This window comes from Vicia villosa, linkage group LG5, assembly GCF_029867415.1.
Source record: "Vicia villosa cultivar HV-30 ecotype Madison, WI linkage group LG5, Vvil1.0, whole genome shotgun sequence".
Lineage (NCBI taxonomy): Eukaryota > Viridiplantae > Streptophyta > Magnoliopsida > Fabales > Fabaceae > Vicia > Vicia villosa.
Genome location: NC_081184.1, coordinates 133,309,387 through 133,381,475, shown reverse-complemented (window position 1 = coordinate 133,381,475; position 72,089 = coordinate 133,309,387). Strand labels below are relative to the sequence as shown.

Genomic DNA, 72,089 nt, shown 5'->3' with positions numbered 1-72,089 from the left:
CCGTAATTCCTATCCCATAACACCATTAGGATAACCAATGAAAACACACTTCATAGACCTAACAATAAGCTTATCTAGCTTGATACCATAAATGTCAAAGCTTTATATTATAGTAGTTTATCAATTTCCCATTTCTAACCTCTATATATGTCTTGAAGCATATTATGATGGATAGACATTTATTGAACAAGCAACCTTAACCTCAATCATGCTAGTCATTAAAAGCATCTGTTAATTCATCATAAGAAGGTTAATCACTTGAGTCAAAACTACTAACCTCATCACCATCAAATTGATGTTAAACCTTTAAAGATATATGTTCTTGTTCAAGATTTTCAAAATTTTGAGCTTGTGCTAACATCATTGTCTTCCTGAGAAATATATACTCCTCCTAATTTTCTACCCTTCTTGTTTTTTAATCCATTCTTATTTTGGAAAAATGAACAATCACTTGTAATATGTCCTTGTTTTCCATATTCCAATCTAGTGAATTTTTGCCTTAAATTTGATGCTTCATCCTTATTTACAAACTTCTTTCCTTGATCAAATTTTATTTTCTTGGCTCTTTTCAAGATTTATCCTGGTTCCTCTTGTTAACTTAAGGGTACATCCAATTCCTCTATCCATTGTGATCAAATTCTCTTTATAAGGGTAAATTCAATTCCTCTATCCACATAAGAACCTCCATGAAACAAGCAACACTTTAGAAAGAAACCATGAACCATTACATATTTTCTTTAGATGCACCTATACATGAAAAATTGAATTTGTTCAGGTCGTAATCCATTACACAACCGTGGTAATTGATTACCTGATTCCTCTGTTTCAAAATATGCAAAATCTACGGCTGGTAATCAATTACTACTTTATGGTAATTGATTACATCTTTGTTTTTTTTAATCTCTCTTTTAAAGGATTTGTTTCAACGGTTTCCATGAGTTAACTTGGAAAATATTTTAGCTTATGTTTAAGTCATATTTTTGAAATTTTAAGTGATATAAGAGATGAATCATGACGTTTTAAAGATCAATATATTTAACCTAAACTTTGAAAATCTTTTTCAATTGCCTTTGATCAACCATTATCTTCATCTTTATCTTCTTTTTTTGACATTGTTGTCTTTATCTTTTTCTTCTTTTGTTCATGAATTTTATTTATCAAAATCCTAGCCAAGGTCAAGTAGAGGCTATTCTTCACAAAAACTATCTTGTAGAACTTGCAAAGAAAAAATCAATAGTGGCCGACTAATTTGATTTAGTGGAATATGGACCATTTATTTTTTAATGCATATCAAACAATATATATATATATATATATATATATATATATATATATATATATATATATATATATATATATATATATATATATATATATATATATATATATATATATATATATATATATATATATATATATATATATATATATATATATATATATATATATATATATATATATTAATTAGGTTAATTTCATAACATTCTACAATTAATTGGTAGATGGAAATAAGGGTCACTTGGAATTTTCTATGGGATGATTAATAATTTTTTTCGGGGATATATACACTATGTTTCTTTTAGATTTTTTTTAAAATGATTTTTATAGTATAATAAATTTTTGTCGATTTAAAAAAACATCAAATGAGAAATTAGTTTAAATAATTATTCTTAAAATTTTATATTATGTATTTTATATTTTTGTTTTCATTTGTTTGGATATCAAAATTTTAAAAAATCACTTAAATTTAATGTCATTTCAAATAGTTTTTCATAAAATTCATTTTTGAAATACATTTTAATGAAAAATTGTGATATTGACTATGTTTTTGAAGTTCCTTGTGGATTGACTGCATTTTATAAAACAACAACATAGAGAAGTGTTCAAGACTATTCTAGCATGCTTAAGTTGTATGGAGGTTCAAAAGAGACACATGCCAGACATGATGTCCCAGCATGTTGGTACGAAAACTGGGCATTGCACAACATGTCAATGCTACTGCGTTTTGGAATATCTCTGGTCAAAGACTCAATCATATTTTATATATATTGGTTTAACAATATGATTAGGTGATATATTTGACAGTTGGAAGAGTATTAATTCGAGTTTAAATGGAGATTTGAATTGAAATAAATCATATTTTGCTAGAGAGATTTATGGAACTAATAATATCCAACATATTCTGCATTATTTATGGACGAAATCAAGTCAAATATACATGAAGAAAAGCATAGAATTATTATGCTATATAAGGAGCTCATAACCTACATTGGAACTCAAGCATTTAGATTGAAGATCTTAGAGTTCTGGATTTACAAGAGTTCTTGTTATTTTATGTACACCACACTATGTTTCAGTAACTTGGCATAGTTTTAGACTTGTCTATTTGAGTAGTAAATTCAACATCACTCATCGTGTTGATTGAAGTTGATCAGTAAGGTTTAGTGAAACCAAACACTAGGGGTTAGTGTTTGAGAGAAAAAGAAAGTGAGAGGGTGTCTCATGTTTAAGGGGGGTCCTAAATAGAAAGTCATTGAGTAGTATTAGGAAGAGACATTAAACAACATAGGGTTTGTTGTTGCTAGTAAGACTAATTGTACTAAATTACTAATAGTGATTTTCCTTTTTTGGGTTGGAAGTCAATCCTCCAAATGTAGGATTCATAGGAATCAAAAGTCATTTCCCACAAACGGCATCATTGTTTCGTCTGGGAACCATAAATAGATGATCTAGCTCCATGAAGGAACCATACAAGAAGATAGTTGGATAACTGATGATCTTGAACGCTGGTTGTGATCTCCTTTTCAACTGTGTGGGGTTGAACTTCATGGTAAGCACTCTCACACCTAAGTCAGTTCAAGATTCAAGATGAGTATATAAAAGTGAAGATCAGAGATTGTATCTTACTCTTAGCATGTGAACTGGTATATACTTTGGGTCTAGTAGAGTGGATTTGAGATGAACTAGGCCTTAGTCAAGTGGACCTTAGACCGGTCCAAAAAATATTATTATAATATTATGATATTTTGATTAAATTTTTTTAAAATATTTTTTAAAGTTATTAACTTATAAGTATTAATAAAGATTGAATCCTATATCAACAACTCACACTCATTTATTTGAATTAACTAATATTTGAATTAACTCACTAATTCTAATTTTTCATTTGAATTTTTTGATATTGATGAATGTTTACGAGAACTTCAAACATTTTGAAAAAACGGGCATTATTTCTTGTAGAGATCGAGACAGGTGAAAGAACGGGTGTGATTGGGGAGACAAATTTGAATAAATATCCTCAGCCCGCTCTAGAGCCATCAAAACGGCCCTGGGCCGGCACATCGAGCTCGAAAAAATGTAGGTCCTGGACCAAAAAGTTTAACCTATGTTATTCCAGGTCTTTTTTAGCCCGGCCTGCAAAAGCTCTAAAAAATCCAGACCGGATCGTATGGGTTATAAGTAGCACGCGACCCAATAAAAATTAATAAATTAGTAATAACTATGATAAAAATTTATAAAGGATAAAGAAGGGAGCTTCTATGGTGAAGTTACAAAAATGACCGTTTTAAAAAAGTTATCTAGGAACATATCCAGTCTTTTATGAGGGTGTGCAATTCTCATTCTTTGAATTAATTTAACGGTGAGTTTATTATTTGTATTTTATTTATATTAAAAAAATTCTTAATCATCTTCTCCAATCTTTAATCAGGTCACTGCAACCTGGTTTCAAACCAGCAATCATCATCTTGACTCTGACTTAGACCATGCCAAGATAGGTGTGTTCATCATCTTCAATTATATTTCATGAACAAAAAATCTGAAAAATCACCAAATCGACTAATTAATTCATAAATTATATACCGTTCGAATCAGAATTTCACCACGATTTCAAATATGTATTCAAAATTGCAAAACAAGTCATGAATTTGACAAATTGAAGCAAAAAGTTGTGTGAAACTCGAACACAAACACGCTCGATCTGGCTTGGTCATGAGGTTTTATGAAAAACTAATTATAGAATCAAGCTCGTGGTGAAATTCCGCTTCTAATGATGTATTCATTTGCTTGAAACAATTAAGAATCATAATTTGTCATTTTTGTGTTCTTGAGTTCATGAGAGTTTTTGAACATATTTTTTAATAATCTTAATTAAACGTGTTTTCATTCACTTAATGGTTGATTTAGAGATTTATAAATGTACAAGATGAACATGAAAATATAGATTTAGATGTAAAAGATGAAGATTAAAATTTTTTATCAATGAGGTACATGTATACTTATAATCCATATTCGTATACTTGTAATGTAATCCATATTCTTTATTTGTGTCCTAACTGTTTTCTTTTTTGGTACAAAAGATTTTGTTTCTACAACTTGATTTTATTTAAACATTCTTTATTGTTTTGCTTAACAATCATGTCATACATAAACATAGAAAAACTATCAACTATTTAGAAAAAATAGCATTAATTTTTATAGTTCAGTTGGATAGTATAGGTCTCGTCAACATGCTTGCAGTTGTGTGTCAAGAATCATTAATTAAAAAAAAGTTGTTGGTCTTTACAACTTGAATTTTATTTAAACACATATTTATAATACTTATCATATGAATTGACTTATATAGTGACACAATACTAAAAATAGAATAATTTAGATAAAGATTTTTTTTTTTGGTTTTTTTGAATCAATTGTCTTCAGAACATATAAAAATAATTCTAATTGGTTGTTAAATCTAAAAAAAAAGTAAATTAAATATAATTTACATTTAGTTTTATCTTTAAAAAGACGGAAGTTAATTTTTCTATTATATTTTGCAAAATATATATATATATATATATATATATATATATATATATATATATATATATATATATATATATATATATATATATATATATATATATATATATATATATATATATTTTCTCTTATATTTTAGGACAGAGGAAGTATAAAATACTTATCGATAAATAATTTCTAATATTTAGAATTATATATATAAAGAAAATAATGTGTGCGGATCCATACTCTACTACCTCTTTATAAAATTGGATGTCCTATCAATCCAATCTCTTCCCACCAAATAATACGTTATTTACTACCCTAGTTTGCATTGTACAACCCATTTCCACACCATCTTTCTCTTTCTCTCTACCAAATTCCTTTAGATATATGCATTTCTCATCATTTTTCCATTACCTACGGCTTCTTTCGTCCTTTTCCCTTTGTGTTTTTTTATTCACGGTTTTATTTCACATTTTTCTTAAATTTGCTTCTATTTCAATTCTCAACTTTTCTGGTTTTCGTTCTTTGTTGATTTCAAAAACATTTAGCTTCGTTTGACAAAAAAAATTATGCACGACATTTTTGGCTTTTTCTTATATAGATCGATTAAAAACCTTCTTTTACGATTTTCGGCAACTTTGAAGTCTTTTTGCCAATATTTTTGTGATTGTTTACATTGAGAATATGTTTCCCGTGGGAACTAATATTCATCTCATCAAACTTTCCTAACTCAAGTAATTTATTCTTCTCACTTCTTCATTTTTTTAGGGTTTATACATTATGTTACCAAAATCTTCTCACTTTTTCAATTATTTTAGGGTTCATACATCTGCAATATTCCCAAAAACAGGTCAAATATGTATCTCTTCTTCAAGTGATATGTAAAAGATCTCTAAGCAACACAAATTATTTATTTTGATTTTCTATTTGTTATATTTTGCACAAATCATTTATCCGAACTCTAACTGTTTTGTGAGTTTCCTGCAAGTTTACGATGGAGATACATTATGTCAAGATTAATGAACCATTTATCTTCATAAATTTAACACGATTTTTAATCCTTAATGTGTTTTAGTTTTTGGCTTCAATATGAATTTTCTTATTAAATCTTTGGTTTTCTTATTCAACATTGATATTTAATTTGTACTACCAACTTTGTTTTTACTATATGGTGAAGTAATTATGAAGATCTTGGATTACTCCGGATTCAACGTGGATGAAGAGGAATCATATATTAAACACTAAAAAATAGGGAGAAGCATTTTAAGTCAAATGAGGTACGACATCAAAACAAATGAGATCATCTTTATACCTGCAAAAGAACTATCAAGTTCAAGACAACAAAAATCCAATAATTATATCCATCCATCCTCTTCAAACATCCTTAAGGACATCAGTGAAGACCAAACGATGAAGCATTCAAATCTTTGCAAACTCATCAAGAAATTGGAGAAATCAGTTCTCATATCTCCCATAGTATCTAGTGAGGATGATGATGAAGAGATGAATTAGTTATACGCTTATTTTTTATTGTTACATATTTCCTATTTTGAAAATCTTATCTTATACTCAAATTTGCTTTAAATTGAATAAAATGTTGTTTTCCCTTTCTAAATGCTTAGGTGACTATGTGTTTGTATATTGAATTCTCCACATTGCATCTTTACTCGACCTTTTGATTCTGACAAAAGGGGATAAGTATACTCTCAGAAAAGAGTAAAGTATACTCTCTGCTCATTTGAGGAGGAGTTTAAACACTCCATTATTATCCACATATTATTTCTTTTTCCACCTCTCAGAGAGATGCATTGTCATCATCAAAAACGAAGAAAAATGTGGAACTATGTGCTTGTAGGTTCTATTAAGAAGTGATAAAAGCTAAGAAAGTCATGCCTATCATGGTTTATATAATAAAAACTAATATTTGATGAAAAAGTATGAAGATACAAATTTACTCAAACGCAGAAATTACTTCAAGCGATCAAAAATACATAAGACATTTTGTTCAAGCTCTTCCTCCGAATAAAGCTAGCCAAAGAGTTAGGATTTTATGATCACCATTGATTTCCTCTGATGATGGAATTCAACTTAAAGATATTTCAATCCTTTTATTAAATAATACTCAATCAAGTGCTAATATGATTGGTGTATAAAGTCTTGAAGCTTCATTATGTGAAAGAGAGGAAGTGTGAAACCTCACCTGATCGTGTCTGAGTGATCAGTATTTTGTAAACATCCAAGGGCATTTTAGTGAAGTATTATGGATAAATAACTCACTCTTAAAAGTCAATTTTAAAGCCTCTATTTCTCAAAGAGAATAACCCAAAAATGATTTAAAGCCTAGCTGGGTGAATTAGAAATTGTCATAATGATTAGGAAACATATTTTGAACTGTCAAATTGATTGGAGCATATTCCCAATCAACTATATAAGAGAAAACTTGGTCCATACTTGATTATGACAGTGTCTTAATGAAGGTTAACATCTCTCTATCCAACCCTTCCAAAGTGGACATTTATAATCAATTATTTAGGGCATCCAATCAATTGGCATAATGACCCAATCAATTGGGCCATTAGTTTTTCCCATGGATACTTTCGTTTAGCCTATAAATAGAAGCTTCTAACTTCACTTTTATACATCTAGAATCGTGATCTATCTCACCTTCGTCACTCTCTCTAATATATTTCTCTACTTTCTCTCACATTAAATTAGCCATAGCGCTTTAAGAAAGTCCTTGTGTTTAAATGAGGAAACTTGTTCTAGAAAGATTAAATTTGTAAATTCCACAAGATCTCTTTTTTATCTTGAGTGAATATCTCTTCCTTAAGAAGTGTTTTTTTGGGTTTAAAGCTAAACCCCTTAAAAAACTTTGTTTGGGGATTTAGTATTATGTCATTGTTTGGTTCGTGAGCTGAGCCACTTAAGGAAAAGATCTCTTTGTTGGTTCTTGAAGATAACTAGCGAAAAATATTCTATTCGTTTCTTGAGCTCAGCCCAGTGTAAAAGCTCTACTTGGTTTGAGATCATCCTGGTTTAAAATCTCTGTTTGATTTGTAGTCAGCCCGTGTAAAACCTAGTTCGGTACATAGGTTAGCCACTTCAAAACTTCGCATTGGTACAAGATACATCTATATGAAATCTTAGTTTAGTTTGGGTACTAACCCATAGAAGCTCTTTTCGTGTTTGAAAGGAATAATAACTTCTTTTGTCCATTGGTCGTTGTTTAGTTAGAAGTTAATTTGAAACTGTGATTACCCTTGTATAATGGGGTTTGTGAGCTTAAAATACGAAAAGCTCATAAGCATTATTGGATACTTTCAAGATAAATTCTTAGGGAGAGTATTAGGTCACTTCATTTAAATTGAACCTCTATAAATCCCAGTTTCATCTCTTTTACCTTATCTCTTTACTTTCCGCATATTTTCTTTATCTTGATTTTATCGTTGCAATTTTCAAACATTTTATAAAAAAAATTTCTTGAACTCTGAAATTTAAAACAATTTTATTTTAAATTGTCCTTTTTCAAAGCCCCCACATTTCACCTCCCTCTTATGTCTGGAGTCTCATGTTCAACAATCTTTCCTTGAGGTAGAGTTAAAGGCGGTGAAGGAGGAACATGACTCTCTCCTAAGGGAGAAAAAATCTATGAAAACCCACTACAGAAGCCATTATGACAAGATCGACGAGGTTTAGTACAACATGGGCTTATTTGAGAATGCAACTGAAGATCACACCTTTCTTCTCCAGTCTCTCAGTAATGATATTAAGGAAGCACGAATGGATGATCTTATCTCTAGGGATCACAAATTTGAGAAAGTAAAGACCTATGTGCTTTGTCTCTATCGTCAACTAGACTTGGGTAAGTTAGATTACTTCAAATTCATGGTTGATGATCGTCTGGTAGAGGAAAATGACCCATGAGGTTCTTTATGATTTAGAGATTAGGTCTGGGAAAGAGTTCTCGCATAAGGAGATGTCGGCCACTGAGGGGTTGTTGAGGAAGAAGGAAGCCCTCTGTGAAAAGAACTTCTTGAAGCCACGCTTGAAGCTCAGAAATTTCATTTCCTTTTTCTGCGTTACATTTTGTTCACTCTTCTATTCGACCTTTTAAGCCTTAAGTGGCATTTCTAAAATGATGATCTTTATTTTGTTAAGTTAGTGATGCTTCGTTGTTTATTCATGTTTGCTTGATTTGGTTACTTGTCTAGTTATTTTTTATTAGTGTCGCTCCTCTTTGTGGAAGATTTTGGAAAATATCTACATTGTTGAAAAAAGTGTGAAAGGGGAACCTAGCAAATTCTTGTTTTTTTTTTTCCGTAGCTTTAAGTGAATGCGAGAGAGTCTTGTAGATTCCTGCTTTGTGCTCATCCAAGACTCATTATTTATGATGCATGAAGATCCCAATGAGTTTATGCTTGGTGCTCTTTTAAGAGCCTTAATTTGTGTAATGAGAGCCTGATGGATTCCTGCTTGGTGCACTTCTAAGAGTCTTAATTTGTGCAAGGAAATCCTGATGGATTCCTGCTTGGTGCTCTTCTAAGAATCTTAATTTGTGCAAGGAGATCTCAATGGGTTTGTGCTTAGTGCTCTTCTAAGAGTCTTATTTCTTATACCGAGCTTTGAAGCTGATAAAAGTCATAGGATATGTTTGAAACATCAATAGTGCCTTATTAAAAACCTCTGTTTTTGCAGGGGAAACAAGTGCTACCATGAAACGTTGTTTATTCATTAATAATATTTCATGCATACATTTTGTTTGGCCCTTGGGGTTTATTTTAAGCTTAAGTACTGCCTTAAGTTCACAATGTTCCAAGGTTTAGGAACCCGTCTTCCTTCCAGACTTTCCAACTTACAAGCCATCGAGATAACTTTTGGCACGCTCGATAAGGGCCCTCCCGATTAGGATGTAGCTTACCTTTATTAGTTGGATCCACCACATGTTTTAATACTAGAGAATCTTCCTTTATCTTTCTTGGTCTCACTTTGGTGTTGTATCTTTTCACCGCTCCTTGATTCGTCGTAAATTCTTTTATTTGAGTCATCACTCAGATCTCTTCCAACAAGTTAGTTGAGCCTTCAAGTTCAACTTGGTTGTCTTATTAGTTGAAGTGCTCTCATTCCCAAGTAGGCATTTTGATTTCAACTTGAAGCATTGCATCTAACCCATAAACCATTCAGAATGGGGTCTCTTTAATTGGCGAGTGAGGGATCGTGTGCTACGATCATATAACCTGTAGGTTTTTTTTCACATTTTTGTGATAGAGCAGGCGTGTTATTAAAATGTCAAAGTTAATCTAATGAAAAATACATTATCTCGTGTAGTTTCTCGGCCCAAAGTTCTTTAGTTTCGTTGAGCTTCTTCCTCAGGCTGGTGAGTATGACTTTGTTGGCAGATTTCGCCTGCCCATTTATCTGGGAATGATATACTAATATGAATTTTGTTTGGGTTCTCAAGTTTCTGTTGAACTCAACCACTAATGAAGTGGTGAACTGTGTCTTATTATTTCGTTAAACCAACTCGGCCTATGCATGGACATTTGATTGCAAATACTCGAGTTCGAACTCGTGACATCCTCTTATTTATTTGTATAAGGTAAAATTTCAGTCACTAGACTGTTATACCTAAAACAATTATTACAAAATTCATTTATCTCATAGATATTTTTAGAATAAATGTAATTAAGGAAATTCTTGTATAATCCACTATCATGTATAGTTCACTTTTGATTTTTAATCATTATATAATTTTCTTTTATAGAAACGAAAAGTTAATCCGCCATACTTCTTCTCTCTGAGACGTCTGAGTCTAAATGGAAGAAGCCCTATTCTTAATTTAAGTATTGAAAGTATCTCTCTCTTTTACACATTGGAAGAAGGCCATATCATTACAATTGAGTTTCTTTCATGAAGTCAAGTTAATGATATAAAACCAAAAATTAATAGGTATCACTTAACAGCTAAGGTGTTTTTCGAATCCAATCTTTAAAATAGTTTCCAAACAAAAAGCGGCAAAGAAAACCAAAATTGAAATATATGACCATGCATTTTTTGTTACCCTGCAAAGACAACTACCACCTCCTAAAATGGACAGTCACTCACATAGTGGTCACCTCTCTCTGTCTCTGCCTTGTAGATTCCTGCTTTGTGCTCATCCAAGACTCAATTTTATGATGCATGAAGAGCCCAATGAGTTTATGCTTGGTGCTCTTTTAAGAACCTTAATTTGTGTAATGAGAGCCTGATGGATTCCTGCTTGGTTCACTTCTAAGAGTCTTAATTTGTGCAAGGAAATCCTGATGGATTCCTGCTTGGTGCTCTTCTAAGAATTTTAATTTGTGAAAGGAGATCTCAATGGGTTTGTGCTTAGTGCTCTTCTAAGAGTCTTAATTCTTATACCGAGATTTGAAGCTGATAAAAGTTATAAGATATGTTTGAAACATCAATAGTGCCTTATTAAAAACCTCTGCTTTTATAGGGGAAACAAGTGCTACCATGAGACGTTGTTTATTCATTAATAATATTTCATGCATACATTTGGTTTGGCCCTTGGAGTTTATTTTCAGCTTAAGTATTGCCTTAAGTTCACAATGTTTCAAGGTTTAGGAACCCGTCTTCCTTCCAGACTTTCCAACTTATGAGCCATCGAGATAACTTTTGGCACGCTCGATAAGGGCCCTCCCGATTAGGATGTAGCTTACCTTTATTAGTTGGATCCACCACATGCTTTAATACTAGAAAATCTCCCTCTATCTTTCTTGGTCTCACTTTGGGTTTGTATCTTCTCACCGCTCCTTGATTCATCGTAAATTCTTTTATTTGAGTCATCACTCAGACCTCTTCCAACAAGTCAGTTGAGCCTTCAAGTTCAAGTTGGTATTCTTATTAGTTGAAGTGCTCCCATTGCCAAGTAGGCATTTTGATTTCAAATTGAAGCATTGCATCTAACCCAAAAACCATTCAGAATGGGGTCTCTTTAATTGACGAGTGAGGGATCGTGTGCTACGATCATATAACCTGTAATACTCAATAGATTTTTTTCCACATTTTTGTTATAGAGCAGGCGTGTTATTAAAATGTAAAAGTTAATCTATTGAAAAAATACATTACCTCGTGTAGTTTCTCGACCCAAAGTTCTTTAGTTTCGTTGAGCTTCTTCCTCAGGCTGGTGAGTATGACTTCGTTGGCAGATTTCCCCTGCCCATTTATCTAGGGATGCTCTACTAATATGAATTTTGTTTGGGTTCTCAAGTTTCTGTTGAACTCAACCACTGATGAAGTGGTGAACTGTGTCTTATTATTTCGTTAAACCAACTCAGCCTATGCATGGACACTCGATTGCAAATACTCGGGTTCGAACTTGTGACATCCTCTTGTTTATTTTTATAAGATAAAATTTCAATCAAGACTATTATACCTAAAACAATTATTACAAAATCCATTTTATCTTAGAGATATTCTTAGATAAATGTAATTAAGGAAATTTTTGTGTAATCCACTTTCATGTATAGTTCACATGTGATTTTTAATCATTATATAATTTTCTTTTATAGAAGGGAAAAATTAATCCGCCATACTTCTTCTCTCTGAGACGTCTCGGTCTAAATTGAAAGTATCTCTCTCTTTTACACATTGGAAGAAGACCATATCATTACAATTGAGTTTCTTTCATGAAGTCAGGTGAATGATATAAAGCCAAAAACTAATAGGTATCACTTAACAGCTAAGGTGTTTTTCGAATCCAATCTTTAAAATAGTTTCCAAACAAAAAGCGGCAAAGAAAACCAAAATTGAAATATATGACCATGCATTTTTTGTTACCCTGCAAAGACAACTACCACCTCCTAAAATGGACAGTCACTCACATAGTGGTCACCTCTCTTTGTCTCTTACCTCATTCTAATGCTCATCATTGTTCATGTCTGAGCTCGTGGGTCTCAGTTATCCATAACCATACTTGGTGTTAGTGGTCACAAATACAATTCTAATGTAAGAATTGAATCTTAAAAACATAGAAAATATCATGTTGTACGACATTGTTTGTTCTTGCTGTATGTCTTTTTTTTAATAAAGTGAAACTATATTATTTGATTTTAGGGTTAATATTATTAAGTTTATCAAAAGATGCCATAAACGCTAAAGAAACCGCAAATTTGAATTACTTACACCATCTCCAATGGTAATTTCTTTCATTGAGTTCTCCACCTGTACCATTAATTTAATAATTAAATATTTAAAAAATTTGTCATGTCATAATAGAGTTGCATTGCAATGCAACAACTAAAAAATTGTAATACCCAATCAAATCAAGTTATGAGGCAAAGTTGTGGGACCCATATCAGATTTTTATTAAAGTTAAAATTAAATAAATTCTTTTAATATGATGTGATTTAGTAGGTCCCATAAAAAACTCAAATATAAGTTACACCCATTGAAGATGCTCTTATATATTTGTCGGTGTCCTGTGAAAGAGATAGCCTAACAACAGTTTCGGATTCCGAAAGCTGTCGACAGCAATATCCACACATGGAGACGTAGTTACGATCTGCCACTCAAATTCACGTGATAATTTATGTTAATAGTTAACTATCAATTTAGTTTAGAAAATATCTTCATCACTTCCATTTAATCTCTAAACTATATAAATATAATTGTTTATAGATAAAATATAATTGTACTCAAATGCACGCACACAAAATTCATTTTCAAAATGTTCGTCTATTTCAAAACTTTTAAAAATTTCTTAAGTTGGACCATGGTTTTTGAACCAAAGCTTAATGATTACTAAGTTTGGTTAGTTGATTATGAATAAAAATGTATCCTCTATTCGATTATGACACTTGTCTAATAGATTATAGGGCTTATTCATTCAACAAAAGATTGAGGAAGCTTTCTAATCTATTATGGTTTGGAGAAATCTTTCCTGTTTTCTATGTGAAAATTGACTATAATCGCGGCCTAATGAATTATGGAGTGGATCATCAGTCCACAACTTTTTCCTTTCTTGGCCAAATACTTAAAAAAGTCTATGTTTGTGACAGAATAATTTTCACACAAACTTCACTAATTTACATTAGTGATGAATTTTGTTATAAAATATTTCGTGAGGAATATATTTTGTTTTAAAATTTATAAAAAAACCATAACTAATCACTTTTATGATGGAATTTGTGACGGAAATATACTAACGACTTTTTAAATCACAAACTTTGTCACTGATGTTTTTTATTTGATTTTAATTCTGAAAGGCAACATTCTGTCTCTAATTCCGTTGCAATTATTGAAGGATTTTGCTCTGTCCCTAAATTTCGTCACTAATTCGCAATTTTTTAATAGTAAATAAAAGATATATGATATTGGAAATCTCAAGGTTACTTTTTGAGAACTAAATGTAGATCTTATAGTTTTGGACTGAATTAGGATAAAACTTGGTGTGTTTTTTTATGATCTTTCGTCTATTTAATTTTTTTTCTTTACTTTCTTTTATCTCTCTTCATCTCTTATCCATCTTCTTAAAATCAATTTTAAAATTGTTTTGTTCTTTAAAGTTGCAAAAATAAAAATCACAAATCATTCATGCTCTTGTGTTTGAAGGAATTTGGTCAACAAATATGCTCACAACCAAGATGGATAATTGATAGGAGAACTAGGGAGTTCTAGATATTATTAGGTGAAGTTGATCGAGAAGATCAAAGAGATACTAAACAATTCACACCAAGATAGGATCTTAAACAATTTTCCATATGCCTTACGATCATATGATGACATTTTTTATGTGTTGCACGCTAAAGGTTACAACTCATCATCTCACGTCTCGAGGTTATTAGGTGATACAATACATGGGCCATTAGTTTACACCTAAAAATAAATAAAATGTCACTTGAGATCAGCAAACATATAATTTTAGAAAAAACTAATATCCCTACAATCTAGGCACAGTTAGGTAAGCATAAACACAAGCGAACAAGGTTTAACTTAATCTTTTTGATATCTAAGTGAGTCTAGTATTGCATTCAAGACTATGGACTCAGTCAAAAGCATCGTTCAATTAGATGATTGGACTTTATGACCACATCCTATATGTAGCACCACTAACTGAAGAAAACGAGAATGGTGGATCCTCGAGGGGAAGTTGGGAATCTATGGAAAAATTCAATTGAACATGTTGTGGAACAAAAGGAAGCAACGAAACATGGGGCGTTGCATATTCCATAAATGGAAGAAAAATCATGTAACACCCGTATATTTTCTAAATAAATATCACGCTTTATAATAATTTTCTAAATAAATATCACGCTTTATAAATTTCAAAACAAATCATCTCAATCAAGCTATTTATACACTTCGTCTTATTTTTATTTTACTTTAATACATTTTTAAACTAATAGTTTAGTTTTCTACATCCACAATTAATGATATTATTGTAATGAAGAGAACCACAATTGAGAAATATAGTTCCTTCCTCAAGATAAATGTTGAAAGAAAAATAAAATAACTATATTTGAGAGTTATCAATCAATCTCAGCTAGGTCTGACAATAAACCGAACCAACTCGAGAATAGTTTGGAACTCGATTCGACAATTAAATCGTTTGTGAGATATTGGATCGAACTCTAGTAGGTCGAAGAGTATATTCGAGTTCGACAAAGGTTAGCATGCAGTCGAAGGTCACTAACATGCTGGTGTCGAAGACTTACATATTGTAGACGAAGTGTGTTCTAGTATGGGGGTGTCGAAATGCTAGGGGTGTTAGTATTTCGAATTGGGCATGTTTGTCATGCCCAATTGTTTAAGTTAGTTTGTATCCTAAGTTATCTTGTAATGGATATTTGTAAAAAATCACATTAGTTTAGTATGTTAGGTTTATTATAAATAGCATATTAGTCTCTCATCATTGCATACTGGAAATCCTAATTTAGGGTGAGAGGGTTATTTGTTATTCTTGTAACACTTGTAATCTTGATTAAAAAAGAGAAAGTAAAGAACAGCAGTTATAACCAATCCTTGTTGTTCTTCTTGTTTTATCATCTCTTCTACCATTGTGTGTTTCTTGATCACATAGAAAAAATTTATACTTTGTTCATCGAAGCATCCTTTTCACAACAAATTGGTGCGGTGAGCATGGAAAAGATTCCTTCAACAAAGTATGAGATTGAAAAGTTCACCGCAGTGAACGATTCCGGTCAATGGCGCTTGAAGATGAAAGCCTTAATAGTTCAGCAGCAACTATAGATGCTGCGCTAATGGAAAAAAATGACCGTGATACAGAAAGCCCACCGAGTGGAGAAGATGCCTTCAACAAAGTATGGGATTCAAAAGTTCACCCTAGTGAACGATTTCGGTCAGTGGCACTTAAATATGAAAGCTCTAATAGTTCAACAACAACAACTATGGACGCTGCGTTAACGGAAAAAGAAAAGACGGCCATGATACAGAAATCCCATAATGTAATTTTGTTGAGCCTTGGTGATAAGGTTCTTCGACAGGTATTAAAGGAAACAACGGAATCAGGGTGATGGATGAAACTTGAAAGTTTGTATATGACTAAATCACTGGTAAATCGATTCTACCTGAATAAGCTTTGTATTCATTTAAGATGATTGAAGACAACGTGTTGTCTGAGCAGTTAGATATGTTCAACAAGATGATTCTTGATCTTTAAAATATTGATGTGAAGATCAATGATGAAGATCGAGCGTTATTGCTGTTGTGCGCTTTGCCTATGTCACATGCTCACTTCAAAGAAACTCTCTTGTATGGAAGGGAGTCCTTGACCTTCGAAGAAGTTCAATAAACCTTTTATTCTAAGGACTTGAACAAACGAAAGGAGCATATACTTTTGAAGGTTGGTGAAGGTTTGAACGTTAAGGGAAAATTCTTGCAAAAGGATGGTAAGTTCAACAAGAAGAAAGGTAAAAGTTAGGAGAAGTCTCACAGTGGCGAAGCATCTGGTATTCAATGCTATCATTGTAAGAAGAAGGGTCACACAAGAAAGGTGTGTCGTGAACACTTGAAAGATCATGAAGGTAAGGATAATGGCAACGCAACCATTATTCAAGATGATTTCGAATCATCTGATTTTCTTGTGGTTTCAAGCAGTGACTTAAGTAAGAAGTGGATTATAGATTCCAGTTGCATTTGACACCTGACTCCAAATAAAGACTTGTTCGAGGAACTATGTGATCAAGATGGTGGGTATGTATTGCTGAGAAACAACAAAGCTCACAACATTGTAGGCGTTGGATTTGTGAGATTCAAGCTCCATGATGAGTCAATAAGGTTGTTGAATGAAGTCAGATATGTTCTTGAGTTGAAGAGAAATTTGATTTCTCTTGGTGAATTTTACAAGAAAGAATATGTTTTCTAAGGAGAGAAAAGTATCCTAAGAGTCAATAAGGAGTTGAAGGAAGTCTTGAGAGGCGTGAAGAAACAAGGCTTGTATACCCTTGAGGCTGAAGTTGTAAGTGGTTCGACAAATGTTGCATCCACGAAAACTTTGTCGAAGACATAAATTTGGCACATTAGATTGGGCCATGTCAGTGAAAGGGGTCTGGTCTAATTAGGAAAACAAAATCTGCTTGGTGGAGACAAAGTCGAAAAGCGGAAGTTTTGTGAACCATGTGTACTTAGAAAATCTTGCAGAATGAAGCTCAACAAAGGAAAAAAAAGAACACATGGATCCCTTGATTACATCCATGCCGATCTTTGGGGCCCTGCAAAGTGTCTATCACATTCAGGAGCGAGGTATTATCTATCCATAGTAGATGATTATTCCATAAAATTATGGGTATTAATCCAGAATACTAAGTATGATAATTTTGAGAATTTCAAAATTTGGAAGACTTTGGTCAAAAATTAAACTAGCAGAAATGTCAAGAGGTTGAGAACCGATAATGGCCTTGAATTTTGCAATGAGGCGTTCGACAGTTTTTATGCTACCTCTGGTACTGTAAGACACATATCTACTGTTGGTACTCCTCAGCAAAATGGTTTGGTTGAAAGGTTTAATCGGACTATTTTGGAGAGAGTTAGATGCATGTTGACTAGTGCTGGGTTAAAGAAGGTGTTTTAAGATAAGGTTGTTTTGACAGCAAGATATATGATAAAAAGATGTCCTTCGACTGCGTTAGATATGAAGACACCTAAAGAAGTTTGGTCGGGACATCCACCAGATCTCGACAAACTAATAGTATTTGGCCGCGTAGCCTATGCTTACATTAGGCAAAACAAGGTCGAACCTAGAGCTCTGAAATGCATGTTCATGGGATACCTTGAAGGGGTCAAAGTTTATAGGCTATGGTGCCTAGAGCCAGGTCATAAGAAGCGTATCACCAATCGAGATGTAGTTTTCAATGAAGCTGAAATGGCTTTTAAGAAAACTAATGATGTTGTTCGAAGTGCAGAAATATCTGACGAAGAGCTGGAACAGGTGGAGATTCCTGTTGAGGTAGAGCATGTTGATATTGAATTGCATATCCTAAATGAAGTTGAAGAATAAGCAGAAGATGCTGAGGAAGTTAAGGAAACTGTCGATGACTACCTATTGTCAAGAGATAGGTCAAGAAGAGTCATCAAGCCACCTTAGAGACTTGGGTATGCAGATCTTATAGCGTATGCCTTAATCTCTGCAGGTGAGGTTTTAGACAAAGAACCTATAGACTATAAGAAAGATATGAGGAGTCAAAATAAGACGTAATGGCTGAAGGCCATGGATGATGAGATGAAATCTCTTCATGATAATCACACTTGGGAATTAATCAAGAAACCTGCTGGAGAAAGGTTAGTCCGTTGTAAATGAATTTTCAAAGTTAAAGAAGGAATCGAAGGAGTGGCATCAAAGAGATACAAGGCAAGATTGGTCCCAAGGGGTTTCACTCAGAAAGAAGGTGTCGACTTCAATGATGTGTTCTCTCCTATCGTGAAGCATAGGTCCATTTGAATGTTGCTTGCCATGGTGGTACAATTTGATCTTGAACTGGAACAGATGGATGTGAAGAATACATTCTTGTATGGTGATCTAGATGAAACGATCCTGATGAGGCAACCTGAAGGGTATGTCGAAAAGGGGAAGGAAAATTATATGTTCAAACTAAACAAATCTTTATATGGACTGAAACAATCTCCTCGATAGTGGAATAGGAGATTCAACAAGTTCATGGCACACATAAGTTTCGTTAAAAGCCAGTTCGACCACTGTGTTTACCTCTGATTTCTACCTGGTAATTCATTTGTTATTTTGTTGCTTTTTGTGGATGATATTCTCATAGCAAGCAACAATGTCGAAGATGTGATGAGGGTGAAGGTTGAACTCAATAAAGAGTTAGATATGAAGGATTTGGGAGCTGCATCCAGGATGCTTGGGATTGACATTCGAAGAGATTGAAAGCATTTAAAATTATGCTTATCTCAAGAGGCATATCTATGAAAGATTCTCGAAAAATTTGGTATGTTGAATTCAAAGCCTATTATGACTCCGACAAACCCTCTATTCAAGCTAAGTATAGATCAATGTCCCATTACTGATGTTAAAAGAGCTTATATGAATAGCATTCCATATGCTAATATAGTAGGTTCTTTGATGTATGTTATGGTCTGTACTAGACCCGACATAGCATATGCAATAAGTCTTATAAGCAGGTACATGGCAAATCCTGGAAAGAGACGGTTATTTGTTATTCTTGTAATCTTGATTGAAAGAGAAAGTAAAGAATTGCAGTTATAACCATTCCTTGTTGTTCCTTTTATTTTATCATCTCTTTTAGCATTATGTGTTTCTTGATCACAAAGAAACAAATTACACTTTGTTCATCGAGACATCCTTTTCACAACATCGTTGAACTATGTTCATTAACCAAATGAGCTGAACATGAGCTAAAAACTAAGTTCGTTAACTCAATGAGCTGAATTTGAACTATACATAGTTCGACTCGTTAGGTTCATGAGTCAACTCGATCATATAAGAAATTGATTATAATGTCTTTAAGACTATGTTTAAAGATTCGCTTTAAATCTTATCCCTATATTTTCTTTAAATTGATAACTGATATTCTCAAGTGAGTAAAATATTTTTAAAAATTATTATACAAAAAAATCAACATTGAATAAATTTCAATCTTATAACTTTTATTTTATTTTTATATTTTTTATTTAAAAATTATTAATTTAAAATGTCAAATATATAAAAAAATACTTTAAAAATGACTTTTAAGTCCGCGAAGCAAGCAAGCTGAATCTAACGAGTTGAACTGAGTTGTTCGTGAACTTTTAACGAGTCGAGTTAGAATTGAAAAAAAAATCATGACAAACTCAAACCGATATTTGAGTTGAACCAATTCTTAACGAGTTGAGGCGAACTGAGACAAGTTCGACCCGACTCATTTTTAGTCATATTCTTAGCTAAATTTTCACACTTCGACAAAACATTGCTAGTCTAAAAACCAAATATAAATTCATTATCAATCAAATCTATATTTTTTAAAATTTTACAAAGCATAAAAGATATTTTTAATATTTGAGATTCATGAAAAAATATCTAATGACGATATTTGGATTTTTATTTGATTAAAAGATATGATATTTATTTTCCTATGTGTAGTTAAAACTTGCTCTAGTGTACAAAATAATGGTAGTATACACGTGAAAGCTAATTGACTCCTAACAAAAGAGCGGCCGTGAAAAATAGAGACAGGAGGAAAAATAAATTCTTTCAAATTGATTGATGCTCAAATAAATGTAAGCGAGGCAATAATTTTGGGGTCTTTTGGTTCCTTCCCTTTATGTCAGCCTGGGTTTTTGTCTTTAGGAGAATGTGTGTTTATACTTATAATCTTACAATTAGAGGTGTAGAGGCATTACTCTACACCACTGCAAAATAACATATTAATGAAAATTTTAGTTGAAAATGCATATTAAAAATTAAGAATTTATTTAAGAAAACCACCAAAGTCAAAAAGAATAAATATTATAAATAATTACTTTATTACAAAATTTATTAGAAAAGTATTGTTAGTTTTTACTAAAAAAAAGTTTAACTTTTAACAAATGAATTTAATGGAACAATCTAATTTCGAATTAAGTTCTATTAAATTCTTGCAGGATAGATTATGTTTTGAATAAATTGTAGGGCTTACGAGATAAGATAAGAGAAATAGAAATGCAATAAAGAATAACAGAAATTGAAAAACCAAACGAGTATATATAGAATTGGCCTCTAGATATACCTATATATTCGAATGAATTTGGCTATGTCTTGATACTACTTCTAGTGTAGACCTTTTTGGACTTTGTTTGTTCGAACCTTGTTCATCAAGAATTTCAACACAGTTGCAATCAGTAAGGGGAGAAATGGATTGAGTTCATAATTCAACAGACTAGAAATAGAAGCATTCAGACAATTTATTAATCACATACTTACCATTACTGGGGAAGAATTTCACGTGGTTAAGTTCCGATGGGCTGACAATGATTAGAATCGATCCAAATTTGGATGGTTTACAATTTAAACAACCACCACTGAAGCAAGACGTTTGATTGAAAGAGTGTGGTTGGGAATATATTCATGGATGGAAATTATAATTTTTGATATATTGTATAATTAGATTTTTTGATGTTTCAGTATTTTGGAGTTTGATAATTGGAAGTGGTGTGGTAATACTAATATCAATACTTTATGTAGCAGGGGGAGGTTTGTATCAGTTGGTCTAGTTGGTGGCAAGTATATGAGGATGGTTAAGACTTTGATTTATTGGAAGGCTCATGCTTTTTTCATAGATCACTAAATAAGATATAGAAATTGGAATGATAAACAACAAGGCTACATTGCACTTAATTTTTCTCTTTTTACTTTCATGATTATGTGGATCATATTTCACCTAGGATACGGTGATGGGGCATTCAACGCTGAAGATAGATTTTGGCATGGATTTGGAGAAGTGATGGCATGGGAACAGCATTTAGACAAGTATGGATTGCAGTTTGCAAGCCTTTGTAATAGTTTCTAAGCTTTGCTGCTAATTATTCCAAACTTTAGGACCCTTTTGGTCATCATAATATTATAAGGTTTCTTGTTGGTCACCTTGTTTTTGAAACAGCTGAAGAACCAAAGAGGGCTAAATAGTAAATAGCTTTCAATCAATTACAATGTTCACTGCCACATGTTAGCTGATCCGTAAGAAATGAATAACAGAAAGGGAAATTCATTTGCAACAAAGTAATGTGTCAACTTTGTTCTAACAGAATGCACAGTAAAAGCAACTAGTACAAAATGCTATGACAAGTTAAAGAAAACATGATCCCTTACTGGGTCTCTCATAACCATCCAACTATTTGGGCGGTTTTCTAATTCTTGGGCCTAAACTTTTCGTGGGCTTCTCAGCAGTGTTAGATGGCCCTGGATGGCTGGATCCATTACTTTCTGCACCTCCTATCCACGGCTGGCTTCTGGACAAACATTATCGTTTATGAGGGGAAAAGCATGAGAGAATGGAGTGTTGTCCTCCCAAGTCGACTCAAGTGCGGGTAAGTCAGTCCAATGGATCAGCACCTGGTCTTAGTGGCGGATCCAGAGATTTTTTCTAATGGAGGCGAAAAATAATAGAGTAAAATTTTCAATTCAAAAAATAAGAGTTTTAATATTATAATTTTAAAATATAAAGTTTAAATTTATCAATACTGATTGTAAAATTACTACAAATGTTACTTTAATTAGTAAACAAATTTTGAAATAAACAACATAAATAAGTATATATCTGTTACTATTTGAAAAAGAGAAGAGAGTAATTACTAAAAAAAAAATGTGAAAATATAAAAATTAAAAAAGTAAAATATAAATTAAATAATATTAAGAACATTCTCTTTGACACATAAATTTTAATAAACTCTCTTTTATTAGTTAAATTTTATATGAAATTCATCATATAATTTGAATCTCGTATAAATTAAGAGGAGCCCCATAACTTATAATAAATAAAAAATATGTTTCGTTAGATAGTAATGAAAAAATAGCAAATATAAGATTTTGTTTTACAAATTATAAAGAAAAATAAATTAATAAAATTTTATAAAATAAAAAAGATTTAGACAGTAGGATAGGATTTAATAGTGGCATAACAAATAGTGTGAGAGAGTGGAAAAAACATAGAAAATTTGTGAGGGCAAACTTCTCCAAACTTTGTATAGAGAAAAAAAATTAGCATTATCAAAATAAGATAAAACTAGTTGGTGGGGGGCTTAAGCCCCTTTTGGTTGTATTTGCATCCGCCCCTGCCTGGTCTCATGGGCCTTTAAAGGTATGCAGTTAGCGTATTCCCAGTACTTTTAGAGGCTAAAGGGGAATTAGGGTGCCCGTAACAGTGCATCAAGGGCTGAAATTATGAAAGGTGGTTGTCCTTTGAAAGACTTCCATTTTGAAACATCAAAATCTGGATGAATACGAGCATTTGGAAGCAAAGCAAGTCCATATGCAACCATTCCAACGCGTTTTGTGATCTGATATGGACACAAAAATTACTTAGACAACTTATTAGATTTATGGGCTCTAACTGTAATTCCATAATAAACTCACGATATATCTTGTTCTCTTTCTTGTGAAAGCATTTGCTTAAGATAATGAAATTTTGGAACATATATCTGGGATGGATTGCAAGTGCAGAAAAAATTCTCATGTTTGAAACAAATAACTTATCAGAAGTTGGATATATACAATCCATTGAACTTAAAAAAAATACGCATAAAAATAACTCTTTCGGATGAATTGCATTTGTCAAAATCTAGATTTGTTGTAAATAATGTATTTTAATATTCTGTGTAAACAATGTAATTTTTAAAATAAAAAATTCCCCCCTCAATTTTTAATAGAAACCGAGAGGTATTTTATTGTATTTTTAGCTCGGTTTTAGTCATAAACGAGGGGAAATATAAGCGTGTTTATTGAGTTTTTTCAACATCCTTAAACAATTTTTTGACGTCCATTTAATGAGTATCAACGCTTAAAAAAATTGTTATTAGTGATTTGCATGAAACCTAAAAGACATCCATTATAAAAGCATTCTGAATATCGAAAATTGATAATGAAAATTTTGAAACTCAAAGAAGCAGAAAAAGTTATTCTCTATGATAGATTGCAAGAGCAGAAAATTATTTATGTTCAAGATTTCTTTTTTTAAATAATCATATTACTGAATATTTATTTTATTTATCAAACTCCTTTTTATTATATATCGGAAACAAATGCAAACAATATTCAACATTTGATCTTCCCCAAGATTCAATGATTCGAAGTTTCAGCATGTGATTTTCACTAACACTGCCAACGATGAATCAAATTCAAAATTCGTTAGATATTTTTCCTTTAATATTATGTGTAAACAATGTAATATTATGTGTAAATAATGTATTTTGTAAACAAATTAATTTATTAATATTCTGTGTAAACAATGTAATTTGTATTTTAAAAAAAATATTTCCCCCTCAGTTTTGATCATAAACCGAGAGGTGTGTGGCGCTAGTTTTGAATTTATAAAAAAGTTATTGATGGGGGTCGAACCAATGACCATTTCAACTATCCCCTCGATTATTCTAAAACCAAGGGGTAAAAGTGACAAGTTTTTATGACGTCATTTGTTACCTCGCCTCTGTAACTGAGGTTAAATCAACTTCGACTTCGAGGTTAAATCCCTTTTTTGTAGTAGAGTGTAGTGATATGTTAAGACATACAGGCTTTGAATCCCAGCACCAACAATTTTCCTTTTTTTTTTGTTACAAAAGTGGCGTTATATTAAAATTAAAATACCTTTCACCATGGTCTATAATAGCAACCGTTGTGAAATATACATACATGTTATCACAGTCGTTTATAACAACCATGGTTAAAAGTATAACATATATTTAAGAGAAAGTTTGCTCATTCAAGATAGAACACAATTGTCTCTCTCAAAACGAAACCCTAACACTCTCTCACGCCTTATCCTAACTCCACGAACGGTTGCATACGACCTCTTCACAAAGTTGTAATATATCTTCATCATCTCTTGTGGATTAAGGAAAGGTGTTACACGAAACTCATTTCTTTCACTTCTTCACATTTTAGGTACGTGTGAGACGTTTCCACATTTTATGTTGTTGTTGATTTTTTTTATATATGTTGTATGTTGTTGTTAATGTATATTATTATTGATAAAAGTTGTATGTTATTGTTGATAAAAATTGTGTGTTGTATATTGTTTAAGGTATGTTGTTGATGATTTTGTTTTTTTTTTTATATATGTTGTATATTGTATAAGGTATGTTGTTGATAATAAAATTTGTATGTTGTATGTTGTTTAAGGAATGTTGTTGTTGATAAAAGTTGTATGTTGTTGATGATTTTTTTGTTAATATATGTTGTATGTTGTTAACAAAAGAAAGAAAGAAAGAAAGAAAGAAAGAAAGAAAGGAAGAAAGAAAGAAAGAAAGAAAGAAGAAGAAGAAGAAGAAGAAGAAGAAGAAGAAGAAGAAGAAAGATGTGTGCCCCTTCCCACATCGATAACAACCACACCATCATCACCCATTACAACCTAGCCGAGCTTCCTACCAAACCACCGTGCCTTCACCATACGCATCACCACTCGAACCACTTTTTTTTCCTCCTTTCCATTTCAAACTGCTCTTCTAATTTCAGTAAGTTTTTTTATTAATTTTTATTTGGGGAAGAAAAAAAGAGGCATGATTTTGTTTGTTTAAGAGAGTAAGAAAAAGTGTGTTTGCTTGACACTGAGAGAGAGAGAGAGAGAGAGATTTTGTCTATTTTTCTTAACAATGTTCATTTTCCTAACTTAGGGTTTAGTGTTTTATTTGGGCTTTAGGCCCAATACCATTCCATGATATTTTGTTTAGGGAAATGTTTATTTCACCCTTATATGAGCATATGACACTCTTAAAAATCTGATTTTCCCTTCAACCATCCTGGAATGCATCTTGGGACGCATCTAAAACCACGCGAATGCCCTCTATTGTGAGTGTCACCCCTTATTTTAATAAAAAAATTAGTCCAAAAATGCATCTCTAGAATATTCTAAAAATGCATCTTTGGAATATTCTATAAATAAATCACCCTTATTTTTACTTATGGGATTAGAGATCACAAATTAGTGTAACATGTGTTTCGTACTACGTACTTGAGTGAATTGATAAAGTAAAATCCAAACACCTACTATATCAACTTGTTGAATTTTATATTTTGTGTTTCGGTAAACATTGTTTCTCTTTGTTGTGAGGGAATAGAAAATTTATTGTAAACATAATTATAATTAAACTAATTGACTAATAATTAGTAAAGTTTATGCATATCTCCCAAAGGTGTGATTTAATAAGTAATGTTTAAACATATTTCAACAATTATTCAAGTTGATTGTGTCGAAACTCTACATAAAGAAGGAAACAAAGTGGCTCAAAATGAAGTGGATCAGAAAACATACATATGACAAGTCCATCTTTAGAATATTCCAAACATGCATTTATGGACTAATGTTTTCAAAAAATAAGGCTAATTCACCAATTAACTCTGATGAATATGTAAAAAAATGTGTGTTTGGAGATACATCTCCGGATGGTATGGGTATTTGTGAGATTTTAAGGTGGTGTGGGAGAAGGCATAAGGGTGGAATGATCATGTCATACAACTTGTTTGTTCTAGCGCTTGTCTTCCTTTAAGATATTACAACTCGATTTGTGTTAAATCCTTTCTTTTATAAACAAAAATTTGATTAAAAAAGGTTTAAGTGGATGTTAATCCCTTTTATCATCACATTATTGGACACAAGTCGTACCACTTGCTTGATCTAACATTTGTCCTCTACCTAGAAACAATAGCAACCAACCAACGAATAATGTTTTATCTACTCTAACGCGATAAACAAACAATATTTTTCCACTTTTTCGCGATCAAAACATTTTTTCTTTAAAATCAAGCAACGCACAAAATTTTTCTACTAAGAACTACGTAGCTTTGAATTCTCTATTGCATTGGAATATACATAGGAGCAAGGGTCAAATCTTGTCAAGCACATTAATAATAAAACCACCCCCTCCCTTTTTTCCTTGTAAATAGGTCAAACTTTTTGCTTAATGATTAGGAGAAAATTTATATAATATGGTTAACAATATTCTTTTGCAAAATTAACTAGAGGTACCCGTTTTCTTAAACGGACGTCGTAGGGTGCTAATACCTTTCCTACGCAAAAACGAATTCCAAACCTAAATTTGGTTCTGAAGACCATCGTTTTATTCTTCAAGGGTTTGATCAATTTTTTCCCTTTCCAAATAAACTTTGGTGGAGACTTCATTGATTTCCAACATGCATTAAATATTTTTCGCATCGCAACATGACCATATAGAGGAAGAAATGCAGTCATTAACTAACTTATATATCCATTAAGGAATTTAGCTTTAAGGCTCAAAGCACATTGTTGATTAGATAAGATCATGTACAATATAATTTCATTTGACTTGCTTCATTTAATTTGGATATTTGTCTTAATCCCAATAGACATTCTTCTATTGGAGCACAAACTTTACTCCAAGATATGGTGACAAGTTTCCTAGTTTTAATGCAATTTGTCCATATAAAGTTTCTAATCTACATGTTCATTTTTTTATAAGATTCTTAGTCCAAAAGTAAATCTTAAAAATGTAAAATTAGATGATAGATTTCAAAAGACGGGTTTTATATATCATGGAGAAGACATGTTTGTTCTAAGAAAATAACTTAACTTTAGTTTTATCAACTATGGGTTATAGATGAATTTATTTAGTCTTACCTTCAAAAATAGGGACACAAATATAATTAAAAGGGAGAGAAGCATTAGTGAAACTAAAGATAATGGTAATCGTGTGAATCCTGAAGCATTAGAGAGAGAGAGAGAGAGAGAGAGAGAGAGATAAAGAAGAGAGGGCGAAAACTAAATGCAAACAAAAAGAGAGTCAAAAGGGCAAAGCTAGTGCCAAGGACGCAAAATAAAGCAAACAAATAGAAAACTAGGCAAATAGAGCTTAACAAAAAAACTGAAAGCACAAAAATAAGAAGCTAAAAGGGATGTACATCAATAGAATAAAGTGAAATACCACCAATAGAAGTCTGGATAGAGCTCGAACCTCCATACACACCATCAGAAGATCAACACCACAAGCATCACCAAAAGCCTCTAGACACCTCTAGGATAGGTCAGAACTCTTTATCCGCTATTTGTTCATGCATTAGATATGGTTCTAAAGTGAATCAGAGGAAGAGGGTGATTCAAGGATGACTTGTTAAGAAACCAGTGTCAAGCCAAACAAAAAATTCTTATCCTTCACCTCTTTCACAATTGTTGACGAACTAGGAAAAAACTTATCATTACGAACATACAAAATGGACCAAACCACATCATGAAAAATCATAATAAAACCACCCATCAAATTAGCCTTAGTTCCTAAAGAAATGAAAAACTCAAACACTCATAAGTCCACTAGGAATAGCAATTTACACCCCCTAACCACGTGAAAATTCTATACTAGACATTGGAGGCTAAAATACAGGTAACAAACATATAAGAGGCAGACTCTGTCAGGTTCCCACACAAGACACACCAAATACCCTCTAGTTTGATAATGATATTTCACTTGAACAAGTTTTCTCTAGACGACAACCTATCTAGAAGGAGTTGCCAAGAAAACACCACCACCTTAGAGGGAGCCTAACTCTCCTAGACCAAAGGGAGAAAAAGATAAACAATGGTTGGATAAGTCTCGGAGAAGGAGCGTCTGCCTAGTTGAACTCGATAGGCAGATGCCATAGAGAAACAAATCATATTTAGAATGTTTCCAGAACCATCTATCACCCTACTTACTAAAGAGAAACTCTTGGAGAATTGAGAAGAACTCAAAGACCGAAGGTTCTTCATAGAAAAAGAATAATATCTTCTATCTAAGATCCCAAGAAATTCTCCCATCTTCCCACCTCTCAATCTCATATTCTTGAAATTGGGAGATGAAGAAAACTATTAGAAACCTAACCTTGAAGGGCATACTTTCTATCCAAGGGTCACCCCAAAAAGAATTTGAAAGACCCGACCCTACCTTTTTGGCCAATCCAGCCTAAAACCAATTTGGAGGGTCGTTTTTTAGGTCAAAGAAGAGACAGTCCTTTCCACCATAAAAAAATAGAACGAACCTTTAAAGACCACCCCACACCATGAGGCGACAAGGGAGACCCTAATCCTAGCCGAACGAATATCAAACTGAAGACTAGAAGCCCCTGACAGAAGATGTCATCTCCACTTGGCTAATAGGGCATAATTAATCAGTTGAAGATCTATAAGAGGATAATGAATCCCACATATTTGCCATTAATAACGAGAGAGCTTAGAAAGACATTAAAACAAATTTTAAAATTAACTTATCATGTTATATTATTTCATCAAATAGCAACACTAGTACAAAAATGTTAATTTACACCCGTTTTTTATTAAATTTACACCCATTATTTTTAATAAAAATCGGGTGTATATCCACAGGGTGAGAAATGTCTAACAAATTTACATCCGTTATTTTTAACAAAAATCGGGTGTAATTGGGCGTAATTACGTTTTTAATTACACCCTGTTTTAATAAAAATCGGGTGTAATTGGGCGTAATTACGTTTTTAATTACACCTTGTTTTAATAAAAATCGGGTGTAATTGGGCATAATTACGTTTTTAATTACACCCTATTTTAGTAAAAATCGGGTGTAATTGGGCATAATTACGTTTTAATTACACCCTGTTTTAATAAAAATCGGGTGTAATTGGGCGTAATTACGTTTTAATTACACCCTAATTTAATTAAAATCGGGTGTAGATACGTTCTTAATTACACTCTATTTAATAAAAATCGGGTGTAAATACGCCATTTAAGAATGAACAATTATATTATATTTAAATCTATTTACACCCTATTTCATATACACCATTTAGTTATCTTTCATTTTCAGTCATAATATTGCAAATACTATAAAATCATACACATAAAAATCATATTTTAACTAAGTCAAAATATTTTTAATATTAACCAAAAAGTATACAAAATCATGTGCATTCATAATATTTCAAGTACTATAAAATCATACACATAAAAATTATATTTTAACCAAGCCATGCTTGACGGTTAGCTTCGGTGTTCTCTAGTCCAATTGAATCTAACCGCTTTCCACATGTAGCATTGGATTCATCCATGGCCAAAATACCACGCCCTGGAGAAGCAATTGCTTTCCACAATTCAATCCGGAGGAAGACCTTCTACATTCGTGTACACCGACTTCATCTTCTCAAGCAAAGTCTACAAAATTATTCATTATATAGCAATTCAGAGCCACACAACAAACCTCTAATTTCTTAAAAACTACGAGGTTAAAAAATGTTTTACCGTTTTGCCAGCCTTGTCAATCCCTAAAATGAGTACATGAAGCTCTAACTTGTTGAACATGTACTGCGAAAGTCCATAAAATAATGAAAAATAATTGTCAACACTTAAATATTGCAAAATATGCATGCACTAGTCTTTCCTCAATTATTGTATTTAGAAATTAAATCTTTTCAACCTGAAAAAAAGCAAAATTATAGAATTGCTAATTCAGGCACATACCTTTTTGTTACTTGCAGCATCTTCGGCGTGCTTCACCAATGCCATGCCTTCGGTGGTAACATTATGGGAAGAGGGAAAAAAGTTAAAGATAATTATTAAAAATAAATAAAATTGAATGTAAAGCTAACGTTTCTCAAATTCTAATTACTAAGGTTTCCTAAATGTTAAATATATAAAGATAAATATCAAATCAGAAACATATAAATAAAACACATTATTTATATAGATATTGCAAGTACAAATGCTATTAACAGCTTGTCAAAAAATATTCTGATAACTATATAGCTTAATTAGATTTGAATGGTCAAAGATTATTCATTTCGCTGGAAAAAGCAACGCCATCTTCATATTTATCACGTGAAAACAGATATCATTTCATTATGCATAAAAACTTCAATTCAAGAAATGCTATGATCAAAGTATAGAATGTGAACGACACGACTGGCTTGACTCCTAATTAACCTTTTAATTTGGTTGAGTATAGAGGCTACTCATAAACTTAGACACAGTAGAGCCAGATTGATTTGCAATGTTTCCGATGCAACATAATGCATCTACTAGATGATTGTAATCTGATTCAAATGTAAAATTGCCCAGAAGCATACTTCTTACCTAAAATATATCTCCCCATAAATCGATCATATTTTTATACTTGAAAATTATTGAGAACCATAAACAGATTAACCAGCTCAGTTTTTGCCAGGCGAAAAATTCAGCTCCTGAAGATTCAGCAAAAGATCATCTGAATTCAGGAAAACCTTGTTTGCTGCGTTTGATATAGTATGTGCAATCTCTCTTGCAGCTTCAATCTTCCTGAGTGTGATGAAAGCTGGATTGTTGGAAATGGCTTGTCCAATCAGTTGGGCACTTTTAGCCTCACCCTGTTGATTTGTAAGAAAAGTCAATAATCGTCGGAGGTGTAAAACTGGCAATTGCCAAAACATTATTTAATTTAAAAACACATTAAACTTGACAAGCAGATTTGTGAACAAAGACACTTGTCAATCATTATAAAAGATGAATCCGACATCATGATCAAGGAAACAAATAAGACAGCTTGAATTTTGGGGATATATAGAAGCGCAACCAGCAATTTCCAATTGTAATATGCTTTGAAAATGCACCACAGCAGTAACTGCATAAGGATTAACAGTTTCTTCTTACCTGTGCTCTGATTACAGCACTTCTTTTGTCTTGCTCAGCTTTTTCCACAACAAATTTCGCCCTCTCAGCTTCTTGTGCAGCCACCTGCTTGGCTTCAATTGCAGCAGTAAACTCCTTGCCAAAGGTCAGAGTAGTAATTGACACATCATCAAGAGCAATATTAAAGTTGGCTGTCCTCTCAGTCAGGATCTTTCGGATTTCACGGCTAACAGCCTACAAAGAATAGGTCAGTTAAAACAGATATTTCCCTCCAGGAAGGCTCAAGTATATGGCCAACCTGCATTTGTGAGGAACCCTCCAGGAAACAATTGACATTTCTTCAAACTTATAGTTTCTAGTTGAATCGGAACTCATGGAAAGATTTAAAAGTATTATATAATATAAATCATAAATTTTATAAGAAACTACCATACCTGATTAAAATATTGTTATAGCTTCTCATTTGTAAAATTAATACAGAACTGCTCAAAACTAAGAAAATGAATTTTATTAGATACAATGTTAAATTCTAAAGTACTAAATCATAAATGTTGGATGAAATCATTAGCTTACCTATTAAACTTAAAACTTTCAAACCCATAGATATCAAGAACTTCAATGATAGATTTTGAAAAATGCAGCTTGTGAGAGATTGTTGAATCAGAGAGTGGAGATAAAGATGAAGTCTAAGAAAATCAATGACAGCCAGGCAGAAGCTGAAGATGATGATTTTGAGTATGATGGAACTGAATTGACACCGGAACAACAAGAGGCTTTAACCGAGATTAGGAGGAAGAAAAGCTTGTTGAGCTTGCTTCTTGTGAAATGTGTCCCGAAAGAATATAACCATTGTAATGCCATAGAAATTTGGTTGACAATATCAATTAGTATCTTACTTATACTTCCTTTATTAAAAGACACTACATAATCTAAAAGTTCGCCGTCATGTTCCATTTTTTCTGGCTGGCTATACGAGAAACTCACAGAATCAGGGTGAAAACCACATCCTGGAATTCAATCAAAGATCAGAAAGAGAATAAACAAATTGAAATTGTGTGAATCGTTTTTAAATTGAATGCAGTTTATCAAGTTAGAATTTACCTGAGCTTTCGTCGAGACTACTAGAAGAAAATGAAGCTTCTAAAACAGATCCGGGACTGAGATGATTATCATTGCAAGAGGCTCCTAACAATCTTTCTTGTTTGGTTTCACACACTGATAAGAAAAGAAACCAAAGATAACATCAGGTAGTATAAATAATAATAGGACTCTTCCTATACATTTGAGGTGCTTAAAATAAAATCACTTAATTACTTATAATTATCTCACTTTTTCCAAGCTGCACAAATCCATTTAATAGAAGAATAGATTCAATGTACTATCATAGAGTTACAGGATAAAATTCCTCTTATTGTACATTGTACTACATTCAGAATTTACTATCTTGATGTACATAATCTGTCCCACTATCCACAATGAATAATGACTCAAAAACAATTGTCTCAAAATGAAATGAATGGTTATTTCATTTTTCAATGCAATAATAATTACTATCTATAGAGCTCACTAGATTAAATCAGAGAGTATTAAAAAACTGATGGTATAAAATTGTTACATTTACTTCTTTTTTTTATCATATTGATGGTGATATTGATGGTGACACACCTAGCAAGAAGCAGTGTCTAAGTAGATCACGGTCACATTCCAGGTCGGTCTCCCGTCCACCTCATGAAGTTGTGCCTGAAGAAGGCCTCAGGGATTCTGCTCAAAAGATTAAGGCAATTAAAATTGCTAGGAAATCTGTCAAGACGAGAAACAAGAATGCTAAGCGCGGAGAAGACGATAGAGTCATACCTACTCTTAAACCGAAGCACTTGTATTCTGGAAAGAGCTCCAACGGAACGAGGCACAGTCGCTAAGACTGGAAATGATATTTTTCTATTTAACTTGGATAACTTAATGTTTCATAACAGCAACTCCAAAATTTTCATCACTGATCTTGTTTTCTCATAACTTGAAACTACCCCACATTTTTGTTTATCTTATCTGGTATTTGGCTGATCATAAATGTTGGATGAAATCATTAGCTTACCTATTAAACCTAAAACTTTCAAACCCATAGATATCAAGAACTTCAATGATAGATTTTGAAATGATCCTTCCCAATTTGTAAAACGTAGAAGTTTGAGAGTCTAGGAATTTCTCTCAAAGCAGAAAGAACTGATTCCAACATTCTCCAAAGCAATAGCAAGCCATGTCATAATAATATCTTCCTGATGATTGAAAACAAAATTCCAACTTAGAAATACTGAATCGAGGAAATTACAGGTCTATGAGATCAGATTGCATATTTTGTAACAATTTGGATAATAATAAATATAAATATGAATAATGGACTCATAATCGATAAACCACGGAAACAGACCTTAGAAGCTCGAAGACCATGGCATAGAATAACAATATCTTTGGCTCCAACAAAATAGAGGAAGAAGAATCTTGGTTCAGAACTTTTACCAAACACTTGGTGAGCATAGCGCTAAATGACAAATTTTGCACCAATTCTCCATCAATTCATCAATTACAGCTTGCAACAACAACAAATAACAACACAACAACGAGTATGGTTGATTGAACGGAAACTGCAACGGCAAGAGTGGAGCCGCAGTGTGCGTCTGTTTGAGGTATGGTTTCATTTTTCAGCCGTCAACTTTTTCTTTCCATGCTACATTTCTCAATCTTGGTTCAATAACCTTGATATTTGCTGCTGGAATATAAATTAACACCTAAAATAAATATTATATAGAAACTCAAAGTTGGAATTTATACGGAACCGCTATACCCCGAGAGGGTTCGGGGGTTTGAGTATCTAAGGAATGGAACAACGAAGGTGGTGATTGTGGTTCAGATAGTGTGGTGGAATAGGATGGTGGCGATGGTTCGGGAAATGATGGATTGGCGGCGGAATCAGACGGTGGTGGCGGTTCGGGTTGGGACGAGGTGATGGAATCAGAGAGGGTGGAGGTGTTTCGGGTTGTGAAGAATGATTCATGGTGGATGTGGAATTGGGGTTTGAAATATTTGGAGTTGTCACGGTGAAACTAAGAGCATAAAAATGGTGATTAGGGTTCAATGAAAGGAGAAAGAGAAATACAAATATTAACTTATACTATTTTATAAATAAAAATTATTTTTTTTACTTTTCCTATTTACGGCCGTTATTGAAAAAAAGGGAGTAATAAACACTTGATTATAATTTTTTTTTAATTTACACCCGTTTTTTTAAAAATAGGGTGTCCATGGTTACTTGTCAATATTAAAAATGAGATTTTATTTACGAATTTGCCATCTTGTGTCTTATTTACACCCGTTTTTAGTATAATGGATGTAAATTTATAAATTGTATTGTCATTTTTGCACTAGTGCAAATACGACATCTTTTATCAAATTATTCTATCAAATTTTTTATCTTACATATCAAACAGATTTTAGAATTTTCTGTTAAAATATATTCTAAAATATGCCAAAATAATTGATACCACAGTCCACAAATTAAATTAAATTTCTTAAATTTTAAAATGAAATCACTTGCACCAGGAATTGGCTAGAGACAAACATAATAATATGGATATATGTGTATATTCTTTTATGGATATATATATATATATATATATAGAGAGAGAGAGAGAGAGAGAGAGAGAGAGAGAGATATAGATAGATAGATACTTCAGTTGCATAGTCTGAATTGAAGGTATAGTTTGTTAGTCACCCCACGCATTAACCACCAGTCCAAGTCAATTATTGTTCTCTTCCTTAAAAATTCCAACCTAACAACCAACCTAGTATCTTTGCATGCATATATTAATTTCCCTCTTTCATCAATCTTATAATTCCAAAATCTCTCCCACCTTATCTCTCTCTACCTTTAGTATCTTCCACTTTCAGCTAACTAGAGGGTACGTTTATCTCTTGCAGTTGAAAGGATTGAAGTCTTATAATAGAATGAGGAAACCTAGCTGTGACATCAACAAGAACAAAGGAACTTGGTCCCAAGAAGAAGACCAGAAACTCATTGATTATGTTAACAAACACGGTGACGTTTGTTGGAGTACACTGCCTCAAGCTGCAGGTATACATGCGTATGATAGATAGAACCATTCGAAACATGCATTCTCTAATTTCATATAACAAACATGAATTTGGTTTGATGGGTTGTTTAGGTTTACTTCGGTGCGGTAAGAGTTGTAGATTGAGATGGATGAACTATCTAAGGCCAGACCTTAAAAGAGGTAACTTTGCTGAAGATGAAGAAGATCTTATCATCAAGCTTCATGCACTTTTAGGCAACAGGTACATATTTATGCATATAATACCAATCCATTTATTAAGGAAAATTCAACCGTCACGCAGGTCGACCAGTCATCCCATAAATAACACTCTGACATGGTAATTTGATTGGACTGATGACCGGTCTGAGTTTTAAATCATTTATATATCTTTTCAATATATATTGATTACTTCAATGCTGATTTTGGTATAGGTGGTCACTAATTGCTGGGAGATTGCCCGGACGCACTGATAATGAAGTGAAGAATTATTGGAATTCTCATATAAGAAAAAAGTTGATTAGCAAGGGTATGGATCAAAATAATCATGGTTTAAACCATAAAATGATCTCTCCCCTTCAAAACTCATTCATGTCTAATAGTTCAGAATCTTTTGGATTGAAAGAGATTAGCAAGACGAGTAAAACTCAAGTTGAGAATTATGGCGAAATCTCAAATGCTTCAAGTGGTGAAGATATTGAATCATATGCCCTATTGGATATAAACCTTGAGCTTTCTCTATGAGTATTCCTTCGTCTTCTATAGTGTAATATTGTCGGAAACAAACAAACTGATTGTGAATTTAAATCATAAGTCGAACTTTTTATGATTCACCTTCATAAAATGCATCAGCTGATGTTAGAATTGATCAAATATCATCAATGATCTTTTTTAACTTGTTGAAGATATCAACAACTCGGAAGTCCGCCGTCGTATTGGAATTCTTCATTGTTGTTTAAGTTAATGCCAGTAACCTTCGTAAGGATAAATATAAAAACACACACACTTAAACAACACTTCTACAAAATGTGAAATATACCAAAACAACTCCAAAAGAAAATGAAACTACTCATATTTTATATAGATATAATTAGCTGAGTGATAGGAATAATATAATGAGTTTGTAATTTAAATTGGTAAAATTTGCTATACACTCATCTATCACACGAAATCAGTTTTCCTCTTTTTCTCTCACAGCAGCAGCATTTGCTATAGGGCCTGTTTGTTTCAGCTTTAAAAAAATGGATTTTTTCTTTGTATTTTTGAAAATAGATTTTCTAAAACCGTTTTTTAAAATATTATAAATTTTTTATATTCGTTTTTTCTAAAATGAAACACTAATTTTGACATCTTAGAACATAAACATAGATTATTGAACACCAAAACTTAGTCAAAATTGCAATTTTTTCAAAAAGTTGTATTTCAGAAATGATTTTTATAAAAATCTATTTGAAATAGCTTCAAAATTAAGTGATTTTTTGAAATTTTGATATCCAAATTTTTTCTCCATAAATAGATAAAATACCTAAAATCACATTTTAAGAATAACTATTCAAATAAAATTTTCATTTGAAGCTTTTATAAAAAATTTCTTTGTAAACATTTTTTTCACAAAATTTTGTAACACTGTAAAAATCATTTTTAAAAAAAGGCAAAACAAACGGGCCCTAAACTCATCTATCACACGAAATCAATTATTCTCTTTTTCTCTCACAGCAGCCCGCAGCAGTCACTTTTCTTTTTTTCCATTTGTTAATTTCTTCTTGTTGCCTTGTTGTTGTGTTGTTTTATATTACAAATTATAAAAATCTTCTTAAAACACCCATATGTTTGGGCCACCAAAATTATTTTATTTTTTCCTAAGTAAATGATGGGTATCACTTTAAGAGTGAGTTTTTTTTTTTATTAAGATTGAAATAAATTAAAAAAAAACTGTTACAAAGAAGATGACGACTTAAACCAAAACTCTCTCAATGAAAAATAAATCTAAAGAAAGACAAGGGAAGCCTATTTTTTAAAAAATTTGTCCGCAAAAAACTATAAATGATATTAAAATTAGTGTAATTAGTAATCGTTTGACCTATATTAGTCAGAGAATTCGGACAACTATTTCCTTCTCGGAAAATATGAGAAGTCACAAAAAAATACTTTCCGTAATATTCACACAATTGACCCATCTTGTACGAAGTTGCCTAGTCACAATGAAGGGAGGGAAAAAAGCGCGCACCACAGCTACAGAATCAGATTCAGGCCAAATCTTGCTCCAACCCCTCTCATGGGCGAACTCAATAGCTAACATAGCACTGGTGAGTTCGACAATGAGAGAGTCAGAATCACCAATAAAACTAGCAAAGGCCAAGGAACCTACCATCACAGTCTCTAGCAATACCACCAAAGAAAAATCTTGCATTAAAGAAACGTTAGTAGCAAACAAATTTTTAAAATAATCCACCGTGTGCAAAGCAATATGCTCTGGGTCCGCCAAATTCTCAGACTCATTCCTAAGGAGCGAAATAGGCTTGAAAGCATTGCGAATTTTGGATATACGATGAAAGAATGTCGTATTCCGATCCTCCCAAGGCGCCACTTAATCCTAGATTTCTCTTTCCAAAAACTCTTTTCTATATGCAAAGCCAGAGATATGTTGTCTTGGGCTTCTTTCTCCAACCTGTTAAAACCCCCAACCACACCCGTATGATTCTCTTGAATGCTGTTTAGAGCAGCTTCATCCTTCAGAACATTTTGAGAAACATTGCCAAAGCAGGAATAATTCCAATCCTTAAGCTCTTTCTTCAGCATTTGAAGCTTTTTACCAAGAATCACTGGGAAGTCTTTCATTTACGGCAGGGCCATGTCTTAATCCCGGTTGAATATATTATCTTTGTTGACTGCGTTCAAAGTTGGCATTTTTCTGTTTGTCTATCTCGGTGTTCCAATCTTTAAAGGCAAGCTTTTTGCGAAATTCCTTCACCCAACAAATCTCCTTCTAACGATTCATGTGGGAAAAAGTTGCTCCACCATGCCTTCTTTTTTCTACAATTAATCATCTTTGTCATAGATAAAGTCTTTGTCATCATATTTCAGTCTTTCTCATCATTATGGATCTTTTAAAGTGAAAACATTTTCGTCTCCAATGCATATCGTATCTAATGAAAGTTCACCTCAATGTTTTTTTACTTGAAATAAAATGTTGCATTCTTACAAAGATGAGTTGCACTTTTAATGTCATAGGAAAACACAAACTTCTCTTGTTGAACACTTAACACTTTTAGAAATTTCTTCATCCACAAAATTTCTTTAGACTCTTCAGTTGCTCCAATATGCTCAGCTTAAGTAGTAGATAAAGCAATCACTTTTGTTACCTTGATTCCCAAGACACTTCTCCCTCTACAAAAGTCATCATGTATCTAGAAGTAGATTTTCTAGAGTCTATATCACCAATCATATCTGCATTTGTTTAGTCATCTAACACCAAATCTCCACTCACAAATCATAAGCATACTTTAAAAATACATATAAGATATGTGACAATCCACTTAACTGTTTGCCAATGATCTTTACCAAGATTAGAGAGAAATCGACTAACAACACCAACAATATGAGCAATATCTGGTCTTGTGCATACCATAACATACATCAAATTTACAATAATTGATGGATAAGGAATATTCTTCATATATTCTTTGTCTTCTTCAAGTGTAGGACAAAAATCAAAATTCAATTTGAAATAACTTAAAAGTGGGGTACTCACACATTTTGAATTGCTCATGTTAAACATCTCTAATACCTTCTAAATGTAATTGTGTTGAGAAAGCCACAGTTTAACTTTCTTCCTGTCACGAAAAATTCTCTTGCCAAAAATTTCATGCTGAGGACTCAAGTCCTTCATTGTAAAGGAATTGCTTAACTTTTTCTTTAAATTTTGAATATTATTAGTTTCATGACAAACAATCAGCATATCATCAACATATAATAACAGAATATTAAAATCATCTTCAAATAAGTTCTTCACAAACATACAATGATGAGTAGTACTTTTACCATAATCATTTCTTTCCATGAAAAAAATCAAACTTTTTATACCACCTTTTGCGAGCTTGCTTGAGACCATGCAGAATTTTCTTCAACCTATCAACAAGCTCTTCTTTAAATTTTTCTTCCAAGCCCTCAAGTTTCTCCATATAGATCTCTTCCTCCAATCACCATTATGGGTGTTCGCGGGCCGGTTTGGTTCAATTTTTAGAGAATCCGAAATCTAAACCGATTAAAATTAAATGGATTTGTTTGGCTTGGATTTGCAAATTTTTGCGATAAAGCTCAAACCGAATTGAACCGAGAAAGATCGGGTAGATAAAGAAAATGCAAAAGTATTTGAAAAAATAATTTATTTACATAAATTAATTTTTCATAATAATATAAAAAAAATTCGTATTAATAGTGCTCAATTTTAAATATTAGACTAGCAATTTTTCCCTAATAGATTCAAAAAATCCGACAAAAACATATCTAACATAAAGACTTTTGAATCTATAACTAGTCACTTAAGTTGATATGATAATGAATGTGTTTCATAGCTCTATGCTCAGTTACCACATTACACTAACAATTTTCTAATAACAAATTAAAATAACATAACTTGTCCACATACGATATTTCACTTTTTTTCTTTTGAAGTTGAATGCTTGGTAGTAATTTTCATGATAATTAATAATGGTTGGTTTGGGTTGGGTTTGCAGGTAGAAAATTGAAAATCCGATGCCCGAACCAATTGCCATTGGATTTCATTGGTTTGGTTCAGTTCTCGCCCGAACTGAAAAAATATCCAACACAAATACTATGGTTTGGTTCGGATTCTAGTTTGGTTCGGATTTACCCGAACCAATGCACACCCCTAATCACCATGAAGGAAAGCAATCTTCACATCAAGTTGTTAAACCTCTAGATTCAAGCTAGCTGTCAATTCCAATACAACTCAAATAGAATTTTTTTATATGGGAAACTAATTTCATTAAGTTACCATAAAAGGGGCAACAGAAACAGAGGCAAGAGTCGGAGGGCTATCATGCCAAATCTTAGAGCCAAAAAGCTTGCCCAAACCAACAAGGTTATGAGCATCACCATTAAACACTCTATTGAAATACATAATAGAAGAAGACTTAAAACTACCTAACAATAATTGATAGTGAATGACTAAATGCACTAAAACAATAATGGAGTAGAGAGAGTTGATGCAATCCACCATGTTCAAAGAGTATGACTAGATGAGAATTCTCTCAATCCTGAGACGCTTTGCCACCTGAAGACTTCATCCAATGGCTAAGGTTTTCGCAATCGCGGGATCAACATAAAAAGACTTTTTCCTACAGGAAGAAAACACAATCTTCCCACCAGGATCTTTGAAAAAGCAACCAAAAGTAGCAAAACCATCATCAAAACATCCTTCATCCACTTGGAGAACACAAACGTCCTTGGAAACATGCACCTTAATACCATTCTGGCCATGGATCACTTTTGACTTTAACCCTAGATTTTTCCTGTTGAATTCCAAAACACTGTCCAAAGCTTCTTTCGCCACAAGTTGAGGATCAACCACCTTCTGTTGAAAGATACACAGATTTCTAGCTTTCCTCACTTTCTAAAGAATAGTACATTTTAACTGGGAATACATAGTATTTGTGTCCCTCAAGCAACTCATAATACAGTCATTCAAATCAGTATTGATGGGAAGGCGAAGACCAAAAGTGAAAGAGAAATAAGCTAGCCTAGTGAACTCGCACTTCAGAAAAACATGTTGAGCAGTTTCAGGTGAGGAGTGAAAAAGAGGATAAGTATGATCTAAACAGATGCCTTTTTTTATATTGGTTTTGGTGGGAAAATGTTCTTCGCTAGCCGCCATAGAAATTTTTTTTCACTAGGAGGCAAATGAAAATTCCATAGTTTCTTACAAAGATGCTAGTAGGGAACACTAGATGGGCCCGGTTTATTAATCAAATTGTCTTGAAACATGAGGTGATATGAGGATCTAACAAAGTAAACGCCGTCTTTTTCAAAATTATAGATTAACTCATCAATGGGCCTTCTAAAGGACAAGGGAATGCCAAGGATTTAAGAAGCCTCTAAATGCTGAAAACAGGCTTTCACCAAATTCTAATTCCAGGTACCTAATTATGGGTCTATCAGATCACTAAATTTAGCTTCAGCAGTCAAGACACGCATTGAGCTTTGAGGTTTAAATCTACAATTTCTAGGCATCCAATTTTTCTGTTAGATCCTAACACTCTCGCAATTTTTATTTCTTCATCGATTACTTTTGTTAACAAACTCTCTTGCACTAAGGATACTCCTCCAAGCATAGCCTGGGGAATAGCCAACAGGAGTAATAGATACGGAGCTCTTGGGATAATATCTACCTTTGAAGACTTTTGAAAGAAGAGAAGTTTCCACTGTAAGGAGCCTCTTGTAGTTTTTGCCCAACAAGCTAATATTAAAATTGCTAATGCCTCGAAAGCCCAATCCTCCCACCCCTTTAGATCCATACAGTCTCTCCCAGCTAAGCCAATGTATTTTCTTGTCCTTATTCTTCAATCCCCACCAGAATTTAGCAAGAAGAGCCTCAATCTCATGATAGACACCTTCAAGCAGCTTATAACAACTCATGATATAGCTAAGGATTGCTTGAACCACTACTTTGATAAGCACTTATTTCCCTGACCTTGATACGAATTTCTCCTTCCATCCCTTGATCTTTTTCCACACTTTCTCAACTACCATAACAAAGATCTCCTTATTTGGTCTAACAAAGACCATTAGAAGCCCAAGGTACTTAGAATGACGAGACACGGTCTTAACCGATATCCTGATACAAATCATTTCTTTGTCATTCTCCCATACATTCTGACTAAAGGACGTCTCAGACTTCTCTAAGTTAACCACCTGCCCCAAGGAATCTTGATATTTCTAAAGGATATCCATCACACATTCAGCTTCTCTAGCATTGGCATGGGCAAAAAGCAAGCTATCATTTGCAACAAAAAGAAAAAAGCAAGCTTCTCTAGCATTGCCTTTCGTTTTCTTCTTCATCCAATGGAAGCATTCCATTGCAATGAGGGCATTATCCATTACCAACCTGCCTTTAACAAAGGCACTCTCCTCAACATCAATAACATCAGAGAGAAACTGTTTGAGAAGATTTATTATGGTCTTAGTAACCACTTAAATAACCACATTGCAAAGGCTAATATGTCTTTAGTCTTTGGGGGTAGCCAATATTCTTACACTTAGGAATTAAAGCGGTGAAGGTATTGTTGATTTGACTTAGGTTTTTACCACTATTAAGGATATCCAAAACCAATGAACTCACATTAGATTTCACAATGTTTTAGTAATTTTGGAAAGATAGTACAGGAAGGCCATCTGGACCTGGGGCCGTCAGGTGATGCATTTGAAACAAAGCTTCTTTAACCTCCATAGCCGAAAATTGAGCTTCACACCACCTGAAATCATCCTGGTTTAGTTTTCCTTGCACAACTCTACAAGCTTCAGGAATGTTATTGGGGGAAGATATAGAGAAAATATCAAAGATGTAATTTATCAAGATTCTTTCATAGTGATTTTCCTCTCTCCACCAACAGCCACTGTCATCCTTCAATTTCTTAATGAAATTTGTTTTCCTTCTTTTACTTGTTTTACCATGAAAGAACTTTACATTGTGATCCTCATCCTTAAGCCAAACTGCTCTACCCTTCTGCCTCCAAATAGTCTCCTCCATATGTTAAAGATTATTTCTTTAATTTTCCAGCGCCTAGTACTTCCTCATATCCTATCTATCAGCAGACTAATTATTGGAAACTTCGAGCATAGCCTTATGGAACCTTGTTTTGTAGGTAATATATCTTTAACCAACGCATTGCCTTTTGATGATGACAAATATAAAGAAAATTGTAAAAGCATATATAAAGGTCAATCATAAAGTCAACCATAAAGACAACTAATGTCAAGTCAAGCATAATACTTAAATGGTTAAGGATTCAAACTATAGGTATATGGTTGTGATGAATTTAAGATGGCAAACAAAGTTCTCTATCTAAAGCCTCAAGAAATCTCAAGCAGTGTCAACACATAAGATAATATTTGGAAAATGGCTTGTGGTAGGAGTTAATATCCTAAGTTAGTAAGTGAGTGACATTTTGTAAAAGCAAAGGGGTTTTCCATAAAAGTATATGGTTGTAAGCACACATACACATTAAAAACTTTTTTCAAATACCTTAACAGAGAAAACATTTTCAAAAGTGTCTTTAAGTTATGTTAGATAACTTAGAAGCAGTGGAAATAGCTAAAGGGAAATATTTAATCAATATAGTCGATAAGGCCTTTAAGCTAATCGATTAGATCAATTCAAACTTAAGCCCTGAGCTATTTAGAGAACGCCTCAATGATGTGAAATGGCTAGCAAGATCTCCTTTCCTTTTTGAATGACCAACAACGACTATTTTTTATGACCTAAGTGATTACGTCAAAGAGCTAATCGACTAGGCAACAGTAAAAATAATTAAATGAGAATTTCGTTTTGGGAATTCCTCTTACCTATAAATATAGGCCTGAATTCTCATTTCAAATCATCTAGAAATATGTTTTGACCCTTCCCTCTCTCTCTCTAAAGTTTTGTTTAAACTTTCTCTCACTAAATGTTATAGCCAAATCATTTTGTGAGAAGAGTTCTTTGTGAGTAAAGATATCAATGTAACGCTGGAAGGGTAGAGCTGTAAAATTCACCAAGGAAATGTTGTTTATATACCTTGGTTGAATACAGTCCATTTAGGGATAAAATATGTGGTTCGAAGGTAAACTTGATAAAATATTTGGTTGGGGATTGTGTGAACAGTTCCTATATAGGTTGAAGATTATCTAGCTTTGATAATTTTCCCTTGGTTCTTGGGTAGCCGATAAAACCAAGATTGGTTGAAGATTAGCTGATATTAAAATTCTTCCTAGGTTTGAGATCACCCTGGTTAAAATGTTAGAGGTTATTTGGTTATCTTATTAAACAAAAATTGAGCTCAAATATTTGGAACTTGAATACTAACCGCTTCAAGGTTCGTGTTCGTAGAAAGGAGACTAACCTCTTCAATCCACAGTTGGGATGGAAGAATGACTACTTCACCCTCAGTAATTTATTGGAGGAAAGACACAAACAGCCATATCCATCGTCTTGTAATATTTTGTCGAAGATCTACCACCATTTCCTTGTATAAGGGGGTTCGTGAGGCTTTCCTACTAAAAGCTCTCAAGTATATTATTGGAAACTCTCAAGACCCAGTCTTAGGGAGAATAGTAGGTCCTTTAGTTTTTACCAAACCTCTATAATTCTCGGTGTCCACCTTCTTCCCTTATCGTTTACTTTATGCTATTTATTTTCCGCTACTTAATATTTGAAAATGTTTTTAAAACTCCGATTTAAATTAATTTTCCAAAAAGTTTTAAAAATCAAGTGTTTCCAAACCACACAATTCACCACCCTCCCCCCTCTTTTGTATGAAGTCTAAAGTCCAACAAATGGCATCAGAGTCTAACTTCTGTTTAAAGGACTAATCATATGAGGAGGAAGGTGACTTCCTCCACAAGTTATATTTTTAACTCTCCACCACCTTTTTGAAAATAGAAAATTTTATTTATTTTTTAAATAAAATTTGTTTTATACAGAAAACAATAGTTGATGGTCCACTCTACCCTACTCATCAAATTAATGATATAGTAGTGGAAAAATCCATTTTGGACCAAAAAACATAGACATAGATCTTTTAACTAAGAACTTTTAATAATGTCTTCTGGATGATAGTGAACTCTTCACTATTCATTATTATAAAACCTTTAAGGAAATGAGGGATACACTAGAAAGGATATAGGAAGGATCTTTAAAATATCTGGCAAGAAAAGATTAACAAACGAGGCGAAGAAGAAGTATATGTTAGCTTTAAATATTTTTATCTAGATTAACTCATACAGGAAACTTTATTGAAGAATCGTTGTACTAACAAATATCTAAGAATTAAGAATTGGAAAATTAATCCAACTCTTAAATCTATAGATAGAATCCTTCATCAATTTCAAGAAAAATCAAGAAAGGGGAAGATCATAGAAAAGATGAACAAATTCAAACCCAAGATCCTTATTGCTCCAATCATACGAAACCAATTCAGTCCTTAAAGAGATCATACTCAATCATTGAACAATTAGACGAAGGATCCTCTTGCTCAAGACAAAGAAAATGAAGAAGGTCCTTCAATAATAGAACAAAGAAGAGGTAAAGAAATATCAACCTTTGGGAGAATCATGAAATTAAAGAATCATCTTCAAACAAATAAGATAGAATATGCATAAGAAAGAAGCAGAGGTTGTTACTTTCGCTGGTATCCCATAGAGAACATCATTGGAAGATGACAATCAAAGAAAAGAAGAATATCAAAAGTCTAAAATGAATAAAACTCAAGAAGTCAACTTAAGAGAATCAATGTCCAACTAAAGAATGAAGGACCAATAAGGACTATCTCATATAGAATATTAACTGAGATACATCTCAACTCTCTCTTAGCATGGAAGTATCTGATATCAAAAGATAAGAAAGCTTCCTGAAGTTCTTATTGAAGGATAGAAAAACACTTAGAAAGGGGGGGTTTGAATAAGTGTAGCTTTAAAAACTTGACAGATAAAAATAAATTGCACAGTTATTTTTATCCTGGTTCGTTGTTAACTAAACTACTCCAGTCCACCCCCGCAGAGATGATTTACCTCAACTGAGGATTTAATCCACTAATCGCACGGATTACAATGGTTCTCCACTTAGTCAGCAACTAAGTCTTCCAGAGTCTTCTGATCACACACTGATCACTCCAGGAACAACTGCTTAGATACCCTCTAAGACTTTTCTAGAGTATTCTGATCCACACGATCACTCTAGTTACAACCTGCTTAGATAACCTCTAAGACTTCCTAGAGTATTCTGATCCACACGATCACTCTAGTTCCTTACAACTTAATGTAATCAATTCTAAGAGTATTACAATTGCTTCTTAAAAGCTATAATCACAAACTGTGATATTTCTCTTAACGTTTAAGCTTAATCTCACTAATATATTACAACAGCAATGTAGTGAGCTTTGATGAAGATGAAGATTCTGAGCTTTGAATAGAACAGAGTTTCAGCAAGTTAATATGAGTTGTTTTTGTTCAGGATCGTTAGAATCATTAACCTTGCTTCTCATCAGAACTTCATATTTATAGGCGTTGGAGAAGATGACCGTTGAGTGCATTTAATGCTTTGCGTGTTCCGTACAGCATCGCATTTAATGTTATACGCTTTTGTCAACTACCTCGAGCCTTGTTCACGCTGTGTCTACTGACGTTGCCTATAATAGCTTTTAACGTTCCTTTTGTCAGTCAGCGTAGCTTGCCACTTGTACTTCCTTCTGATCTGATGTTTGTGAATACAACGTTTGAATATCATCAGAGTCAAACAGCTTGGTGCAAAGCATCTTCTGATCTTCTGACCTTGAAGTGCTTCTGAGCGTGATACCATCAGACTTTCAGTGCTTCTGTTCTCTTGTTCTTCTGATGCTTCCATAGACCCATGTTCTGATTCTGCTTCGACCATCTTCTGATGTCTTGCCAGACCATGTTCTGATGTTGCATGCTGAACCCTTTGAGACAAAGCTTCTGAGCGCTGAATTATGCGTACTCTTTATATATTTCCTGAAAAGGAAATTGCATTGGATTAGAGTACCATATTATCTTAAGCAAAATTCATATTATTGTTATCATCAAAACTAAGATAATTGATCAGAACAAATCTTGTTCTAACAATCTCCCCCTTTTTGATGATGACAAAAACATATATAAATGATATGAATTTGCGATCAGAAAGAGCAGACGGCAAAAGACAAATTACACAGCTATAGCATAAGCATATGAATATGTCTCCCCCTGAGATTAACAATCTCCCCCTGAGATAAATAATCTCCCCCTGAAATAAATACTCGAAGAACTTTAATAAAAGACTTCCCTGATTATTTCGGTAGAGACGATCACATAAGCTTCTGTCTTCAGAGAATTCATAGCTTCTGACTTCTGCTTCCATTGGACAGCTTCAGAACTAGAATTTCTTTAGATCCCTAGAACACTCACAGCTTCTGATTCCTGCTTCCATCTAGGACAGCTTCAGAACTTGAATTTCTTTGATCTTCAGAACATTCACAGCTTCTGATTTCTGCTTCCATTTAGGACAGCTTCAGAACTTGAGTTTTCTGGATCTTTAGAACAATCACAGCTTCTGATTTCTGCTTCCCTCGGATAGCTTCAGAGCTTGAATTTTTACCAACATCACTTCATGCTAGATTTGTATCAGAACATTGTTGAATGTACCAGAGCATCATCAGAGCATCTCTACATCCTGAAATGTTACAGAACAAAAACTAAACGACAAAAGTCAGCATGAACAAGTCAGAACATAAAATGTATATTAGAACACATGATATGTATCAGAGCCATATAGGCTAAAATAATGTATCAGAGCAAATAGAATTTTGTCAAAGCAAATAGACAAATATGGATCAAATTCTATTATCAGTGCTTCTGATTCATTCTTCTTTCTTGCTTCTGATTTCTGAAGCTTGACAGCACTAAGCTTGCTTCAGTTTCCATGAGCTTATTCTTTTTACAGAATAACACTTCTTATGGTTTTGCTTCTGGTGTTTGCTTTGAAGATTCTCTTCACTTCTTTATACCTGCAAAACACTTAAACCATATAGAACTTGCAGTTCTTGTTAGTAAAAGCAACTGATTAAATCAAATCATTTATCACATATTTCTCCCCCTTTTTGTCATATCATCAAAAAGCAAAAAAGATTCAGAGACAAACAAAACGAAACACACGGAGGAAGAAGATGATTTCATTGAAGTTCAAACAGCAGGTACAGAAGTACATGAAGATAAGTAAGATCAGATGCACAAAGACAGATGCAACGAAAAGAAAGAAACAACACAGACTCAATCTAAGATGGCCCTAGCCTTGACAAGATTTTGGCCAGCATCTCTTGAACCTCATTGTTGTGTCCATCTTGCCTCACCATGAAAGCTCTATACTCAGCATTGAGTGAGCTTTGCTCATCCTGTCTCTTCTGAATTTCTTCCAGAGTCCTTGCAAGACGAGAAGGTTCATCAGAAGAAGCTTCACCGCTTTCAACCACAGGAATAGCAACTTGATCTGTAGCTTCCATGGATAGATCATTTGCAGGGATTTCCTCAACAGGATCTGATTCAGCAACATGATCTTCAGCATCTGCTTCTTGCATAGAAGCATCTCCATATTCTGCAGCAGGAATTTCAGAATCTCCATTCTCAAGTGCCTGAAGAATGGCAGCTAGATTCCTGGGAGCAGAAGGACCTTCAACTTCTGGTGGGTCAACAACTTCTGGAATGACCAAGCTTGGGTCTTTCTCAGAAGGGTTTTCCCTCAGATAGTCAAAGAGAGTCTTGAAGTCTCCGAGCAGAACAGGATAATCAGGAATAAAGATAACAATATCCCTGCATGAATTTGCTTCCATTTCAGCAGCCAGTCTTAATTGTTCCATCTCATCCAAGAAGGGCTTCTCTTCAGCAGCAACACAATTTCTGAGAGGATGGTAGTATATACCATTATCATCCTCCAGAAGGTAACCAGGGTAACCAGGGGCAGCAGCCACTAGTCTTTTCTGTACTCCCATTGCTTCTACTTGAAAATCCTTGCGAAATCTTCTCCAGAGATTTCTTGTAGAAACATCATCCAGACCATTTAGAAATGCATCCTTCAGAAGGTCTAGACTGCTAATCACCTCATGTCTGAAAAGTTCCAGGAAGATATAGGGTTCAGGTTCAGGCGGATTGAAGGTGAATTTGTAGTCAGGGTAGAGAAGACAGTAAGGTTTGGATTTTCTGGTAGGTAAGGGATGGGATATAGAAGGTGGAGGTGCGGTGGATGAGGAAGAAGGGATATCTGAGAGAATGATTGATGAGGATGGAATATCAGAAATGATAGATTGAGACGAGGATGGAGTATTTGTAAAGGGAATTGGTGAGAAAGATTTATCAGAAGGAGTTGGGGGAAGAATACTTAAAGGTGTGGGGTTTAGAATGGGAGAGGAGAAGGATGATGGAGAAGGATTTGGTAAGGTGAAGTTTATTTTTGGTTCAGATGGAGGTGATTGGAAAGATGGTTTAGGGACAGAAGGAGGTGGAGTAAAAACCTGTCTGTAGATTTGTACAGAAGAGGAAGATCTGGTTCTGCGAAAGGAGTCTCTGATCCTTTTATCTCTTCGTTCTTCAGAGTCCACCTTGTCAGGATCATAGGTGACCCTCAACTTCTTGGCTTTCTCAGCCTCATCTTCTCGGGCTTTTCTTTTTAGCCTAGCCTTTAGTTCCTTCTGATCCTTCTGCAGAAGATCAGCCTTGGACGGAAGTACTCTGCCACGGATCCAAGCAGGATCAATATCTGATTGCTTCCTAACACAATCTTCCAGGTAAGACTTGACAACCTGATGCAGTTCTTCTTGAAACAAGGAGGCAAAACCTTCAACAGCAACTCTTCTTGAGAGAATGTCAGGAAAGCTTGGGCACACAGAAGGTACATTTTGAATGAGTTCTAATCTGAACAAATCCACACCATTAAAAATGGGACCTTGAACTACTCCAAGCAAATGGGATGCATTGAGTTTTCTGATGGAGTCCAGCACTTTGCTTTCAGTAAGAATGTCTGAAATCATTCTTCCAAACGGAATAGTCGTTCTTGAAAGATGAGGGTACTTCGCCCTTTCCTCTTCTCTTGACTCAAGGATTGAAGTCTTCAGATTCTCAAACAGAATGTGAGAAATGTTGATCTCAGTCTTTTTGCCAATGCAGAAAAGAGTGTGCTTGTGATCTGGACTGATGTAAGAAGAGGAGAGCATCCTTTTTCTGTGGTGAAGAGAACCCAGAATAATCTCAGCCCATACTCTATAAAATGGCCTCAAGGTGCCTGTGTTATTCGAGTCAATCCCAGAAGAATGAGAGATTTGTTTTTCAACTATCGACCAATCAACAGATGCATGTCGAAAACCAGACCAACCCTCTTCATCATTCAGATTGTATAGCTTCCTGATCAGTTTTTCAGAGATAACCACTTCATGCCCTAGCACGAATGAAATGATGGCCGTTGGGGTAACCGTTGCATGTACCCAGAAATCCTTCACAAGATCAGGATAAATTGGACCAACCAATCTATTAAGGTACTTGGACCATCCTTGCTCAAGGATTCTTGCATCACACTTAAAGCCATTCGCTTTAAGATTGTTTAAGTCCACAGCAGTTTCACATAAAACCTCCAAGTCCTTCGTGGGTATCAAGCAAGTTTTCAAAGGAGCATATTCATAATTACGTAGAAGGATTTGTGAAGAAGTAAGTCTTTCTTTTGAGGAAGATGAACAAGAGGAAGAGTTCATGATGATTTATGTCGTAAGATTAGAACAAAGACTAGGGTTTGAAAAGGAAAAAACAGATGCAGCGAAAAAAAATGTACAACAAAATAGGGAGACGGAGAAAAGAATGAAGTTGAAGCGGGCTATTTAAAAGATTTGAAAATAATTTAAATCATTTTGCATTAAATGAGAAATGACATTAGGAGAGATAGCATGGTAAATGAAATGATTTAATACAGTTACCTAGGTCGGCGTCTTTTCAACTGCACGCTTTGTACTAACCGCACAGACACGTGTTCATCATCAGATAATGGATGACAGCTGTAAAATATGAATAGGCTTTACGCCTTTTGATTCTGATCACTGCTTCTGATAGTCATTCTTAAGAAATGATCTGGTTCTGATAGGATCATCTTTCTTCCCAAGAATCACATCTTCTGGATAAGCTGAAGCAAGTCTAAGTGATCTTCTGTTAGTTGGTTCTTCAGAAATTCTCAGATTCTTTAAAGATGCAGCAACTTGATCTTCTGATCCATTGCTTCTGAGACTGCCAACTTCTGGAGATTCACTTCTTTGTTCTGCAGCTTCTGATAAGACAAAACTGTATCTGCAGAAATTCTTAAGCTGCTTTGTTTCATCAGAAACAAGTTTATCATCAAACCAGATATTTATTGATTCGTTCACAATCAATGTTTCAATATTGTATATTCTGTAGCATTTAGAGCATTCAGAATGAACAAGAACGAAACATCATTGCTTTAGAAACAAACAAAACAGATGGTTCCAAGCTAATAAACTTTCTTTTCTGATCTCCTACGAATATAGTTTCTTCCACAGATTTAAGTACCAGAACTTGGAAGACAGTCCTTCTTCCCTTCAAGTGTTGAGACCAACTTGAGTCCAGGTACCACGACATGTTGTGCTTTGTCCTTTTTGCAGCCAAGGATATCTGCAATAGGAATAATCTTATCCTTAGGTACCCACATCTTCTTGGGTCCTTTCTTGTTAGATTTTCTCAAGTTCTGATTGAACTTGGGTTTAACATTGTAAGCAATAGGAGGAACAGCATGATAATTTTTAATGTGAGTTTCATGATATTTCCTAGGTTGTGTCACATGCTTTTTGGTGTGTGTTATGTGAAAACTTTGAGCATGTGAAGTGTGCCTAATATCATGGGAGTGGCCATACTTGAACTGATCATACAATGGCTTGTATGTGAATTTCATTTCATCAACAGGTTCAAGTTTGTATGGGGTTTCACCCTCAAAACCAATGCCGACTCTTTTGTTTCCAGACACAGCATATATCATAGAAGCTAGCTGACTTCTGCCAATACTTCTAGATAAGAACTTCCTGAAACTTAAATCATATTCTTTCAGAATATGGTTTAGACTAGGAGTGGATTTTTCTGAATCAGAAGGAGATCCAACATTATTGGATAATTTTAAAAGTTTTTCTTTTAATTCAGAATTCTCCAACTCAAGCTTCTTTGTTTCAAATTCAAATAGCTTTTTCAGCTCTTTGTATTTGAGACTAATCTGAGACTTGAATTCCAGAAGTTCAGTTAGACCGGAAACTAACTCATCTCTAGTAAGTTCAGAAAATACCTCTTCAGAATCTGATTCTGATGTAGATTCTGATCCGTCATCTTCTGTCGCCATCAGCGCACAGTTAGCCTGCTCATCTTCAGAGTCTGAATCATCTTCTGACTCATCCCAGGTTGCCATAAGACCTTTCTTCTTATGAAACTTCTTCTTGGGATTTTCCTTCTGAAGTTTTGGACATTCATTCTTGAAGTGTCCAGGCTCATTGCATTCATAGCACATGACCTTCTTCTTGTCAAATCTTCTGTCATCAGAAGATTCTCCACGTTCAAATTTCTTTGAACTTCTGACGCCTCTGAACTTCCTTTGCTTGTTCTTCCAGAGTTGATTTAGCCTTCTCGAGATCAAGGACAGTTCATCTTCTTCTTCAGATTCTGATTCTTCAGGATCTTCTTCTCTAGCCTGAAAAGCGTTAGTGCATTTCTTGATATTGGATTTTAATGCAATAGACTTACCTTTCTTTTGAGGCTCATTTGCGTCCAGCTCTATTTCATGACTCCTCAAGGCACTGATAAGCTCTTCCAGAGAAACTTCATTCAGATTCTTTGCAATCTTGAATGCAGTCACCATAGGACCCCATCTTCTGGGTAAGCTTCTGATGATCTTCTTTACGTGATCAGCCTTGGTGTATCCCTTGTCAAGAACTCTCAATCCAGCAGTAAGAGTTTGAAATCTTGAAAACATCTTTTCAATGTCTTCATCATCCTCCATCTTGAAGGCTTCATACTTCTGGATTAAAGCGAGAGCTTTAGTCTCCTTGACTTGAGCATTTCCTTCATGAGTCATTTTCAAGGACTCATATATGTCATAGGCCGTTTCCCTGTTAGATATCTTCTCATACTCAGCATGAGAGATAGCATTCAGCAAAACAGTTCTGCATTTATGATGATTCCTGAAAAGCTTCTTCTGATCATCATTCATTTCTTGCCTTGTCAGCTTTACGCCACTGGCATTTACTGGATGTTTGTAACCATCCATCAGAAGATCCCATAGATCACCATCTAGACCAAGAAAGTAACTTTCCAGTTTATCTTTCCAATATTCAAAGTTTTCACCATCAAATACCGGCGGTCTAGTATAACCATTGTTACCGTTGTGTTGCTCAGCAGAGCCAGATGTAGATGCAGGTGTAGACTTTCCAGTTTCATCAGCCATCTTTTACTGAAGCGTTTTTCTCTTCCTGAATCTTTTCTAAACACGGTTAAGTGCTTGCACCTTAGAACCGGCGCTCTGATGCCAATTGAAGGATAGAAAAACACTTAGAAAGGGGGGGGTTTGAATAAGTGTAGCTTTAAAAACTTGACAGATAAAAATAAATTGCACAGTTATTTTTATCCTGGTTCGTTGTTAACTAAACTACTCCAGTCCACCCCCGCAGAGATGATTTACCTCAACTGAGGATTTAATCCACTAATCGCACGGATTACAATGGTTCTCCACTTAGTCAGCAACTAAGTCTTCCAGAGTCTTTTGATCACACACTGATCACTCCAGGAACAACTGCTTAGACACCCTCTAAGACTTTTCTAGAGTATTCTGATCCACACGATCACTCTAGTTACAACCTGCTTAGATAACCTCTAAGACTTCCTAGAGTATTCTGATCCACACGATCACTCTAGTTCCTTACAACTTAATGTAATCAATTCTAAGAGTATTACAATTGCTTCTTAAAAGCTATAATCACAAACTGTGATATTTCTCTTAACGTTTAAGCTTAATCTCACTAATATATTACAACAGCAATGTAGTGAGCTTTGATGAAGATGAAGATTCTGAGCTTTGAATAGAACAGAGTTTCAGCAAGTTAATATGAGTTGTTTTTGTTCAGGATCGTTAGAATCATTAACCTTGCTTCTCATCAGAACTTCATATTTATAGGCGTTGGAGAAGATGACCGTTGAGTGCATTTAATGCTTTGCGTGTTCCGTACAGCATCGCATTTAATGTTATACGCTTTTGTCAACTACCTCGAGCCTTGTTCACGCTGTGTCTACTGACGTTGCCTATAATAGCTTTTAACGTTCCTTTTGTCAGTCAGCGTAGCTTGCCACTTGTACTTCCTTCTGATCTGATGTTTGTGAATACAACGTTTGAATATCATTAGAGTCAAACAGCTTGGTGCAAAGCATCTTCTGATCTTCTGACCTTGAAGTGCTTCTGAGCGTGATACCATCAGACTTTCAGTGCTTCTGTTCTCTTGTTCTTCTGATGCTTCCATAGACCCATGTTCTGATTCTGCTTCGACCATCTTCTGATGTCTTGCCAGACCATGTTCTGATGTTGCATGCTGAACCCTTTGAGACAAAGCTTCTGAGCGCTGAATTATGCGTACTCTTTATATATTTCCTGAAAAGGAAATTGCATTGGATTAGAGTACCATATTATCTTAAGCAAAATTCATATTATTGTTATCATCAAAACTAAGATAATTGATCAGAACAAATCTTGTTCTAACACTTATCTAATAGCGTTTATCTAGATTCCCTTTATGTTGATGATAACCCTCAACATGTGCGATCAAGGGGTTCACGTTGATGGTATCGCTCAACAGTTGTAATCACAGAACCTATTAAAAGGACAAGATGGTAAATTTATAATGAATTTATCAATTGTTTATTTGGACCCACGCTTGTATCAAATGATATGTAGAGAAGGAAAATCGACCATGGCTTATCGTCTCCTCAAAATAGGGAAGTCTCTCAAGTTACCTTGAGATTTATAAGAGAGTACACTTAATAGAGATTGAAAAATCAAAAAAAATCTGATTGGTTCTTTGGAACCCAGCGAAAGAAGATGAGATCTTGAGATCCGAAAACAGAGATCTCAGGATCACTTTATATATATATATATATATATATATATATATATATATATATATATATATATATATATATATATATATATATATATATATATATATATATATATATATATATATATATATATATATATATATATATATGAGATATTGGATCGAACTCTAGTATGGTTGAAGGGTAGCTTCTTGGTTCGACAAGATTAAGCATGAAGTCGAAGATTGTTCACATGCTTGTGTCGAAGATGTTAGGGTTGTTAGCATGTTAAATTAGGTTTTAGTGTTTAAACCCTAATTTGTTAAGTTAGCATGTTTATTAAGTTGGCTTGTGTAATGGGCCTTGTGGAAAAAACCCATTAGTTAGTATGTTAGGTTTTATTATAAATAGCATACTAGTCTCTCATTATTGCTAAACAGCAAATCCTAATTTAGGGTGAGAGAGGTTATTTGTTATTCTTGTAAACTTGTAATCTTGTTTTTCTAAGAGAAAGTAAAAGAATAGCAGTTATAATCAATCTTGTGTTCCTCTTCTTCCTTGTACTTTATTCATCCCTTATTTTATACTTTGTTCGTGGCATTGAATTCACAACAATATATATAGTCTCTTTGTAGACTCAAAATCGTAAGAACATTCGAATTATGTCATATAGGTTTTGGTTCCAGACCGAGACAAACCGACAAAGTGACCCATATAAGGAAAACAACAATTCAAGTTTAAACAATGGAACATTTCAAATCATTTCTTTAGCATAGTGGTTAGTATAAATAAATTATTCTGAATTCTAAATGAACGGGTAAAATAGAGAAATAATTCATTTAAGTATAAGCAAGGCAATAGAACATTTCAAAACCCATTTGTTTAGTATCATAGACAATAAAGAAATAAAATATGAATGAAAACAGTAACATCACTTAATATAATATCAAACTTGAATATATCTTAAATATATTTTAATTATACTCAAATATTAAAGTTTCAAATATTTCATAGAACAGTTCAATACCAAATTATTTAGTGCAATGGCAATATGAAACAATTATAAACAAAGAAATAGAACCTTTCCAGTTTCAACTAACAGCCTCTACCTTATCGCTTCGCCTGCATCATTAGATAGAGATATCTATATTTTGTATATGAAAGATAAATAATATTTATGTTGTGCAACAAAGGTGTTTCCCTTGGACCACTTCTTTTTCTTTGGGTGCTACAAGACGGCTTTATAGGTTGGCAATTGATCTTGCATCTTTTTCTTTCTTGGCGCATTTTAATTTTAGGTTTAATATATTTTCTGTCTTTTATTGTTAATGAATATTTATTTTAGTTATTTGTCTTTTTTTTTATTTTAATATTATACTCAAAAGTATTTATGTGTTATGAGATGGATAATCTTGAAGGAAAAACATTTATATTGAGTCAAACACTCGCTTAAAAATTAAAGACCCACCTAAATAAATGAGAGATATCATATATTCACTTCAAACTTTAAAGTGATAGATGTATGGATCTTCTCACTTACAATTCTCACTTACAAAGTATTCAACTTTCACTTTTTCAAGTTATGTGAAACTTAGAACTTATACTTGTTTTTCAACAATCACCCCTTGAAAGTGAGTCTATCCACTAAACTTCATTCAAGCAAAAACTCTTTCATCTATATAGACTTGTACCGCCGCGTTACTACAACGGGACACACTGGTCTAACCACCACCTTATCAAAAATACTTTTAATACAAGGAGTCGATCCTTTAATTGAACTTGGGTCTCACCACATATGGGTCCCTTGAAGGAGAATTATTTATATTAGGTGAAACACTTAGAGCATCTCCAATGGTGCAACTTACATTTGAGTTCTTTATGGAACCCACTAAGCCACATCATATTAAAAGAATTTATTTAATTTTAACTTTAATAAAAATCTGATATGAGTCCCACAACTTTACCTATTTGATTGGGTACTACAATCTTTTAGTTGTTGCATTGCAATTAGGGGTGGAAATAGGCCAGGCCGATAACAGGGGCCTACAGGCTAGCCTATATAGGCTCAGGCCAGGCCACACATTATTTTTAAATAGAAAAGGCCTAGGCTTTTTTATAAGCCTATTTAGTTAAAAAGGCTAGGCCTCAAGCCCTAAAAGAAGCCTTTTAAGCCTATCAGGCCGGCCTATTTAAATAAATATGAATACTTTTTTTATTATCTTTATGTTATGTTTTATACTTTGAATTAAAATACATAAATAAAATTTGGTTATCTTGAAGAACTTGTGAAAATAAGATGAAAACATCTGATGAACATTGTTTTTATAAGTTCTCTTAAACAAATAGTCTTCTAGAACTTATGCTAAGAGGTAAGTTAAAATAAGTCGATGCAATAAATTTTTAGTCTCTTGGTCTTTTAATTAGTTAGTCTATTTAAACATTATTTTAATTGCTTATATACATATGTCTAAAACAAATAGGCTTTTATATAGGCTAACAGGCTAACCAGGCCTTCGAAAAGGCCAGGCTCAGGCCTAAAAAATAAGCCTACGACAGGCCACAGGCCAGACTTAGGCTTCATTTATTTTGACAGGCCAGGCTTAGGCTTGGCAAAGCCTAGCTCGGCCCAGCCTATTTCCACCCCTAATTGCAATGCAACTCTATTATGACATGGCAAATTATTTAAATATTTAATTATTAAATTAATGGTACATGTGGAGAACTCAATAGAAGAAACTATCATTGGAGATGGTCTTAAAGATCAAAGACTCACCCTAACAAATGATATAGACATCACATATTCATACAAAATCTAGGTGATAGGTGTACGAGTCATCTCATTTATAAAGTACTCAACATTTATTTTCTCTAACAATATAATACTTAAAATTCACATTTGTTTCTCAACAAAACTATCACACTTATTAATTTTTACGGGCAAGCTTTACACATTATATTATTTATTCAGAAAAATAATCCCATTTCTTTATTATTTGTATGTTTACGCCACAATACACAATATAATACATTAACATGTTTTAAAAATATTTTTTAAAAAAATATGGGCTCAAATTTAATTTATAACTAAAGTATTACTTCAACTCTAACTAGTATTTAGACCCGTGCGAGGCACGGGTTAAAATTTCTAAGTAAAAAAAATAGTTTAGAACTACTTATAATCTACAATTAAAGTTATAATAACATTATAATCTATAATAATATATATTTGTTATTAGTAGTATATATAAAAAAATTCTTTAAATAATAAAATATTTATTATTAATAGATATATTTGTATTACTTAATGATTTAATTTATTTAACTATAAAACAATTTTCTAATTTATAAATTACGATGTTAATTTAAAAGGATTAGAATTAGTGAAATGATTACATCAATAATATATAGCTCGCTTTTTCATATATTATCTTTAAAAATATTGTTTTTTAAATTAAAAATAATTTCAAAATAAAAATATTAGTAACATAAATAATTAAAAAATAATATATTTTTCTCGTGTTTGAATAACCATATAAAAAAAGGACACGTGAGTTGGAGGAAATATGAATTTTTAGCAAATGTAAATACAAAATTTTAAATAACCATATAATAGTTTTAATTAGATTAATAGAGATATGAATGTAACAATAATAATGATAATTAAAATTAATATAGGTCATTTAAAAAGAAAAAATTGTGTTTTTCATTAGAAAGGTACGTATTTATCAATCATAATTGTCTCATATTTTTTTTATTAAAACATGTATTTTTATTATATTTTTTAATATAAATACTTCTATTTTATATCAACCAAGAATGTGATTCTTTAAAATTTTTAATAATATAATATCACATAGAAACATTTATAGATATTAATTAATATTAATATCTTTATTAATATAGGGATCACGTATAAACTACAAAAGTATCTTTAAAATTTATAAATACATAAGATTACAATTAAACATGTATTAACATCTCACTAATTAAATACCTTGATTATTTTTTTGATTTAATTCACCTAAATACCTTGATTATTTTTCTATTTAATTCACCTAATTAAAAGCATATATTTATTTTTTAATGAATTACTATTCATGTATTTTATTTTATAAATTATTTGTTTACTAAATTTTGATTTTTAATTATAAATAAATTGAAGTAATATTTTAAAAAAATCAAAGTTTTTAATCGGTGTATGTAGTAATACTTGTGTGATTCTATGTATTTTTTTTTTTTTTGGAATGAAGAGATTGCGTAAGATAAATTTTGGAACACAAATCTTGGAATGTAAAGAGTTATATTTTGGAACCCCTAACAAAATCTTTAAAAAAAATGATATAATGACAAGTATCATAATACCACCTGTAAAAAAAATATAAAGAAAAAACCAAGTATAATAATAATAATAATAATAATAATAATAATAATAATAATAATAATAATAATAATAATAACTAGTGTGTATACCCGTGCGAGGCACGGGTTTAAATTTTAGTATGATTGATTCCAATTAATATGACTAACGAAATTCAAAATAACTATACATAATGATTAAAGATATACTTACGGTCTTGGATTGTCTCCGTGCGAGGCACGGGATAAAAGGATTCAACAAAATTTTATACATAATAAAAATATTTTCTCTCATTTCAAATAATTCAATATAAAAATATTGTTCATATTTATCAAATAAATCATATGATTTCAAAAGGTTTTTGTTATTTAACATAACATTTGTAGTTTGAATATTTATTACAAAAAATAATAATAATTATGTTTTGGTGATCACATAATAATTATGAATTTCTTATAAATATATAATTTTAATGCCATTTAATTCATATATTAATTATGTTTTTTAAATATTTTTTGTAATATAAATAATTAAAAAATAATTTATTTTTTCCGTGTTATATAAGTGTATTTATTTTTAAAATTCAAAAGATGCAGAGTTATGTATTAATGGGAGTTTCAAAGAAAATATAAAAGAAAGTTTTAATACTATTTATATCAATTTAATTACAAAATATTGTTGTTAGAATTTTATTTAGCAAGAAAATATACAAATTTATAGTAAAATAATATGGAAGCATATTTAATTTAAATGGTATAAAAATATATATTTAATTTGTAATAATACCGCATTTAATATTATTTTAAAATAAAATAAAAATAAAAACTTTATGTGAAAAATTATATATTCATTTAAAATCAAGATCAAAAGTGACATTTTTTTATACCCTATTTGTTTAAATTTAGTTTTGGTGTGAGTGAATATATAGTCATTGCAATGTTAATTATCAGAATTAATATGTATTAATGCCAATAAATTATTTTTTATTTTGTTCCATTTAGCATTGTAAACAATAAAATTAATAGGAAAAAAATTATTCAAGTGAAAGTCAGTGACAAAACAAATATTATAACATTAATAAAAAGAAATTTTTGACCATGCAAATTTATTTGTATACATCAATATCAATTATTAGTTTATTATATTAAAGACACATATTTTTTTTTTATTTCATGTGCTTAAATAAACTTATATCTTAAAGACACATTTTTCTTTAAATTATTTTTATGTATCAAAAACAAACACGTTTGTTATATTTGAATTAATGACACATTATTTATACTTGAAAAACCATATTTTCCCAATAATTAGTGAAAATGAATATTTATCCATAAATTATAATTTTTGTAGATATATAATTTAAAATAGTGGTTAACAAAAATATAAATTTATTGATTTAGATTTTTAAATATTTTTTATATTTTATACATCAATGACAAATATTAGTTGATTATTCCTTTTTTGTTTAATCTTTAAATTTTGTATTGATTATAAAATCAGTCTATTTAATTGATTTAAAGTATAATAAAAAAAAAATATAAATAGCTTTAAAGAAAACAAATCTATAAAAGTGTATATAAATTTTCTCCATCTATAAACCCCCATAAAATTTCAAACGTAAAATAAAAACTTTTCTCTTGGAAACAGCAAGTGGAGCAAATATCTTCTGTTCCTCATCTCTGTTTTGTAGCTTTAGCACAACATCTTTCTTTGTTACTTCATCAATTAATATCAAACACCAAATCAGTAAAAATTCAATAGGTTCAGAACCATAGAACACTCCCGAGATATTAACACACCCTTAAAATTGATATTATAAACACACTTAAAATTGATATAATAAAAAAAATATTTTACCTCATTCGACTCAGGTATAGTGATATAACAAAAGTTCTTTTGAGAAGGAAAATAAATTGCTTCACCTACCAACATGTCTTTTGTATTGTATACATTTCGATTATCGTATATGAATGTGATTTTTTTTTTTTTGAAGAAACTAAAGCTGATATATTAAAAAAACAGACTCCAGCATAAGACATGCTAGGAGCATAGTACAGCCAATACAATTTAGTTCCATAAAAGACTCAGTATACACCAGAACAACATAAAAACAGAGTTGCACTCCACTGATACAAGACAGAATTTTAGACAATTACTCCACTAACAGCCCCACACCAAACACTAAAACAGAAACAAACACCCAAAAATTACCATAAATGCACAGACTCTTAAAACACATAACTTGTCACCTCTATGAATTAACCCTGCTGCCAGACCAAATAGAATGTCCAACAAGGAATCAATCAGCTCAGCGACATACGATACGACACGAACAGAATTATGAGCCTCCGAAGCAACATCAGGAACACCACAACAGAACCATAGACAATATTCAGATGCACCCGCCTACAGCAATCAATCCTCAGTGAATCCCAAGCAAGCTCTAGGATTCATGAACCACTGCGAGCAATTGTCTGCTATCAAACCAGACTTGATATGAAGCCATTTCCATGATGACAACTTCACATCTTCTGCCATGGCTTCAATACTTATTCCTTTGTCTTGGAACGTCTTTTCATTTCTAGCCTTCCAAATAGTCCATACGCAAGCAAACCAAATAGCTGCCAGCTTTGACGATGTCGTTTTATCTCGATAAAGTAATCCTTCGAATTGATTCATATGTCGCCACCCGTCAGACTGTAACGCTGTCCTCACTCCCAGCCACCTAAGGATGAGACTCCACAATCCTGCAAACACAGTGCACTCGAAAAACAGATGAGATACCGATTCCTCCCCCCCGCACTCTCCGACACAACTGCCCAGCCTATGGTCAATCGCCCGTCTTCTAATTAAATTGTTTACTGTTGGAATTTTATTTTGAAGCATTCTCCAAACCAGTCCCGCTACTTTTGTAGGAACCGACTTATTCCACACTTTAACCCAAGGATAAGTCGAATTACTATGATAAGACGACACTAAATCTTCGTACACCTCACTAACAGAATACTCCCCTTGCTGACTTAGGCTGCCTATGTCGATTTGATTGATATCCCTCCACCATACAGAATTCTCTCTACCCCCCGAACCAACACCGTCAGAACACTCACCATATCTATTAACCAACACTCTAAACCACAGGCCCCTCTTTTCTTTTTTTACTTTCCAAGCCCACTTGCCTAATAAGGCCTCATTGAAAGCTCTCAAGTTTCTAATTCCCAACCCACCATCTACTATAGGTCTACAGACCTTGTCCCAACTAACCCAATTTATTTTCCTCTCCTCCTCATTTCCCCCCATAAGAATTGTTTAAAAATAGACTCTAATTTAAGAATAATACCTGTTGGAGCCTTGAAGAATGATAGGAAATAGACCGGGATCGCGAATAGGACAGATTTTATTAGAACTACTCTCCCCCCAAAAGAAAGGTATTTGTGCTTCCACTTTGATAATCGTTCTCTCACAGTCTCTACCACTTTTTTCCACATTTCTTTCCTTCTTGGATTTTCCCCAATCGGAATACCCAGATAATTGATTGGACCGTCACCTATTCTGCAGTTTAGTATCCTTGCTGCCTCTGACATCCATTCTTGAGAAATATTGATTCCTGTTATAGCACTTTTCTGAAAATTCACCTTTAAACCCGACATCAGCTCGAATAACCTCAAATTTGCTTTTATAATTCTAATATTTGACCAACTCTTCTCCCCTATTATCATGGTGTCATCTGCGTATTGTAAGTGGCTAAACCGCTCATCTCCCTTTTGGAATCTGTAGCCTGCATACAGGCCCCTCTCCTCCGCTTTCTTCATCAGACAGCTAAACCCTTCGGCTGCAATCAAAAAAAGGAAAGGAGATAGTGGATCTCCCTGTCTGAAACCTCTGCCCATCTTGAACTCGTTTGTTGGACTCCCATTTACCAATACTGAGACTGAAGACGTACTTAAACATTCGCGGATCCAATTTATCCATTTATCATGGAATCCCATATATGAATGTGATTATATATACTGCATCTGTTATACTTCCAAGAAGACAACATGTTTCCTACACACAACTCGTCCTTAGTAATAGGTCCTTAGTAATAGAAGTTAGGAAGCATTGGTCAATAAACAATAATCTCCTTCAACATCTCAGCAAAGTTCATAGCCTCATCAATTCCAAGAATTGCACCGGCAAGCTCAGAGAACAAACTATATTGATCCCTTAAGAACCACCCATATCATCATGTTCAACCACAGGATTCACTTCGTAACAAAGTAAACATCACAAAACCAACCCAAATTAAAAGGGACCAATCCAAATTAAAAGGATTCAATTATTCTCATTTCGCAACACAAAAAATCAAAAATGGACAAAAGGGGCATATTGAGATTCATAAAATAAAATAAAAACGTGTTCAATAATTCTCCACAAGAAACTAAATTTACCAATTTTAAAACACAAACTTAATTTCACAAAAGGGACATATTGAGATTCATAAAATAAAATCAAAAGGTGTTCAACAATTCTCCACAAGAAACAAAATTTATCACTTTTAAAACACAAAAACTCAAAATTTGACAAAAAGGTTATATTGAGATTCATAAAAAAAGAAAAGGATTTGTTTGTTTGTGTGAGAGTGAACTAACGATTGCATATACATTGGATAAACCATTAACCAAAGTAGGGGTTTTCGTAAAGCGTAGTTAAAAAGCAAACATCGCTGAGATTGTGAGCAGGGTCCGTTGAGATGAGAACGGAAGAGCGAACAAAAGCGAGAAGGATAAAGAGGATAGAACTGCATGTGGTTTTTCCAACATGTGGTTTTTCCAACACCACCTCTGCTACCAACGAAAACTCACTTGAGAGATTCTTGTTCTAGAACATTTTGTAATGTTCCTTGTGGTTGATCTTCCATAGCTATAACCCTTTTATCACTCTCGCTATATCAAATAATCAAAGTAACAAAACATAAGTTTTAGATTTATCAAATTACAGCAAGGAACTCAAACCATAAAAAATCCACGCTTAATGGCTACAACTATTGAGACCGATAAGGATCTGTGCGGCAATAAAAGGGGGCAAAATGTATAACAGAAAGGAGGAATGCAAGAGGAATGAAGATCGCCGGAACAAAAACAAAACTATGATAAATCAGCTGGAATTAGGTTGAAATTTGAACAAATTCAAAAACGACAATTGAAAGGATTCTATACATGGGAAACAGACACAAATCATGAGAAGAATTTGATTTTGAAGCAATATCTACGTAGAAGATGGCTGATTCCATGAATAATTAATTGGAAATCAAAAAAATTAATTTCTATGAGAGAAGATTGGATATGAATGAGATTTGAATGGGCAAAAAAATGAATGAGAAATACGGCAAAGGCTATGAAGAGTAAAGAACGTTCTTTCAGATTCCCAAAAAATATTATGATATACAAATAAAAAATCAAAAAATAAAATATTAAAATATACATAAGTATTAAAAGTTACTATAAATAGATTGTGAAAAAGTTGTGAGAAAGCATGAGGGAGCGACACTTGGCAAACTTGCCAAAGTTCTCATCTAGCTTTTTTATTATAAATAATAATAATAATAATAATAATAATAATAATAATAATAATAATAATAATAATAATAATAATAATAATAATAATAATAATAATAATAATAATGTGAATATATTTGAATTGACAATCATACGATTTGGAGAATTTGAATAATTACAAATTTTTTAAATAATACTACTACGTAACAAAAAAAAAATCTAAAATGAAATACAATTATTAGAATGAACTTTTATAGTAATTGTAGTTAATATTTTATATATTAATTAAATTTAATAAATGATAATTTAATTATAATTATTCCTATTTGTAGCTATATTTCCTTTTGTTTTTTTTATAAGCAATGAAATTTTGAATTAAGATTTAGCACGAAACGTACTCAAATCGTCACCTTACAACATTCAGCAGTTTTAAAACTGAACCGGAATTTCCTTTTGGTAATAAGCTTGACATAATAGTAAAATAAATATATGTTTCAACTCATGCCAATCCGAACAATCCCAACTCCTGAAAATTATTTGCAAACAGCTCCTCAAAAATTTAGCAACCATAATACCTTTGGGCATATGCCAAGCACTTTCAAACATAGGAGATGGTTTGTCGTATTACTAGTCTAAACCTTTAGCTTGACAAAATTCTGTTATGAAAAGTTCTGTGATAACATTTTGTTATGAAAACATACTGGAATTCTGTTATAAAAACATATGGGGATAAGTGCTCTGGATGGAGTTGTTGATAAGTAGCAATGTGATGCTTTCAATAACTTCTCTTCATCTCTAACACTAAAATTTTTATAAACTCTTTCTCAAATCCCCCAGCTTAAATAATTTTTGTTCCGTCTTAATTTCCCTTTGCCGCAGCATATGTTATCTTTGGTCCAAGACTCATTTCTTCTGCATCTAAAAATCAAACAAATTTAAAAAAAAAATCTCACTAAAGTTATCAAATTGAGATAAAATTAAGCTAAATCTAGAAAATACAAAACCATGACAGAATGATAGAGAAGGGGGTTACCGTGGAGGGGCTTCGTGGTGGCCGGTTCTGGTTCTATATGTTCGGAATCTGTGTTTTGAATTGAGGAGGATGGAAGAAGATGGTTTTGTTGAGGAGGAGAGGGAGATGAAACCTTAGGGTTTGCTTGTTTTAAAAATTTGTTGTTCTATTGTCGCTTTTTATTGAGAATCTTTGACAGGCAAAATTAAATGATGGAAGGAGAAAGGATTTGTCATTGTTTCTATGCAAAATATCACGCTTGAACAGGATTAGCAATTCAAAACATAGGTTATATAAACATTACTTTATTATATTGATAATAGATTAAAATAATTGATCTTACTAATTGATCTTTATATATTTAAATCTAGATAAATATAATTAAATCTTTTTAAAAATAAATTTAAAAATATAAAAAGCTTAATCAATTTAATTAATTAAAATAATTGATTAATATTATTAATATGAATAATTGAGCCAAGAGAGAAATGAATAGTTCACATAAAAATGCAAATGACTTTTCATTTCTCAATGTCATTTGTAGAATTTGAAATTTTGGCATGGCCCAAGAAGAATTGCAAAGAAAACTGTGTAGTCACAATATATCATATTAATGTATTTTTTTAAAAAAATAACAATTAAAAAATTAATTAATAAGTATTGATATTAATAGAAACATTACTTAATATAGTAATAAATAAAAATAGCATATAGTTTAATATGTTGACACTTGGCAAATTTGCCAAAATACTCATCTTGCTTTATTATATTGTATGATGTATTGTGTTAAAGTCAATATTAATTTAGGTCCCACATCGAGTAATGGAGAAAAAATTATAAATATAAAAAGTTAGTCTAAATATAATTTTCATAACATCTCTAGTTTTTTTTTTTATGTATTGGAGATTTTGGTAGTTGTGTGTCTAGATAGAGTTTACAATTCTTCCGCCCAAAAATTTTAGTTGAGAGAGTTTTTTATTTTTCCATCCAAAGATATTTGTTGAGAGAGTTAGCAATTTTTCCGTCCAAAAATTATTGGTTAGAGTGATATAATTTTTCCTTCTAAAAATTGCAAGTTAGTAATAAATTTTTTCTTATAAATTCATTTTATTTCATTTATATTTAATTTTTGGAGATTTACTCTGATTACATTCCCAACATCATGTTATGACATTTTAAACGATAAATAAAAAATTAACATAGATAATACAAAGTTAAATATAAAAGATATATTTACACACAAATTTAACTATCACCAAAGTCATAATAACAATTACTGTAGAGAAAAACAAGACTAATATGGTAGAGAACATCATTTGTAGTGATTAATATTCATCGATAAATTGATGCCATTTGTAGAACGTTTCTCCGGACAAGTAACAACATCATTAGTAGAAAGAGCCTCGTCATTTTTGTAAAAGTGTGTAGGCCTAAAATCAAGAGGGGCCTCAACCTTATGGCTAAGGAATTGTGGAATAAGGTATTCTTACTCAAGCTGTTGTGGAACATTTGTGCCAAATTAGATAACTTATGGATGAGATGGATCCATACACACTATCTATAGCAATAAGATGTGATGAGCAGAACTATCAGGATGAATGACTCTGGGATTTTCAAAGCAATCCTGCAGTAGAGAGAGAGATTTTTGCTGAATTGCAGACCTTGTGGGATCATATGCTGCAGGAGGGTAAATTCTTTGGCAGGAAAGTGTATCATGAGCTTGTAGCGGTTACTCCTACTGTCTTGTGGTGCAATTTGGTGTTACACAATAGAGTTAGGCCTAGGGCACTTATGATACTTTGGATGATTTGTTGCGGAAAATTGGCGACTAGGGTGAGGTGGCACAGATTCGGTATGATGGTTAATACCCAATGTGTGTTTTGTGATAAAGATGAAACAATCGACCATCTGTTCTTTGGGTGTGGGGAGTTTAAGCGCATTTGGAGTAAAGTCCTTAGATGACTTAGGATTCAACATGATCCATGTGAATGGGATACGAAATTGAAGTGGTTGTTATTGCACTATCGTGGAAAAGGTTAGAGGGCTGACCTGATGCGAATTTTTCTCTTGTAGAAACGCTATATCAATTATGGCAGTTTCACAATGACATTTGTTTTGGCCATAGTGTGAATAATAGGAACGTTGATGAAAAAATTATCAATATGATAGTTTATAGAGGATGGACTAGTCCTAAGCTTAGACTACATATAGTTAACCTTTTATTGCCTTAAGCTATAGGTTTTGTTGCATTTATTGATGAGAGGGTTGGATCTTAGCAATCGCCTTGTAATATTTGTTGTTTTTAATCAATATAATCCTTGATTAAAAAAAATTCATTGATAAATCAGTTGACCTTGCATAAGGTGAATTCTCTCATTTCAACTAGAAATTAAACTCTCGAATACATCCAACTATTCTAGAAGACGGTTTGGAAAATCTACTCCATAGGAATAGTCAATGGCCTAGAATCCATGGGGAGGTCACGCCCTAGTATCGTGTCATATCAAGGTCGAACATGCTCTTTAAGGACCACGAGATCAAACCAGTAAGACCTACTAACATCACTCTACCGACGGAAGACTAATGATGACAACACATTAAAGTAGATATCGACAAAGAAGGTTATGGTACCATAGAACCATAAGATGGACATCCCTTATAAGTAGGGGTGGCAAACGGTCATGTGTGCCCCGTTTAGGCTCGCCCCTCAAAAGCCCGTAAAAAATGGGGTGGGATGGGGCATGCATATTTGAGAGTGCGGGTCTAAAATCTTGCCCCGTCTCGTAAAAAAGTGAGGGCAGGGCGGGGAAGGCCTGCGGGCATTGTACTTTTTAGGCCTAAAAATAGTAAAATTGTATGAAAAAGCTCATGCCCGTAAAAGCTCGCAAAAAAAAGGGCGTGGCAGGCACATTAAAGAGAGCGGGCCTAAGACCTTGTCTCGCCCGCTAAAAAGTGTAGGCAAAACGGGCTTTTCCGACGGGACGGGCCCGTTTTGCCTCCCCTGCCTATAAGTATTCCTGATCATGACTCACGTGACCCAAGAGATAGTCATATCATACTTTCAATGAACTTACGGCCGCTATACTAAAAATATCTATAACTAATGAATGATTCTATGTCATTGAAAACCCTAGAACTCCACTATAAAAGGAAGATTCCACATTAATCTCCAAAACACACAATTCTAACCGTAAAAATCTCACATGTACAATCATCACTAGCTTGAGCATCAAAGTGTTTGCATATACACCTTCCACCTCTGAAACAAAGAAGAGGTTCTAACTATAATTCACTGTCAAATCTCATTCACTTCGTGTGCATGAGTTAGAAAGGTCCAACCCTGATAATTTCACGCCGTTTATGAGAATCATCACCCAAAGTTTTCATTTTTGCACTCAACATATATAATACATAAGCAAGAATTCCATTAAACCTAGAACGTGTAGATCCATTGCCAACAAAATCGTAGAAATCTCCCAAGAACACCTAGATGGGAAAATTACACCCTTCACTTCCTAAAGTTCCTTTTTGGATCAAAATCATTCCTCCATCTCCCTTAGATCCACTATAAAACAAACATGCACCATCATCACCTTCCCCGTAACTATGATAACAAACCACGAAACAAACACTTTACTAAGGGGTTTGTTGCTCACCTTCTAAAGGAATTTTTTATGATAGATCAATAGAGTGAAAATTTATGACAGGTTGGGTGGCTAACTATGGTCGTTAGATGTTTCCCCCAAGGCGCAATCAACTTAGACGGGGAAAACATTTCATTCACCGATGAAGATCGGTTAATTTCTCTTTCTTGCCACCAATCTCGAAGCCACCGACAGACATAAACTATATCCATAACACCTCAAAAATATCTTCCCTCTAAACCTTAATGTCACAAATTCTAGAATGATGTGCGCTATAGAGGCCCAACATCATCGTCCTCCCTTGAGTTGTTTGGTGGTGAGGAAGACGACTTGGGAAGGAACACATTCACATGGAGAATCAACTCTTACCTCATCCATAAGGATCTAAGTCCATCTGAGGGAGAAGATCTGCTATCCTTCATCGATTCAATCACTCATCCTTATGGAGCAATAGATCTAACACTATCATTCGGAGAAGTGACGAGGCAAAGAATGATGACTCTTTTGTTCCTCGTAATACAGTGTAAAAGCACCTTCAAAGGAATTCTATGAAGGTCCTTCCTAGAAAAGGTAGGCGTGGTTACTTCTACAGTCCATCTTAGTGTTCCAGGTTCCATTTTTGTGTTATTTGCAATGCATGCTATGTATGTTTATGCTATTTTATTGTTAATTATATCTGAGTAGATTTCGCGTAGAGTCTGGGACATGAGGACCGTCAAACTGATGGATCTCAAGAAAATTTATTGAGTACTAATTGTAATGAGAATGATGTAATTGTTATGTAATTTATGTTTTCAAAAGGAATATGTTTGCTATGAAAGTTAAAGCACAAAGATACCGTTTACACATCGAAAGGGTGAAAATGGTATTCTAGTTAGAAATTTGAATGATAGGTTATGATACTTGTGAAAGTAGAACAAAATTTATCAAGATATTGTTTTCAACTTATAAAATATTTTTAAACTTACGATTCATGCTGCAAAAGTATGTGTTTTACAGGTTTTAAGGTCTAGTGACACGCCGACGAAAGTGGACGTTACCATTAGTTGCATTTTCTACAAAAATCAAAATTCTCGTTATGATTAGTATGAAAATTTGTATGAGTAAAGTTGGGAGACAAGAGTTATAGTATTGGAATCTTGTTTTAATATGTAAGAAGTCAAATATTTTTCATTCCCGTGTAAACGATACTTGATCGCCACGCATCAAAATGATATAAAACGATACTTGATCGCTTGGTCTTTGTGGATTTGATACTCTTTATACTACTTGATATTGTCGTATACTTGCGGCCTATCAGCTCTTGAGACCAAATGACATTATTTTAGAGAAGTAATTGTAGTTGTTTATCATGAAGTTGAATATTTATTCATCAAGATTATCCATTTTGATCTCATTGTAACCTGAATAAGCATCCATGAAGCTCGACGTCTTGTATCCCTAGGATCCATCGATTAACATGTCAATACTGGGCAAAGGATAAGGATCTTTGGTACACGCCGAGTTGAAATCGGTGAAGTCCACACACATCCTGTATTTCCCCGATGACTTCTTGACCATGATGATGATAGCCACCCAGGTGGAATACTTGATGTAAGTATGAGAGTGGAACCTAATAGGGGTGAAATAAGGTTGGTCGATTTTTATTGTTATTGCATTATGCTCTTAATTTTCTTTGAATATGAAAATGATATGTTCTTAGCAATATGAAGCATAGAAAATGAAAGTGCTGGAAATAAATGAACACAAGGAATTATCCTAGTTCCCCTTATCAACCAAGGGTAGATATAGTCCCTTCACACCTTGAAAGAGTTTTCCATTATGTTAGATCTCTGTACAAGCCTCACACCAAGATCTGTTTTACAATCTTCTAGCATAAGCAAGAAATCACACCACTTTCTTTTTCACAACACGAAGCACATCACTTTCTTCTACAATTGCTTGTTACCACATCTTGTAGAACAAGTTACAAAAATATGATAAAAAGATACTTTGAGTA

General features: G+C 33.1%; 2 protein-coding genes and 1 long non-coding RNA gene across 3 annotated transcripts; 1 reads left to right on the top strand and 2 right to left on the bottom strand.

Moving 5' to 3' along the window:
• Positions 1-29,977: 29,977 nt before the first annotated feature.
• LOC131607409 (uncharacterized) lies at positions 29,978-30,485 on the bottom strand. Its single transcript, XR_009285293.1, has 3 exons — positions 30,420-30,485; positions 30,201-30,263; positions 29,978-30,113 (listed from the first exon to the last, which is right to left on the bottom strand). It is a non-coding gene; the product is annotated as an uncharacterized LOC131607409 (long non-coding RNA).
• Positions 30,486-31,095: 610 nt separating this feature from the next.
• Positions 31,096-33,682, bottom strand: LOC131605485 (prohibitin-2, mitochondrial-like). The gene is made up of 5 exons (XM_058877833.1): positions 33,655-33,682; positions 32,664-32,777; positions 32,421-32,569; positions 31,584-31,796; positions 31,096-31,300 (listed from the first exon to the last, which is right to left on the bottom strand). The coding sequence occupies exons 1-5, from the start codon at positions 33,680-33,682 to the stop codon at positions 31,109-31,111; spliced, it is 696 nt and encodes a 231-aa protein (XP_058733816.1). The 3' UTR covers positions 31,096-31,108.
• Positions 33,683-35,464: 1,782 nt separating this feature from the next.
• On the top strand, positions 35,465-36,560 carry LOC131607408 (transcription factor MYB3-like). The gene is made up of 3 exons (XM_058879417.1): positions 35,465-35,688; positions 35,780-35,909; positions 36,100-36,560. Exons 1-3 carry the CDS (start codon positions 35,562-35,564, stop codon positions 36,407-36,409), a joined length of 567 nt encoding a protein of 188 aa, XP_058735400.1. The 5' UTR covers positions 35,465-35,561; the 3' UTR covers positions 36,410-36,560.
• Positions 36,561-72,089: the final 35,529 nt, after the last annotated feature.

Excerpts from the sequence above, each read along its gene's own strand:
- LOC131605485 (XM_058877833.1), bottom strand. The coding sequence starts at position 33,682 with ATGGGTTTGAAAGTTTTAGGTTTAATAG. Across the intron at positions 32,778-33,654 it reads GAAAGTTTTAGGTTTAATAG|TGTGTGAAACCAAACAAGAA; the intron begins GTAAGCTAATGA and ends TTTTCTTATCAG. Across the intron at positions 31,301-31,583 it reads GTGCTGTAATCAGAGCACAG|GGTGAGGCTAAAAGTGCCCA; the intron begins GTAAGAAGAAAC and ends ACAAATCAACAG.
- LOC131607408 (XM_058879417.1), top strand. The coding sequence starts at position 35,562 with ATGAGGAAACCTAGCTGTGACATCAACAAGAACAAAGGAACTTGGTCC. Across the intron at positions 35,689-35,779 it reads TACACTGCCTCAAGCTGCAG|GTTTACTTCGGTGCGGTAAG; the intron begins GTATACATGCGT and ends TGGGTTGTTTAG. Across the intron at positions 35,910-36,099 it reads CATGCACTTTTAGGCAACAG|GTGGTCACTAATTGCTGGGA; the intron begins GTACATATTTAT and ends ATTTTGGTATAG.